Here is a 72,089-nt window from a genome sequence, read left to right as displayed (position 1 = left end):
ATCTTTGTCATAAGCCAATATAAAATGACCTAGATATTTCCCCAAATTTAAAAGTATTTACATAGAAGAAATTACAACAAAATGTGAAGTGATTTATTGAATTTGATTCTCCATTTTACATCTGGTAGGAATTGATGTAGACTTGGGAAGTTACCACACGCCCCAAGCAGCTATTTTGGCTGAACAGGAAATTAAACTATATACCTAACTGTCTGCAGTGTGTGGCACTTGTAAACTACCAGAGAGAATGGAAATACTATGACAAAATTTCCTATGATTCATTTCTTCAGGGATGCCTGGACGTCTGTTTAGATCCCTTCAAGCTTGTAAGGTGCCTGAGGCAAAAGTCAAATGTATTCAGATGCAAGGCAGTTAGTCTCTGTCTCTTCTGCCCTTCCCAATTTTCTGCCATATTTGACTATTTTAGTACATAAATTAAGCAGATTTATGTACTAAAATAGTCAAATATGGCAGAAAATTGAAAAATTATTTTCTGTACATAAATTATTCCAATCTTCAGGAAACTAGCACAGTGAAATTTTGAATATTTGCTAAGTGGAATTCAGTAAGTGCTGATTGAATTTAATAAAAATTCTGGCCAAGCACGGTAGCTCACGCCTGTAATCCCAGAACTTTGGGAGGCCAAGGCGGGTGGATCACGAGGTCAGGAGATCAAGACCATCCTGGCCAACATGGTGAAACCTCATCTCTACTAAAAATACAAAAATTAGCCGGGTGTGGTGGCACGCGCATGTAGTCCCAGATACTCGGGAGGCTGAGGCAGGAGAATCACTTGAACCCGGAAGGCGGAGGTTGCAGTGAGCCGAGATCGTGCCACTGCACTCCAGCCTGGTGACAGAGTGAGACTTTATCTCAAAAAAATAAATAAATAAAAACAAAAAATAAAAATTTAAATACCATACTATTCTAGTTATCTCTACCTGTATAAGTCAGCAAAAACTTAGTGGTGTATAACAATAATCATTTTTTATCATTACCTCTAACAGTTGTAATGAGGACTGGGCTCAGCTATACAGTTTTTCATCAGGGTCTCTCATGCAGTTGCTGTCATATAGTGTTGAAGATGAAGTCATCCTGGAGACTTTCTCACTCACAAGTCTGGTGATTGCTGCTGTCTGCTGGCTGTGACGTCAGCTAGGGCTATATGCCTGGACACCTCCTACACATGACCCCACGACGTGGCCTGGACTTCCTCACAGCATGAAGGCTGGATTCCAAGAGCAAAAGTCTCAAGACACACAGTCAGGCAGATGCCATATTGCCTTGTTATGCTAAGCCTCAGGAGTCAGAGTCACAAAAACCAACATATTTTCAAAGTGAGAATAAACAACCCCATCTCCTGATGGAAGCATGGCAAAGCATTTGCAAACATATTTTAAAGCCACCACATAAATATGACATTTAAACTTTTCTATAGATAGGATCTTAATTTAACAACAAAAGGAAGGGAAACAAAGAACTACCAAGACATCTAAGAAAATAGGAAATTTGGGATGTTTAGAAAACTAAAAAGGCTTACACAATGTGTGTGTGTGTGTGTGCGTATGTGTATGAACTGTCAACTGAATTAACCATAAATTTGGGCTGATTATTGCTTATTACTACACAGTTTCATGAAAGCACATATTTTAGACAGATTTTCCTTCTTGTCCAGCAAGTAAGGATTAAGTGATTTTTATATGGTAGCAATAAAATAAATTGGAAGACAAAAATTGAAAAAATTAGATACTGTCTTAATAAGTCAGACTGATTTAAAAGCAGCATTTAATATTTGTTGCAAACAGAACTAACAAAATGATACAGGAAGGCTTTCCATTAACAAATGAATAAATATGTTCAACTAAGCATGGACGTATTATTATCAAGGTAAAATTAAAATAAAAAACCGTAAACCATGACAAAAATGCTGTTTTATATTGAAAAAGCCAGAATTAATAGTGTAGATACAGCAGTATTGAACTTTTGAGCATGGAGAAATTAATAGAAATACAAGCAAAATGGCAGAATTTAAACTCTATTGGCCCATGATAAATCATGTGGTTAAAATACATAAAATATCAGAAAATGTAATAATGGAGTGATCCCAAATTATTTGACTCACAGAGAATATCCCTTATTTTAAAATAGCCATGGATCATCTGATTTTAGAAAATACCATAAAAATAGATTAACAGTATATATCCTACTAAAAATTTGGTCATGACATATTCTCATATCACAAATACAAATGGTTAGTAATGTATATAATAAATGAATAAACAAATGAGAAAAATTTTTCTAAAATCACTGAACACTATCCTAAGTAATCTCTAGGAGATAATGCAGAAGGATTATTTAGAAAATAATCAAAAGAAATATTACGTAGCAAACCTATGTACTGTTGACTATAATCAGAAACAAATTTATATACTCAGATGCTTTCATTAGAAAAATGATGAAAGAAATTACTTAATTCTCCAGTTTAGACCAAAAGACTTTAAAGATTTAGGAAAGGAACAAAAGGTTGACCTGAGAAAATATTTAAAAGATAATAATAAAAGATACAAAAATTTATTTAATGTAAAATAGGAAAATAATTTACAGGTTTAATGAGAAAAAATAATTATACTAACATAAATGGAAAAATCTATTCTTAGGATTTAATTTGCATTCCTAATAATGATACTACTAAAATATGGAATAGAAAGACATTTTCTCAACATCAAAAAATGTATATTCAGAGGAAAATAACTAACATTATAAATATGATTTAGTACTAGTGTTATTCCTAATAAAATAAGAAATAAGATGTGTTCCCTATATCTTTTGTAGGCAATATTGCTTTGACAATCTGATTAACAAGGCATGAAACAAAATTGAAAATCATGCATTTTTATAATTGTTCTATATTTTTAATTTATTAATTTTTGATTGACAAATCACAATTTTGTGTGTTTATGGGGTACGATGTGATTTTTTGGTCTATGAAAAAGCATGAATTATTGAAAGGAAGAAATATAATTATATGTAAACATTTGCATGTGATTATGTAGCTAGAAAACCAAACAAATTAACAAAAATCTATTAGAACTTAAAAAATAATTTAGCAAGATAGCACAACAGACCTTTCCAAATTTTAAAAATCTTCGATATATGACTACTTTTCATTTTCTCCTTTAAGGATGGTCTCAAGGTATGGGGAGACTACAATAAGTTGCTGCTTGGCGACCCACACAAAAATTAGGAAACTGTAGTAGTTTCCTAGAGATGCTGTAACAGATTACCACAAACTTGATAACTTAAAACTCCAGGCATTTGTTGTCTCACAATTTTGAAGGCTAGAAGTTGGAAATCAAGGTATCAGCAGCTCCATGCTTTCTCTGAAGTCTCTAGGGAAGAATCCTTCCTTGCCTCTTCTACCTTCTGGTAGTTTCCAGCCATCCTTGGGCCTCCTTGGCTAAGTGCTGCATCACTCCAATTGCTGCTTTTGTCTTCACATGGCTTTCTTCTCTGTGTGTGTGTATCTTGGTGTCTCTCTTTATAAGGACACAAGTCACTGGATTTAGGACTGACCCCAGTCTAGTATGACTTCAACTTAATTACATCTGCAAAGACCCTATTTCTAAATATGGTCACATACACGGGTTGTGGGTGGATATGAATTTTGGTGGAACACTATTCAACTTGATACAAAAAATATCCCCACCTTGCTTCAATTCCATCTGTTTACACATATATCAAATCTCTTGCTTTTTGCATTTTGCCCCCAGTTTCCATCTAATCTCAACTCTCAATATGGTCAACTGTGTTTGTACTATTTACAATGGCATGGGCTGCGACTCCATATCTGAATGGAAGTCCCATATTTACCAGGCTGGAAAAATGCAACTTTAAGAAAGAGAAGACCACTCTCATTCTTTTACCAGTGGGTTGTTTTTGTTTTGTTTTGTTTTGTTTTTCTCGTTTGACAGAGTCTTGCTCTGTCGTCCAGGCTAGAGTATAGTGTCACAATCTCAGCTCACCGCAACCTCTGCCTCCCAGGTTCAAGCGATTCTCCTGTCTCAGCATCCCAAGTAGCTGGGATTACAGGTGTGTGCCACCATACCCAGTTAATTTTAGTATTTTTAGTATTTTTAATTTTTGAATTTTAGTAGGGGTTTCACCATGTTGGCCAGGCTGGTCTCGAACTCAGGTGAACCGCCCACCTCGGCCTCCCGAAGTGCTGGGATTACAGGTGTGAGCCACAGCACCTGGCCTACCAATGGGTCTTAATCCTTACTTAGGATCAGAATTACCTAGTGAAATTCTTAAGAACACAATTGCCTGGGCTCCCATCCTGTCCTCCCAGATTGATTCAATCAGACATAGGTGGAGCCCAAGCATTTGATTCCAATGTGTGGCCGAGTTGAAAGCTACTGCCTCCTACCTTTAACTGTATCCCCAATACACAGTGAACAGAATGATCATTTAGAAAATGTGGTCAATATGGATTCACAACAGCAACAAAGTGCACAGATAATCAGCTAAGATTATAGGGCAGCATTGAACAAATCATTGATCTGTGACACACTATAGGGGTTGTGGATGTTAAGAAAAGGTAAGAACAGATGACAGCTTCAGTCCTAAGGAAGGAGTTTTCAATTAAGATGGAGTACAAGGGAGTAGAAAAGGAACAATACGGTCATGTTAATATGGCTGACTAATCAAACCTTTTATTTTCAGAATTTAAAAAAGTAAAAAATGTTTGTTGCTAACTACATAGATAAATAGAAGAGTGCTTACCCTCTGGCAATTCAACCTAGTGAGGAAGCAGTTATGTAAAATAAAACAAAAGTTAGAATGCCATATATTATCTGGAAGGAACATGTAAGAATACACTACAATTTAAAATGTGCTCATCCCTTGACCCAGAAATCCCATCTAGGGAACTCTAGTCTAATCATATAGAGTTTTATGTTAGGATATTTGTAAAAGAATGTTTATGTACACATCATTATAGTAGGAAAAGAAAAGGAAAATAATAGAAAACAAGAGATAAAACATACATGTCCACTAATAGAAGCAGGCTGAATAAATTATAAAACATTTGTTTACAGAAAGACTGAGGTATATACATGATACTTTGGTTTTAGAAAAGCAAGTTCCAACATAACGCATACTGCATAACCATATTTTTGTAAAAAGAAAATAAAAAAATCTCTACGTGTTTTTAAAGTCATGTATTTATTTGTTGGAATAAAGACAGAAGAGTTTAAAACAAGTTACGAGCATTGCGTATACTGGAGAAATCTGATTGGAGGGAGTAAGAGTACAGTCCATTTACCATTTTTTGAGTATACTTATTTTGTTTTGCTTTTGACAAAGGCATGTATTACATTTGTAATTTAAATATCTGATAAAATAAATTAAAATAAGAAACTACATTATGATATTCTTTTATTTTTTTCTCAGTTCAAGTTTAATACAAACTACAAAAGATCAATGGGTTGATGCCCTCTAATGACACATCATACAAATCAGTGGCCTCCCCACAATACGACTCAGGCCATCCCTTCCAAAAGAAGAAAGGCTGGTCTCTCCACCCCCTGTAGGAAAGGCCTGCCTTGTAACACACCACAATTCGGCTGAATCTGAAGTCTTGTATTTTACTCATGGAAAAAAAAAACACACACAAAAGAGATTTTGTTCTCAGGGGTTCTCACTGCAGCCTGGCACTAAAACAGCCCAGCACTCACTTCTGCTTGGAGAAATATTCTTTGCTCTTTTGGACATCAGGCTTGATAGTATCACTGCCAGGTTTCCAGCCAGCTGGGCACACTTCCCTGTGTTTGTCAGTGAACTGGAAGGCCTGAACTAGTCTCAAAGTCTCATCCACAGAGCAGTCAACAGGGAGGTCATTTACAGTGATCTGCCAAAGAATACCCATATCATCAACGATAAAGAGGCCCCTGAATGAGATGCCTTCTTCAGCCTTTAAGATCCCATAATCCTGAGCAATGGTGCACTTCGGGTCTGAGGCCAAAGGAATGTTCCTGGGTCCCAGTCCTCCTTGTTTCTTAGGGGTGTGGATCCATGCCAGCTGACAGAAGTGAGAATCCACAGAAGCACCAATCACTTGGCAGTTGAATTTCTTAAATTCTTCTGTATCACTGAAAGCAATGATCTCTGTGGGGCACACAAAAGTGAAGTCAAGCGGGTAAAAGAAGAATACAACATATTTCCTTTGTAGTCAGACAGGCTGATATCTTTAAACTGACTGTCTGGCATAACGGCTGTGGCTTTGAAGTTGGGGGCAGGGTGCCCAATTTTAGCGTTTCCTGAAGACATCTTCCTATCAGCTTCCTGACGCAAGCCTCTGAGAACAAACCACCAACACCAGGCAGGAAGAGGACGCTGTGATAGTTATTCTTAATGAAACATGAAAGCAATAATATTTTATGCTATATGACTTCCTATTTCAAATTAATTGGAACTGCTCTGTAGACACCAACAGAAACAAAAACTATTTTATATCAGTGTCAGCTCATAGAGACAGTAGATAATAGAAATATAAAACACAATTTTTAAGGGAATTGCATATAAAAGGAGATGAGAACAAGGTCTGAAAACATTTTGTTTATTTTAGCAACTGGTGATTTTCATCCAAGATTGAAATCATATGGGTCTCATTGTTCTTTCTTCCAAAAGATAACGTTGCACCTGTCTTTTTATCATGACTAAACCACTAAATTTATCATTGGTGTGACCAAAATGCATTGATGAATCAAACATGGGTGAGGTATTTAAAAGCCATAAGAGACTTGCACAAACATTCTAATAACCTTCCTTTTCCAGAAGCCTCAACCACCTCTCCAGCCCTGAGTGCCAGCAGTGGGCCAAAGAGTCCCTCTTGCCAGCATTAGCCTGAAGCAATGGAGTAGAGAGAACTCCAATTATTGTTCCATGATACAGGTTATTTATTCTTTTTGAGAGTTTGTCCCCCCAGAGAGTGCTTAATTGCATACCAATTAGTATCTAACTGGCATTCTTCAAGGTGTGGCTATTTTATTAAAACATTTCAGTAACATAAATTACAATTGTCTATTCTTGCCTCTACAGAATGGTGTTATATTTCATATCATTTTATAAGCTGATGTATTTACAGTGTTAAATTTGTAACAGCAAATTTTATTAATGTGGGGAAATACAGTTTAATTAATATACATTATTTCGTATACATTAGCATGACAATCACACCCCCTCGATGGAAATACATGAACACACCCAGTTTTCAGACCCTCACAGGTTGATTTCTGTTGTTAGATGTTGCTGCTCTGTGTTCTCTATTGGACAGGTTCTTAAAAATCAGAAGTGAAAAGTCCCATAATTAAAGCTAGGTTATATCACAATGTATTATTAAAAGACAGTGATCATTTTTTCTTTATAGTAATAATTTCTCAGTTCTTATTAGCCAAATTATATTGCCTTCTGAAAACTTCCAGAGAGTAAGCACAATAGAATATTTCTAGGAAAATGGGGAACTTTCATAAATACGGGCTTGGCTTCCAAGTTGAAGCCAAAGCCAATTTTATGAATTTAATTTTTGTTCTACAAGGTCATGAACTTACAGGAAAACCAAGGGCTAAATTTAAAGCAACATTGATCTTATATATGAATCTGGGCGAAAACTAGGCAAGGCAAGGCAGTTTATGCTGAATTAAGCTGTGTTTGCAAAATGTGATAAAAAGCACTGCCTATTTTGGAACCCATTTCAATGGGTGTGCACTCTTGAGGGCTAAGTCAAATAAAAAAGTCTGCCCAAATTTATCTTGGGGTGAGGCTGTCAGATTTCACACAGTTTTCATTGCCAATAGCAAGCATTTCTCAGTCAGAGTGGACCATAAAGTTGCCATTTTTCAGAATTGAAGTTTACTCTTGAAGAAATTTAACATTAGAACAAAAAGCCAAATACCTATGTCTAAAACCAGCCCAAAGAATTAGCTGTTTCATATATACGATATATATATTACACACACATACATATGTACATGTATATGTTTGTTTGTGTACGATAGAGATATATATTCTGTGTGTGTATATATATATATGTGTGTATAAATATATAAAGAGTGAGAGAGCCAGAAAGAGATAGACAAGAGGGAGATACACACACACACACACACACACACACACACACACACACACACACACACATATCACTGGTTAATTATATTTGAAGACAATAAAAGGAAAAAAGTTCATAGTATTTTTTCTAGTAATACTGAGGACCAAGCCAGGCCTTTTCAGGTACATTATCTTATGAATCATACAACAATTATATGAAATAGCTATATCCTTTTATATAGCTTTTTTTTTTAAATCGAAGACAGAGAATTTCAGGGACTTTCACAAGAAACACAGCAAAGCTGGGTTGTAAAATAAGGTACCACAACTCCAGATCCTTTCTTCTAGCTTTTAACTTTTTATAAGTCAGTGATTCTGCTCCTTAACTAAGAGGAATGGAATTATGAAAATACCAGCCTAGGCCAAGTATGCATGTTTTTGATCCACTTTAAATGAGTTAGCATTTGAATAGAACACAGGACAAAGCTTAAGGAACAAATAAACAGACAAGACGATAGTGTATATTAAAATTAAATTAAGATACTACATAAAAATTTAAAAGCAAATACCTAGGGGGAAGAACTGTGCAGAAAAGAAAAACTGAGGTATGGAAGAGACGGGCTAGACTGCTCTGTGGAAAATGTGATGATTTTGTTAAGTTAAATTTATGGCTAGTGCAGATTAAAAGAAAGAGAAATAAAAACAAACAGAATAACAGCTTAATGTTACATTCGAATAGAATTCAAGTTATCCTGTAACAATTTTAATTTAAATATAATATGCCAACCTCCACCTTTAAAGCAAAATAAAAGCATACGTAATGTCCCATTTTTCCACATAATGAAATTGTGTTCCCTTATGTCACCAAATGGTTATTATGAGCCATATACATTTTACTGAAAAATAATCTGCACCTGAAAAAGGTAAAGTAGAATTTAAGGGGCTTAATAACATTTGCAGATATGTTGATTATTGGTTCACTTAAAGTAAACCTTTGAAACCCAATATTATTTCAAAGTATAGGAAAAATGTAATAGATGCCTATTTAAAAATTCCCACATAGCTATAACCCCTAATATTTTACCAATCCAAAAGCATAAAATCTTTTGAAATTACTTGGATTTGTAAAACTATCAACTTAGAGAAGGCATGTGAATGAACCCTTAGAGAAGAATGAGTTTTAAGATGAGAGAAATTAGGGCAACATTTTCCCCACCTCCCTTATAAATGAATCTAGTATGTTACTCATACTACATTTTAATGGGAACATATTCAATAAAAAACATATAATACTAATTTTTAAAAATATTATAAACTATATAAAACTTGCAATATAAAATATTAACTTTCTGCTTGGGTTAATTACATTTTTATAAATAAAATATAAGCTATTCATAAAAATGAGAAAAATAAGGGAAAAATGAACATAACTTATGAATAAACTTATTAGTAGGAGGATGACAAGGGCTAAAACTATTTACTCCCATGCTACTTAATATGATATTAAAGTATATACATTTCTTGGGAAAATGCATGTGGAAACGTTTCATTTAAGGTAGAAGGGACTGTGGATATTTGTCCAGGGAGTGTAAAGATTCAGCTGGTGTAGGATAAGAAGGAAAATATCTGCAGAGCTGTATTGAAACATTTGAGAAGCTATGCATGCAAGAAGAATTAGGTATTTTTCCCCTGAGCTCTAAGGCAGTGGTAATCAAACTTTAAAGTACATTTAAGTGTGATGGTTAATTTTATGTGCTAACTTGCCTGCACTGAGGGATGCCCAGATAGCTGGTAAAGCATTACTTATGAATGTGTCCACTGAGGGCCACTTTCTGACTCATAGCTAGTGCCTTCTTTCTGTGTCCTCACATAGCAAAATAGGAGAGAGGTCTCTTTCTGGCCTTTTTCATAAAGGTACTAAGCCCATTCATGAGAGCTCTGCCCCTATGGCCTAATCACCTCCTAGTGGCCCTACCTTATAATACCATCATCTTGGGGGTGAGTATTACAGCATATACATTTTGAGGGGATGTACACATACAAACCACAGCAATAGGAATCTTCACACAAGTTGTTTACAATTTTTATTTCTGGATTCCATGCCTGGACAATCTGATTCCAAAAGTAAGAGTTGACATTTTCAAAAGCAGCATCAAAGCTTGCAGTGAATATGGTTAATAAATTAGACTCTAGAAAAACCAGTGGGTTGAGGGTGTGACATTACATCCATGTATGAAAAGCAAGGAAATAATTAATTGATAGTCTATTTATAGTCCGTCAGTCTGACAGTCTATTCATTTCTGTTGGGGAGCAGATGCTGTACAGCCTACACACCCCCTCCCTTATTGATGATCACTTGAAGATATTCATCAACAAAAACTGAATGCTCAATTTTTTTTTTTTTTTTTTTTTTTTTTTTAGACAGAGTCTCGCTCTGTTGCCCAGGCTGGAGTGCAGTGGCGTGATCTCGCTCACTGCAAGCTCCGCCTCCCAGGTTCATGACATTCTCCTGCCTCAGCCTCCTGAGTAGCTGGGACTACACGCGCCCGCCACCACGCCCGGCTAGTTTTTTGTATTTTTAGTAGAGATGGGGTTTCACAGTGTTAGCCGGGATGGTCTCAATCTCCTGACCTCGTGATCCACCTGCCTCGGCCTCCCAAAGTGCTAGGATTACAGGTGTGAGCCACTGCGCCCGCTGAATGCTCGATTTTTAAAATATATTCAACAATCAGACATTGCTCATCAAGTTAACGTCTATTCCCCTGCCTCTCACCTGGATTATTGCAACACCCTCCTTACTGGTGTTCCTGATTTTACCAGCGCTTCCCTGCAGTCTATGTTCAACAAAGCAAGGCAGAGATCATTCTAAAACATACGTCAGATCAAAACTGTACTCAGCTCAAACCCCCAAATTTTACTATGGTGTAGAAGGCCCCATACGTTCTACCTTTTGTGACTACCCTGACCTCATCTCCCTCTTCTCTCTACCTTCCAAGCAGACAGGCACACAGCTTCCTCACCTGACCACTTTAGTCTTTCTCTCAGGTGTTACTTTCTCAATGAGGCTTTTCCTGACCACTCTAGTCATAATTGCAATATCCTTTTCTCTGTTTTATTTTTCCCAAGTTATTTATCACATTCTACACAATGTACACTATGTATTTTGTTAATTGTTTTCTTGTGTATCACCCCACACAGAACTGCATGTTTTATGAGGGCAGAGATTTCTACCTGTTGTTTACTACAGTATCTTCATCTAGGAGATCAATAAATGTTTGCTGAATAAAAGAATAAAGAAAAACTTAATGTTGAACATGTAACTATAATACATTTTTCTGCATATCAAAAGTCCTCAAAAGCACAGCTGGAACAACTATGTTTCGTAATGGATTATTGCATTTCAGTTAAGTTCCCATGTTCTTTTAAAGGAATTTAGGAACATAGATGGATGAGACTTTATGACTTTAAAGTCCTTTCCAGGGTTAAAATCTACTCCATCTATAAGCAATTCTCCCAAACAAATTGTGGCAGAGATGACTAATTACCCACCCTCCAATCTATACTGTTCATATACACTACATGCTATTTCCCCCTTCCTCTATAGTAGTAGATTCTTTAGCTGAACACATGACCTCCTAGCCAAACACCACAACGCCCAGTTCCTAGACTGCTTTCCATTTTGATGTGAGGCATGTGAGTAGGGTCTTGAAAACAGGATGTGAGTGTGTGTGTGGCAGAGCGGGGGTCGGGGTAGGCTGTAAATTATACATAAGTAGTCCTTAAAATAAATGAACATACCAATGCAGTCCTCTTTCCCATTTTACACTGGTGTGATAAGTCATCTTATCCTCAACCATTGGCTAAAGATAACTCCTTAGGATAACACAGCCACAAGATGATAGGACCCTGCCAATTCCATCAAGCTACCACATCTGCTGCTCTGGACTGTTATAGGAGAGAGAAATAAAATAAATAAAACTCTCTTGTTTAAGCCAACGTTTTATTCTAGTAACCTAGCCTGTGTTGTAAATAATATATAGCATTTTCTTTTTTTTTTTTTCTTTTTGAGACAGAGTCTGGCTCTGTCACCCAGGCTGGAGTCCAATGGCGCCATCTGGGCTCAGTGCAACTTCCACCTCCCGGGTTCAAGTGATTCTCCTGCCTCAGCCTCCCAAGTAGCTGGGATTACAGGCACCTGCCACCACGCCCAGCTAATTTTGTATTTTTAGTAGAGATGGGGTTTTGCCAAGTTGGCCAGGCTGGTCTGGAACTCCTGATCTCAGATGATCCATCTGCCTTGGCCTCCCAAAGTGTTGGGATTACAAGCGTGAGCCACCGCACTTGGCCAGCATTTTCATAGAGAAAATAATCCTTGAATCTCTAAAAAAAAATTAAAATTCCAATATAAAGGTGGTAAAATTATGGCAGTAGTTCATTGATTTATTTAGAGGTGAAGGGCGGAAATCAAAATCATGTAGAAGTAGGAACTTTAAAAATATAACTTTATTGACTATTTAATAAATATCAGTCACTTTGCTGGGATTCTATATGTATATGTTATTTAGTCTTTACAATAACCTCCAAAGGTAGGTATTATTATAAATGCTTTACAGGTAAAACAGATAATGCTCAAGATGTTTAGAATTTTTTAAGGCAGCACTATAAGTAAGTGCTAGAACAAAGAGCCCAAGTCTATGAGCATTTCTCATTTCTCAGTGTCTTTCCCACTCTCTGATCTTTAGATTTAGATGGATGCTTTGCTCCAGAGGTCTTTGAGAATTTTAAATAGAAGTAGTTGATTTACCACTTGACAAATACATCCCCAGTCTTCCTTCCTTGGAACGAAGTTCTGTGGAAGCAATGTGGTTCAAAACCCTGAGTAATGGGTGTAATAACTATTAAGTTGAGGGCTAATCCCCAATTTGGACTTGGATTTCCAGAGTAAGATATTTAACCTGTCTGGACCTTAACCTGTTTGTCTAGTTCCTGCTGTAAGATAACTCAAATAACTGAGTCTGCTTAAATGAGCTACAAAAGCATTGGCATTAAGTGGAATTTAGTAACCCCAGACAGAATCCCCATTCATTTGAGCAGTCTGGAGTCAAAAGCAAAATTTAAATCCAAAAAACACATACACAGTCCAGATTCAATAATTCCACAGATGTGGTTACAAAGTAGATTCAAATGTTTATGACTTTTTTTCCTGGCTAGGAAGAAGGGAATTCATTCAAGAAGTTTAACAAAAACAGCAAAGAAACTAAAGGTACAGTCTTGAGGCATTTACATATATGTATGCACATATATGCATACATATATACATATACATATATACATATGCATGTATAATCTGGTGAATTCCCTGCACCCACATAGACTGCTGTCACCCAGCCTGCAATGAACTCTGGTGGATCATCACTGCACTGTGTGTTCAGCAGCCTTCAGACCTGAGACAACTCGACTATTTGGGACATTTATCTCTCGAATCTGGAAGCCTTCCACATTGGCAAGAGCTCAACCTTAGTCTGCTGAGAATACTAACAAAGTGTAAAAGACCTGACTTTTTAGATAGCTGTACCTGCCAACACCTTGATTTGACATCTAACACAGAGTGGAGCCTGTGGCCTTAACGTTTGGCTGGAGAAAGAATGAATACTTTTCTAGTTAAACTCTCCAATTCATCATTATGGCCCTCATGTCAAGGCAAGATTTTTCTTCCCAGCCTATTATTAAGAAAAGTGTTGCACCTGGTTTCCCTGGTTTCTCCTCCTGTCTCTCCACTTTCCTCTCCCTCCACCCTCCATAAACATGGACAAAGGTTTTTGGTCTCCTCTAGTTCATACTAGACAAGGAAATGTTTGGGGACAAGCTGAGGGGACAGCTGCGCAAGAATAATGGACACCTGTGATTTTCTTCCCTTTGCTGTAAATAATTAGATAATTTGCATCATCTTCTAAAACTACTTTTAGTATTTATCCAGAGTTTGGAGAATGTAACTTACTATTTCATTTCTATTCAGTGCTGTGTTTCTATTCATTCCATATTGCTACAACTTTGAGGTGTTCTTTGATTCATATGTTACATATCTATCGGACAAACCTATAGTAAATCATTTTCTGCCTCATTCATGATGTGAGCTATTATATGTGTTTACAGCAACTAAAATTTGTTAATAAGGGAAATTGCAGAGATTCTCTGACGATTAATAAAGTATGTAAGAAAGGTTTCCAGAGCTCATTTTCTCTTTAGGGATTTTGCTTTTCTTGCTTATTATATGCATGTGTGTAGGAAACGAGAAACCATTCCATGTGTACTGTTGGAAATATTACTGTTAAAGGTGAAAAAGCTTGTAGTATATGTAGCCAATGGATCAAACATTTAATGAACATTTTTCTTGATCTTTCAGCTTAGATTTTTTTTTAAGTTTCTTGATAAATATAGTAAATGTGACTGGATAGAATCCTTTCTTTAAAAAAAAGGTACGCTTGTGGGAAATGTCCAGATAAGATCTAAAGAATTCAAGTATTTACCATAGAGATGCATTGCAGTATATTAGAAAGAATATCCCATGTGAGATTAAAAAAAAATACTATATACAATGTGCCTTGTAGATGTCATGCTTTGCCTGACATGTATTATTACAAACTCTCTTATTTTTAAAAGGAGGCACAATCTATTTAGACATCTGCACCATATAGCTATATCTGAGTTAAAAATCACCTCAAAACACAGTTACTTAAAACACCAATTGTGTACTATTTTTCGTGAGTCTATGGGCCACCTGTGCAGTTCTTCTAACCTAGTCATAGCTCAGCTAATCTCAGCTGGGCTTGTTCATGCAACTGCATTCAACTGATAGGTTAGCCAGAGGCATGCTGATCTAGGATGGCCTGAGATGCATGACCTGACTCTGCTGCACATGATCTCACATCCTCCAGCAGCTTAGCCAAAGCTTGTTCTCATGGCAAAAGCAAGGGTCCAAGAGAGTGGGTGCAAACTTGAAAGGTCTTTGGGGCCTCAATTCAGAACGGGCATGCCATCACTTCCATCATATGCTTTGGCCTAAGGGCCTAAGGAAGTCATAAGTCCAGCCTAGATTTAAGAGGTAGAGAAACAGACTTCATCTTTGAATGGGAAGAGCTGCAAATTTAGACTACAAATAGCTTGGATACAGGGAGAACTGATACCCTTGCTTTTGCCATGAGAACAAACATTGGCTAAGTTACTGGAGGATGAGAGAGCACGTGGAGCAGAGTCAGGTCACGCATCTCAGGCCATCCTAAATCAGCATGCCTCCAGCTAACCTATCAGTTGGATGCAAATACATTTGTTGGGTTCTTGGGTTGTAGTTGTTACCTGCCTCATAGCTACTGCTTACTTGAATGTGTCTGACAAACCCAAAATGCACAGGTTAGAGATGACACTTTTGAACTTCAACAGGAAGTATGCTCAAGTATGTCAGAGTATGGCATTGTCTTTTACATGGAAATATGTGTGTTATCTTTTATATTATCTTTTACTTTCTGTTAATCCTGTCTTTAAAGTTGATGCCCACAAGTCCCCAATATCTAGACCCACAAAACAGCATAAGAACAAAGAGAAGTGGATCTCCTACAGCTAACTTTATCATACAGGGGAGGCTGAGTCAAGAAAATGTAATTCTTCAGGACTGTTTGGACCAAACTAATCTCCTTCAGCTTAAAAGTACTGTGGTAATGCCATTGCATATGGCTGTGTACACAGTAACCTTGCACTTAAGTGTTTAAGGATGTCTGCCGGGTCAAATGGTATTTCTAGTTCTAGATCCCTGAGGAATTGCCACACTGACTTCCACAAGGGTTGAACTAGTTTACAGTCCCACCAACAGTGTAAAAGTGTTCCTATTTCTCCACATCCTCTCCAGCACCTGTTGTTTCCTGACTTTTTAATGATTGCCATTCTAACTGGTGTGAGATGGTATCTCATTGTGGTTTTGATTTGCAATTCTCTGATGGCCAGTGATATATACCCAAAGGACTATAAATCATGCTGCTATAAAGACACATGCACACGTATGTTTATTGCAGCACTACTCACAATAGCAAGGACTTGGAACCAACCCAAATGTCCAACAATGATAGACTGGATTAAGAAAATGTGGCACATATACACACCATGGAATACTATGCAGCCATAAAAAATGATGAGTTCATGTCCTTTGTAGGGACATGGATGAAATTGGAAATCATCATTCTCAGTAAACTATTGCAAGAACAAAAAACCAAACACCGCATATCCTCACTCATAGGTGGGAATAGAACAATGAGAACACATGAACACAGGAAGGGGAACATTACACTCTGGCGACTGTTGTGGGGTGGGGGGAGGGGGGAGGGATAGCTTTAGGGGATTTACCTAATGCTAAATGATGAGTTAATGGGTGCAGCACATCAGCATGGCACATGTATGCATATGTAACTAACCTGCACATTGTGCACGTGTACCCTAAAACTTAAAGTATAATAATAATAAAATTAAAAAAAAAAAAGGATGTCTGCCCCTTCAATGTTTACCATGACAGTGAGGAAGAAGAGAAAATCCATGTTGAGCCTAATGTCTTCTCTGCAGGAGTAAATCTCAAGCATATTTCCTGTTTCTAGATGTCTGTAGATTTCCATAGAAAAATAAATTGACTTGCTGAGCCAGCCAAGGATACATGTTCTCAGGAACCTCACACAACAATCTTCTTCTGATCTCTTTTCCCAAAGTGTCAGCTTTGGGACACTTCGAGAGTTCTGAGCTTTTCAGCAACATCGATAACACCATTGTAGGACCTAACATTATAGGACCATAATATTGGCCCACCATAACATTGTAAGACCTTGAAACAAAAGACTTATCTCTTTATTCATTTTTTTAAAAAAAGAAGTGTTGAATGAATGCATTATGAGGTGAAATCTACATATAAGGCCATGTTATTAATGAAATAATTCTTATCAAATTATTTGGCAGGTATTTTGTTAGATTCCAAAAGAGTGAAACTTCTGCCTGGAGTTCAGTGAAGCATATCAAGATATGACCCATAAGAAATCAGTAAACCTCTGTAAATTAGATAAGAATTGTTTATTTTGTCCCATTTACTGGCAAGATGATGATTTATGGCTCTAGTTTTCACAATGTCAATAGCATTCATGGAAGAAGAAGAGGTTTATTTTAGGACTGCAGGCAGCATTATTTTATTCCAATGTATACTGATGTAGAAAGTCCTAAATCACAATGGTAAGTAAAGCTTTGTTTCTTCACAAAAGTTAGGAACAATAAGATCTGCTAAACTCTTACGGTGCTTCATCATGCATAAAGTATAAAAAGTTTCATCCCAGCAAAATTTTACTTGGCAAAGAAACTACACCAATTGAAGACCTTTAAATAGTCCCAAAGAGATGCACAAAAACAGGAATTCTTCCTTAATGGATTAGTGTGCACACAGCAGATGAATACCAGGAGCTGGCTTCACTCAGAGACAAGAACAATTTCTTTCCGTTGTTGTCGATTCTTTTATGACCTCCTTCTAAGTCATAAAAGCAATGTCAATAATCTGAAATTGATGATGCTGGTGGACCAAGGCACTGCTTTACATTTTTTTCTTGCTCTTAGTTACAGATCATGCCATGACTTCACCAAGTTCTTTCAGTTTTTGGCTTCCTTAGCTAAAGGATTCTCTGAGTAGCATTTGAGACAAAGTTTTAATAGTTCAACAAATTGGAGATTTTTTTCCAACTACATGCATTTCTAATTGAAAATTCTTCTCATAGAAAAATATATGAATCTTTCAAGATATTTTAAATGTGGGAAAATATGAAATACATAAGTAGGCTCATTGTCTTCCTTTTCTCCTTGTCAAGAACCATATAATATGTGAGTAGTGCCTTACAGCAATGCTTTCAGTGATAGAATATGTGAATTTTCTATTTCTCATTTTAACACTTTCGAATTAACTTAGACCAAATACATAAAGACAGATATCCACAAGCCTGATGTCAGGATATGTTTTATTTAACGCCTATAAAGAGAAATCTATTACAGAAATTATAACACCAAAACGATGGTTATAACTATTTAAATTATACAGTAGGATCTCCTGGCTCACTACAATTTGTTTAGGGCGAAACATTGCTTCCAAAACATTTGATATAAAAGTAATTTATTTAAAAATAATTTTCACTGAAACAAGAAAAATACCAGAAGAAAAAATATATATAATTGAACGTGGCTCATGGACCCCTAACTAAGAATCTCTGGTCTAGACTGGGCCATTTTTCCATTATGTGATATTTTCAAATATTTTGAAGCAAAGAGGGTTGAAATTCACATTTTAACCAGTTTTCCCCTCTGTATTCAGGGGCATAGAACACATCTCAATAAACTATGGGGAAAACAATAACCCTTTTATTTCAACCTGGCTTACATTCATATATAGGAAAGTCTTCTGTGCTTTTAACTAAAGCACGCTTTAACTAGATCTTTCCAGAACACTTCTGTATACTAATAATTAATAATCATGATAAAGACTATGTGGTTTAGAAAATTTATAAAAGGTTAATGAATTATCCAAAAAAAGCTGAATTATGCATAAGGTATTTTTAGCTTTGAAACCCTTGTGATTTCAAATACTTCTGGTGCTCTGTACCAGCTAATGTCTTACCCAGCCAGTACAGCTTAACCCTTTATCCTCTAATGATTACTTTTGTGAGAAAGTAGCTGGTAAGTACTAAGTATTAACTTATTATTTGATATCCTGTAGCTGAGTGCTCTGCAAAAATGTTGACCATGACAACCAATAAGACATACCTTTTATATGTCTATCTAAAACACACATGTGCATAAGTATTGAATTTAACAATGCTTGCCATAAATCATTCTCATCATTACTAAGTTAAATGCACTGTAATTTTTTTATTAAATGTTAATCTATTACATGTGGTAATGCTGGTCTTGACCTATTAAATTTATTTCATCAACGTATAATACACTACAACTTACAGGTTGGATCACACCAGCCTAAACCCCCTCAAAATGGCTATTTTTTTCTCTGCAAAATTAATGAATTTACTTAGTCAAATGTGTTTCTAGAGTTTATCTTTTGAAAATGAGGGCTACTTATTCTATTTTCTTGAAAATTTACAATTCTCAATTTACAGGAACATTCTACTATCCAGAGCACATTATTCTTTAGATAATCAACCATTATATAATAATAATTATTATTGCTATGTGATTTGTAGATTTATTTCTAATCTTCACTATAAGCCTGAAATGTATACGTTGTATGATTCCCATTTTGTATTTGAGAAAACGGAGGCTCAAAAAGTTGAAGTATCTTATATGATCCCATTGACAGGGTGTGACTTCAGGTTCCTGGACTCCAATGCCTCCTATGTTCATTGTCCTCACTGCCGCATGGCTAACATTTTCCGGCATAAACAAGGCAGCCACCATTTTCATGGGTATTCACAAAATAGATCTGCAGACCATAGGTTAAAAAATTAAGATGACTTCTTGTGTATTTCTCTTCATTTGTTTGAGACAATTTTATTGAAAATTGTTAGGTGCATTGATGATAATACATAGATGAAGAACATAAGGATCTTCTCACCAAGAATCTTAAAATCTGCTAAGTAATTTCCATGAAGAAAGGACCAGAAAATTGACCGGGGAACACAGAGAAGGACTGACGTGTGCATCAATTAGAATTTTGCAAAAACTTTTTTGACCATGACACATAGAGGGAGGAGTGATATTTGGTCTCAACCATAAAGGATTTCAAAGGATAAAAAAGAGAGGTATGGTTATTTCAGGCTTACCGAAGGAGCTTGATATAAAGTATGGGAAGCAAGAAGCACATTGGGTGTCTAGAGCCCTGAGCAGGCCGCCCAGTGTAGCAAGCAAACAAGATAGAGGGAGGATTCAGGAACCAACCACATTCTTGAAGGGACCAAATATCCTACCATTAAAAACTCAGACTGTATTCTCTGTTCTTGTTTTTTATTTTTTAAAAATGTTTTTTCTTACTTTAAAAATTTCACTTGAAAAAGTAGGTTTGACTCAACTTCTATCAGTCTTCAGTTAGTCAGAAAAAAAAATCAAATACAGCTGAATTCAAATGTTAAATTTTAAATCGTTTGACCAAATGGCCATAAAGTCTGGAAACAAAGGTGAATACATATAATGGTATACACACTCACACATAGGTTATTGATATTACATTACAGCACATAATGTGTTGAATGATATTGTATTAAAATGTTTTCCAGACTTTATGGCCATTCAACTCTATTGCATAAATAGTTTCTATCACTTGATAGCAACATATAGTAGCCTAAACAATACACTGTATTCACAGTGGGAAGAATACTCTAGTCTGAAAATTTAAGTACCATCATCCAAATAGTCTTTTAATTTACTATATGCTGACAAAACTTAAGCCTCAAAAAAAAAAAACTTGTCATACCTCCGAGTATCAAACTTGCGGATAAGAATTAGAAAAACAGGTAAAATGCAGCTGTTTTTATCAAAGTATTTTATTTAGTCTATTTTTTCACCAGAACCAGTCTATCATCTAGTGACACAGACACAAATTAGAACCAAAGGTAAATATTTTACAAAACCCCATTCTTAAGCTGTTTATGTTTTTGCTGTAAATATCATGCTTTCCTATAGGTATGTTCAGAGTTAAACACAAGCTCTGGTCTGCCAGCTGTAACTTTATTCCATTTTCATATCAGAGTATAAGTAAATAGTGACAATGCTATCCGTGGGTATAACTACCAATGCACTTCAGTTTATAAATAATTCACTAACCAGGTAAAAGCTTTAAGAAATTAGGCATTATTTTTCCAATGAAATTAAACGTCATATCCCTACCACCTAACGCAATGCACATAGCAGACAGTCAATAAATATCTGTTGAATAAAAGACTAAATTAAGTCATATAAGCTCCAGCTGTGATAACTCTATCATAATATTCTTTAGAAGTGCAAACAACTATAGGCCTTTCAAATATACTTAAATGGATACAGAAACAGATTAAGATAAAGAGGTTAATTATGTGTGGTTTCATATTTCTTCATTTTAGAAAACCAATGAATAACAGAATTGTAAGGGATGCTACACCGTAAGAATGCTTACTATTGTGAAAATTTACAGGATTTGTAAAGTAAGATTCTCTGTTCTTTTCACCTGTGTTAATTCTACTGTCTTTATCTTTGCTGCCCTCCTCTGGAATTCTTATATCACCTGGTCCTCTTTTCCAAAGAATATGTACTTTATACTTCACTTTAGAATAGAACTATAAAAGATAATTCAAACTTTTTCATTTCTATTTTGCAGTGCTCTTTTTATCGAATTTTATAGCACAGGCTTGGAGGCAGAGAAGTGACGGTGCAATGACTGCAGGTTATTTCTAGGTATTATCCCAGGACACATTTGTTCTATTTTGTATAACATTTAATGACACTTTCTGAACAACCTATGAAATGGTTTGGTCTTTCAAAATATCTTCTGTAAGACTACTATTTGACTAAGACTGTGAGGCACACTCATGATCAGAGGTATTACACTATTTTTTGTTCCAGAACTGACTTTGTCTAGTCTTGTGTACATACCATGAGTATATTTTACAATAGAAGACCTTTCTAATAAAAAGAAGTCAATGCTAATTTGTTAATTCACAAAATTTTTTTTTGAGACAGAATCTCGCTCTGCCACCCAGGTTGGAGCACAGTGACACAATCATAGCTCACAGTAGCCTCAACTCCTGGGCTCCATGCCACCATAACAGGCTAATTATTATTTTTTTTATTTTTGATAAAGTAAGGGTCTCACTATGATGCCCATGCTGTAACTCATAATTTTTAAACATTCTTATGTACAAAGGCAATTTGTATCAGTGTACAATAAAAAGCACATATAAAATATAATATTTAAACATTAAAAGAAATGTAAAAAGAAATCATGTGAAAGGAAGAGAAATAGAGAGTGGTCTAGCACCAAAAGTATACCAGATAATGTGCCTGTTGGTATTTTCACTTTATCTCATTTGTTTTTCCCAGCAGGCCTGCTCAGTCAGCAGGAGTCACCATTGCATACTGGCTAGAATTAAAACCAATAATAATAGTAATAATAAAAGCCAGAAGCAGTTGCATTTGAATAAACTCCAAAACTTACTTAGCTTTGCTGGGCCTTAATTTTTCACCTACAAGGTAGAGGGAGATAATGTTCAATATGTACCTCATTCAGTGGGTCTGAAGACTAAAATAAGTTTTTTTCTTTTTTAACAATACAATGATTCAACAAAATTTTACTGAGAGCTGTGTTTCAGGATGTTCCAAGCCTTGGGGATTCAGCAGTGACCAAAGTGATCAATGTCCCTACCCTCATGAAGCCAATATTCTAGTGAAGGAAAATAATAAAACAAAAAATCAGTAAATATTATGTCAGATGTGATAAGTGCTATGACAAAAATAAAGCAGAATAGGGACAATGAAGAATGACTGGCAGCTATTGTATATGGAGTGACCAAGGAAGGCATCTTAGGAGAGGTGATATCTGAGCAGAGCACTGAAGGAAGTCACGGAATGAGCCCCATGATTATACAAAGGAGCACTTCTCAGGCAAAGAGAACAAGTGCAAAGCCTTTGTAGTAGGAATGCACTCAGTAAGTACAAGGAATGGCAGATAAGCTAGTATGGTTAGAACAGAGCGAGTGAGGAGAAAAATGATAGGAAATGAGAACAGAGAGGCTGTGAGACATTCAAGCATGTGCAGCCTTGTGGGCTAGGTTAAGAACTTTGCATTCAACTCTCAGTGAAATGCATTGAGAAAAGGAGTAACATAATCTCATTTATGTTTTTATTCTGGATTACACAGCTGCTATACAGGCAATAGACAAAAGGGAAGAGAGCAAAAGCAGAAACTAAGACAAAGTTCCATGTGATGGCAGGGACCAGTGTAGCTGTTATAGAAATGATGAGAACTGGTTGTTGTATTAGTCAGGGTTCTCTAGAGAGACAGAACTAATAGGATATATATGTAAGTTAATAGTTTATCAAGTATTAACTTATATGATCACAAGCTCCCACAATAGGCTGTCTGCAAGCTGAGGATCAAGGAGAGCCAGTCCGGTCCCAAAACTGAAGAACTCAGAGTTTGATGTTTGAGGACAGGAAGCATCCAGCACAGGAGAAAGATGCAGTCTGGGATGCTAGGCCAGTCTCACCTCTTCACGTTTTTCTGCCTGCTTTATACTTGCTGGCAGCTGATTAGATTGTGGCCACCAGATTAGGGGTGGATCTGCCTTCCCCAACCCACTGACTCAAATATTAATCTCTTTTGGCAACATCCTCACAGACACACTCAGGATCAATACTTTGTATCCTTCAATCCAATAAAGTTGTCACTCAGTATTAACCTTCATAAGTCCACCCTTTGTTAACTTGAACCCATACTCATCTCCTGAGATCATACTTAATCTTCAAATAAAGAAAATAATAGGGTCATAGTTATGCCTAACATAATACAACTATCCTTCGTACAGCCAGAAACGCACAAATCCCCAACCCAAATACTATACCATAAAGTTAACAATACTTAAATGCTGATATGAAGTCAGTAAATCTTCAGTCCAATCAAGTTGGCACTTGGTATTAACCATCACAGTTGTATTTTGCATCTCTTTGAGTGGTAGTGCCATCAGATTTGCTGATCTACTGGAAGTGAAGATGAAAGAAAATTAAGTTTTTTATATCGATTTTTGGTCTAAGTAACCAGAGAATAAAGACGGCATTTACCAATGTGAGAAACAATATATGAGTAGGAAGTTTGGAGTGGGAAAAAAAAACAAGAGTTTGTTTTGGACATATTAAGTTTGATACTATAGTAGAAAGCCTAGTAAGCAGTTGTATGTCCAAGTGTGGATGTTGAGTGAACAATCTTGGCTGCAGATATAAATTTGGAGGTAAGAGGTAAAAATATGATATTTAAAGCCATGAGACTGGATAAGATTGTTTAGGGCTCAGTGAAAACCCAAGACCATTCCATGAACTAAGCCCCGGAGTATTTCAATATTTAAAAGTTAAGGAAAAGAAGAGGAACCAGAAAAGGAAACTGAGAAAGAATAGTGAATGAAAATCAAGAGAGGTGCAACTCGGGTGACAAATGAACAATTTTTTTCAAATAGGATGGGGGCTAGCAATTCAAACCAAATGGTTGTAACAGGTTGATTACATGAGAATTAAAACTGACCTTTGAATTTGACAATGTAGAGATCATGGCCATGTTTACAAGAATAGGTTTTCATTCTTCCTTTTAAAGGATGGAAGGAGAGGAATAGAGGGAGTGAGTATGGAAACTTTTTCATTGAGATTTTCTCTGAAAGGAAGCAGAAAAAGGGGATAGTAGGTGGAAGAGCAATAGGATGAAAAGTACAAAAAAAATTTGCAAAAATGACCATAATTATTCTCTTCCCTGTATTCATTTCCCCTTTGCATTGTGACTTTGCAGATCTTCTCATCAAGAGATGGAATCTGAAATGACCGTGCAGCTTGTTTGACCGTCAGAAGGCAGTGAAAGTGATATTGTTCTGAGCTTCATCATGCCTTGCAAACTCTCCACTTTCTCTTGAAATACCTTCCAATCACCATGTTAACAAGCCCAAGCTAGTCTGCTGGATGATGAGAGACATGTGTCTCCATCACCTCAACTCTCCTTTTCACCCCCTCACTCTGTCACTCAAGTACGGACAACCAACCCCCCGAAGCAGAGCCACCTAACCAAATAAAAATTAACCAAGATACATGAGGGAGCCCAGGCAAGAACAAAACAGCCCCACTGAGCCCAACCTAAACTACCAACCAAGAGAATCATGAACTGACAACATAGCTGCTATTTTAAAGACAATGATTTTGGGGGTGCAGCAAAACGAAACTGATATAGAAAGGAGTTTTTTGTCATTGTTTTGTCATTATGGTTATTTGTTTTAATATGGGAGATAATGTAGCATGTTTGCTGGTGGGAATAATTCAGCAAGAGGAAAAAATAATGATGATCAGAGAGGAGACCATTTTAAAAGCAATATTTTGAGTAGGATAGGAAATGTGAGTTTCAGTCCACTGGTAGGAATTTTGGCCTTATATGGAAGCATAGATAAATAGCATGTGCAAAGAGGAGATGACAGAGTGCCATGTACACTATATGTAAGTGCTCAATAAACACAAACCAATATGTTTAAATGACATGGCTATCCTTGGAAACATTAATTACAGACCTAAATTTTAAAGTAAGTTTTTCTGATCTCAAAGCCCTTTCTAAAATAACTGCCAGGGATCTTTTTTTTTGCTTTATGTAGAATTCTTTTCTTAATTATCTGCATATATCCAAATCCCATCCATTATTTGAAAATAAGTATCACCTTTCCATGAAATCTTCCTTCATATTCCCATCTTAAAGCAATCTGTCATTCCTAATACAACTAAGGCCCATAATAGTTGTATCTCAGTGCTTTCAAATACACTTACAAATTTCTTACTTGTCTTATAATTATATGGATTAATAGAAACTCCTCATTAATGAATTATATGCTAACTATAATTGCTTATAGAATAATGAGTTATCAGAGTCTATATCTGATTTATCTTTTAACCACCTCAAGATCTATCTAAACATAATATGGAATGTATAAATATGAATGAATGAAAATGTTAATGTAATTAAGCATTACATTTAATGTCCTGACACAGACAGTCAAATGGGGGTAAATTTAAAGGCTGACATAGTTTAACACATTATTTTAGGTGTATATTTATTATCCACTTTTAAATTTTTAATATTTATTGTTTATTTAAGGAGGGAGCCTCGCTCTGGCACCCAGGCTTGAGTGCAATGGTGGAATCTCAGCTGCAACCTCCGCCTCCCGGGTTCAAGCAATTCTCATACCTCAGCTTCCCAAGTGGCTGGGACTACAGGCATGCACCACTATGCCCACCTAATTTTTGTATTTTTTTTGTAGAGATGGGGTTTTACCATGTTGGCCAGGCTGGTCTTGAACTTTTGACATCACGTGATCCACCCGCCTCGGCCTCCCAAAGTGCTGGGATTTACAGGCATGTGCCACCATGTCCAGCCTATTGTCCACTGTTAGATATATGAAAAGCCTACTCATTCGTTTATGTACATGTATGGATAGACTAGATATTATAGAATAGTTTCTCAGTAATTTCCTGCAAATAACAATTGCATCTTAATTTCTGAACTGGAGAATATTTAGCAACTATTTTTGTAAGCTTTTGTCCTTTTTAAGAACAGATTGTTGATCCCTTCTCTGATCTCTAACAGTTCATTTAAATTATCTAAATATTGCTGCAGCTGGATGTAGGAAGCTATCTTTATGAACTCCAGCCAATTGCAACATACAAAGAAACACTCAAAAATGCCTAAAATAAACATGCAAAATAGAATATGATGCTTCCTACATAGAAAATTCCTTTTCTCGCTTTTGCAATAAAAATATATTCCAAAGCATTAAATCATTATAGAAATAAATGCCAAATAGTTCTTCTAAAGACCACTAATATTTGCTTAATCGTATAAGTTTCCCTAAAAAGAAAAGATATCATGCAACAAAAATGCCCCAATTCAGCTACACAACCAACTGATCTTTAGGAAAAAGTAAAATCCTGTTTCTCTGTTATCTATTAGATTGATTAGTAAGGATACTACTTGAGGGACAATAGAACTGGCATCTGTAAGCTGTAGAGAGCACTATTGTGCATACCTCCATTGCATAAATTCATCTTCCAAAATAGTTTTAAAATGTAAATGAAACAAGAACAATTGTGAGTTCTCCCAAATAGCTGTGACTATATATCCCTGAAAACTTGAAAAGCCAACTCTCATAGAAGATTATTTGCTGGTTAGTTTTCTGTCTAAAAGTGGGTACCATCCTTTAAAGACACGAAGCATACTCTGTGATAAGAAAGAGGAGAAAAATCTAAGCATGATAAAGCCAAAACTAGAAAATCTGAGTAACAGAGTGTTAAGTCAAAGAAGCATTAGCTGCACAATGAGATGAGAGCCCCTCATATAAAGACTAGAGAGCAGAAGGGCCTGAGACAAAAGAATGAAGTGCCCAGAGATGTGAACTTTCCTGTAACTCATAAAATTATAATGAATTCTTAAAGACCAACTGGGGGCTAAATCGACATTTCAGAGTCTCTGGAGCCGCACATACAAGTGGAGTCCATATCCACTCATGAAGTCTTTTCCAAGGGCATCCACCAGGCACTGATGAGAAAGACTGCTGGCAAAGCATAAGACCTGTGTGCCTCCCTCAATGGCACAAGCATGCATGACCTGCCAAAGAGTAAAAGTGGAGCAGGAGTATCTACAGAAGCCTATCCATTCTCCAAAAACTCTGTAAATACCAAGAAATGATCAGCTGCCACTAGCAGCAGGCACAGAACCTCCCACGTCCTGATTCCCTTTCAAATACAAAGCAAAAGCCATCTGCCACTGAAGTGGTAAGAACCATGCCCATATCTCAGAGCTGACCTTGGTGTGCCATGAAACAAAAGCCAGCTTCCTCTGGGGCAGAGCAGGGCCCTTCCATCCTTCATCCGAGGCAAAGATAAGCTGCAGCTGAGGAAGTGGCAAAAATCCCACTTGTGCATAGAATTCTGCCCTTTTCAAGGCAATGTTCAGCTACTACCCAGGAAGGACAAGAAACTTACTCACACCCGAGATCTCCCACCTATACAAGATAGTTTTGTTGACACTAGGAGGAGAAGCAGGAAATTTGCTTACACTCTCCAAGTGCACTGGGGAACAGGCAGGAAGGTTGAGAAAACCCCACTTCCTGGGCTCATATATATATAAGACCTGCCCAAGTCCGAGGGTGGAGTAGGGGAATGAGAAACCACTCCCGTTACCACCAGAGACCTTGCATCAAATAACAAGGAACATAGTTGTGCATTAGGAGAAGGGCAAGAGCATGGACAAAGAACCCTTCTGTAATGCAGGTGAGCAAGGCTTTCTGAAGACTGGGGGTGAAGCAAAAACATTGAGAAACACACTCTGGAACCCCGAGCCCCACGCTGGGCCAAGATAATAGCAGCCCAACACTAGAGGATATCCACTGACAAAAAGAATGTACTTTGAATTTTATGTCACCATGTATAAAAACTAACTCAAAATGGACCATACACCTAGGTGGAAGAGCTGAAGCTCTAAAACTTCTAGAAGAAAACGCAAGTAACTTCTAAATTCAATAAGAAGACAAACAAGATATAAGAATAGCAAATAAGCACCTAAAAGATGCTCATTATCTTTAATCATTAGGAAAGTGCAAGTTTTTAAACCACTGTGAGATGCTATCAATGCTATGTACCCATTAGGATTACTAATGTAAAAAGACTGGTCATACCAAATTTTAGATAGAATGCGGGAAAATTTGAAATTTTCATTTATTGTTGGGGGAATGCAAAATGCCACTTTGAAAATATGAATGCACAGCCACTTTGAAAAACAGTTTGACTTTTTTTATAAAGGTAAGCATGCATTTACTATATGGGCTAATAATTCCACTCCTAGTCATAAACCGAAGAGAACTGAAAACATGTTTCTGTACAAGGACCTGTACGTGAATGGTTTCAGCAGTTTGGGCCATAAATGCCCCAAACTGTAAAAAATCCAAATGTCCTTCAAATGGTGAGTGGATAAACAGATCGTGATTAATGCATAAGTGGAACACTATTCATCAAGAGAAAGGAACAAACTACTGACATATGCAACAAAATGGATGATTCTTGAAGCATTGAACTAAGTAAAAAAAAGCCAAGCAAAAGACATATATTGTATGAGTCCACGATTTGACATTCTAGAAACATCATAACTGTGGGAATACAAAACAGATCAGTGGTTTCTAGCAGGTATGATGGAGGAAGAGGATTGCCTGAAAGGTGTGTGAAGAAAGCTTCTGGAGTGATGAAAATTCCATATCTTGATTGCAGTGGCCATTACACAACTGTAGACATTTTTCAAAACTGGTAAAGGAACTTTTTTGGTATGTAAAATATATCACAATAAAAAGAGAGAGAAAATTAAAATCTTCAACATTTAACCCTGTTCAAAACCAGAGTTAAGAACCACTGCATCCTCGTTAGTATAGAGATAAGTTAAAAAAAAAAAACTGCAATAGTCAAGCAGAAGTATAGCATTTGTACATGAGTAGAGGTTGTTGACTATCCAGCAGCACCTGGAATTTCTTGGTCACAACTTGACTTCATTGGAGACAGAAAAGGTGCATCCTGATTCCAAAAGGTCTATTTAAGTCAAGGAAACAGGTGTGACTTACCTTACACTACTTTTCTCCAAAAGAATTAATAAAGGAAATTGTCACTACAGGATGTACAATTGCTGAGAAAAACTCAGCAATAAAGGTTAGCAAAAAAATACGGGAGGTTGGTTGATGAGGTCCTTAGAGAGAAATAATAAACAAAGTTCAGAAATGAACTTCCTTAGCTTTGTTCTTTTAGATTATCCTGTTCAAAATAAATCCTACCCAAGCCAATGGGGAAGGGGAGTTCTGTGCTTCCTTGAAGATTTTAGCAAAACTTGTTTATGTTTTCGATTATTGTAAAATCTCTGAAAATGGAACAACTAGTTGGCCCTGAAGAGTAGCTCTTTGCTTTTATTTTCCATTATGAGAAAAAGTATGAAGTAGGTATATAAGCTCTTACCCTGTGTTGGTCACCGCACACAGTAGGGTTTGAGGTACAAAGTGTGGAGAAAGTGTTCTGAATGTTTGCATCACAGTTCTCTAGTGAGCAAGACGTTCCACCTTCTTACCTACAAATACACCGACACATAAGCTGTCTGAGTTCCTGCTGGAGTTGGTTTAAGCAGAACACATTTATCCAGCGATATGATGTGGTTGGATGTGACTGCCAACAATGCTTAGTGGCATAATTTATTATGCATGTCCTTTATTGGGAACTCCTTTTCAGTGGTATTCAATGGACTATAAATATCACTTGCTGTGAAATGCAGATTGTTCTTACAGATGCTTTACCACATCCCAGAGTTAATTTCCAGTTCTCCTTTAGCACACTTCCCAACGTTTTATATCTTTGTTGTATTCTTTTCTTTTGAAATACCATTTCTTTCTTTTGTTGACTTTAAATAAAAAATAACACTCCGAAATCATTAAAGACGCTCCTTCTAGCTCTAAGTTTCATGAGCATATTAAAATAAAATCTATTGAAATGAATCTCTTCACTGAGCCAGTATCCAAACCAGAAAAAAAATTTAGGAACAATTTTTTCTGAACTAAATTAAAATGCATTTTCAAAAAAAGTGTCCCAAATTCTGAATAAAAAATTAAACTTTTTAATATCATATTAAAAAAATGATTACTGAAGGAGATTTATACATGTCTGATGTTTTATTCAGGCCACTCAAGCTATTTTTGTGATTGTCAAAACCATAAAATGTCTGTTTAATCACAAAATGTCTGTTTGTACTTTCTTTTTCCTCTTTGGGAGGCCCCAATTGTAACATAAAATGAGTTGCAAAAAAGAAAGGAAAACTTACTGTATCAGAATCTGTCTAGAAGTCATTACTAATAAACATAGACATTTTTTATCAATGTCATCAGATGTTCTAAAATAACTTGCAGGTCTCTGATCACCTCCTTTTTAATAAGTAAAATATTAAACAGGACATTTAACTCATCCACATTTGGGAAATGTACTTCATGCTGTGTTCCATTCTCTGAAATCAGATATCCTGGGGTTATTGACAAACTATTCTAACTTTTTTGATTTTTATCAGAGCTTGGTTTATAATGTACAACATTAAAAAAAGATTAACTGCTTGACATAGGAATGTAGTTTAAGAAGATTAAGATACATCCATAAAATGGAATATTACAAAGGCATTATAAGGTATTCTATAAATCTATAGTAAAATATATCGATATATGTTCATGACATATTGCAAAGTGAAACAATCAGGTATAAAATAATGTATATGATAAATTAAATTTGAAAAGAATAAATATGTTGTGTATACATGGAGGCATGGAAATTTAGAGGAAGAAGATTTAAAAGAACAAACACTAAGTAACTGCAGTCATCATTTGGTAGCATGATGGGTGATAGTTTCTGCTTTTACTTATTTATATTTTCTAATTTTTATGATGAACATGAAATACTTGCGTAATCAAAACAAATATCTAAAACACATTATAAACTTTCAAGTCAGATACTTGGACAAAAGAAAATACAGTAATTGGAGAGCAAAATCTAATATAAATGCAGAAAACCATATATTCAATCTATAAGTGTTATGCATATGCCAATATCAAGATAATGTTTTTCTACATATCTAATGATAAAGCCAAGCATGAGGCATAACAAACACTTAGGTTGGAATAGCTAAGGTACTTTAATGATAAGTCAAGAAGGGGCACATAAGAGTACCCCTTCTTGAGTTTTGTAAGTAGTTGCACAGAAATAGTCACAGAATACTACCCATGAGTTACCTATTCTCTCTTAGTGACTCAGGAAGCTATCTACTGATTTAAAGTAAGGCACACTCCTACAATGAAATACATACTTATAAAGAAACACGTAATAGAAGCACTAGTGAAGTGCTTCACTATAAGCCAGGCACTATTCTAAATGTTTCACATGCAAAACCCATTTAATCCTCTCAACACTATGATGTCATATTACTATTATCCCCATTTTTCAGATGAGGAAACTGATGCAAATAGGGGTTAAGTAATTTATTAAAATACTTAGGGCTCACCAGTGGCAGAGAAGAATCCAGATCCAGGTAGCCAGGATCTATATTTTTAGCCACTATGTTATACTACTTCTCAAAACAAAATTAATAGAATATTAACAGAAAATAAAATTCCGATGTATATACTACATATATATGTATATACATATATAGATACATATATACACATGTATATATACATATATACATGTGTATATATACATATATACACATGTATATATACATATATACATGTGTATATATACATATATACATGTGTATATATACATATATACATATATACACATACATATATACACATGCATATATACATATATACACATGTATATATACATATATACATATATACACACGTATATATACATATATACACATGTATATATACATATATACATATATACACACGTATATATACATATATACACATGTATATATACACATATACATATACACACGTATATACACATATATACATATATACACTTGTATATACATATATATACAAGTGTATATACATATATATACTCATATATACACATATATATATACATGTATATACATATATATATATATATTTTTTTTGAGACAGGTCTCACTCTTTCGCCCTGACTGGAGTGCGGTGGCCCAATCTGGGCTCACTGCAACCTCCACCTCCCAGGCTCAAGTGATTCTTCGGTCTCAGCCTCCCCAGTAGCTGGGACTACAGGGATGCCCCATTACCACCTGGCTAATTTTTGTGTTTCTAGTACAGATAGGGTTTCACCATGTTGGCCAGGCTGATCTTGAACTCCTGACCTCAAGTGATCCACCCACCTCGGCCTCACAAAGTGCTAGGATTGCAGGCATGAGCCACTGTGCCTGGCCTATTTTTATATATTTTTATATTAGAAACTAGGCCAGCTGTGGTGGCTCACGCCTGTAATCCTAGCACTTTGGGAGGCCGAGGCAAGTGGAGCACCTAAGGCGGGAGTTTGAGACCAGCCTGGCCAAAATAGTGAAACCCCATCTCCACTAAAAATCCAAAAAGTAGCCAGGCGTGGTGGGGGGCGCCTGTAATCCCAGCTACTTGGGAGGCTGAGGCATGAGAATCGCTTGAACCTGGGAGGTGGAGATTGTGGTGAGCCGAGATCCCACCACTGCACTCCAGCCTGGGTGACAGAGTGAGACTCTGTCTCAAAAAAAAAAAAAGCTATTTTGGTATTTTGGTGGACTTTTTATAATCACAGACTTTTATCAGGCAATCCCATGTGCAAGTTCCTGAAGCTGATGTACTAGTTTTCAGATGTTTGCTTTCTGCCCATAGTGGGGGGCTTGCAGGCTCCAAGTGTAGATAATCTCCAAGGTTTCCATTGTTGCCTACAAAGTCCCTGGGTAATTTCTACTTTCTCTACCCTCTGAGACACTCTCAGCATGCTCTGACTCAATGGAATATTCTTGATACATAGAATAACTAGGGGAGAGAAGAAAATAGTCCCTTCCACATCTCTCCAAAAGAGGCCACTATGAATTTTCTCACCTCATTGACCCTTCCATATTTTCTGGCCTATTTTAAATTGAATCCAGATGAGGAAAAATAAGGTCTCACCATGACCCAACAGGTAAAGGAAAGGCATGAACTTGGCTGACACTTTCCCTTGGTGACAGTCTAATTAATCCTACCACATTTCTTTCTCTTTTTTTATTACTTGTTTATTATTTTTGATACAGAATCTCACTCTGTTGCCCAGGCTGGAGTGCGTGGTGCGATCTCAGCTCACTGCAACCTCCACCTCCCCAGGTTCAAGCAATTCTCGTGCCTCAGCCTCCCAAGTAGCTGGGATTACAGGCATGCACCACCAGGCCTGGCTAATCTTTGTATTTTTAGTACAGATGGGGTTTCACCATGTTAGCCAAGCTGGTCTCAAACTCTTGGCCTCAAGTGATCTGCCCACCTCGGCCTCCCAAAGTGCTGGGATTACAGGCTGAGCCACCGTGTCCTACCCTAATCCTACCACATTTCTACTGGGTTTCATATGTTACAGCTCAAGACCAAGTCTGACTAATGATTAAAATTGTTAGCATGCTAAAGTTTGGTGCTTGTGAAACCCAGACAGCAATACTCAATTAAAAACAGGGCTACTTAAAAGGTTAAACAAAAGCACAGTTGATAAATGTATACGTTCATTTCTCATTAATTATCTTAACCATTATTTAATGTTTGGGCAAAAAAATACAATTCAACAATATGATGAAATTCAAAGTAACGTTTTGACCATCTAATTCATAATTTATAATATCCCAGCACCAAATTTTTATAGCATTGTTCAGCTAATGGGTTCAGAGAAATATTCTGTGATTGTTTTGGGGAAATTAGAGACAATAGTTGAGCTGAAAAACACCTGAGTGGGCTAGGCGTGGTGGCTCATGCCTGTAATCCCAACACTTTGAGAGGCTGAGGTGAATGGATCACTTGAGGTCAAGAGTTTGAGACCAGCCTGGGCAACACAGTGAAATCCCGTCTCTACTAAAAATACAAAAAAAATTAGCCGGGCATGATGGCAGACGTCCATAACCCCAGTTACTCTGTAGTCTGAGACAGGAGAATCATTTGAACCCGGGATGTTGAGACTGCGGTGAGCCATGATCATGCCACTGCACTCCAGCCTGGGCAACAGAGTGAAACCCTGTCGCAAAATCAATCAATCAATCAAACAAACAAACAAAAAACACCTGAGTGTCTTTTCCTCTTATCAATCTTAAACTTTCTGGGGATGTGTGAGGTGATTCCGTAACTACTATAAACACAGAAGGAAACACTGGGGAAATGTAGCAGCTCAATCACCTTCTCCCTGCTTTCATTTAATGCTGAACTTGCTATAATCAATAATTGATTCTGATTATGCTCCTGTCACTAATTTCAACTGAACTATATATGGGGGAAAAAGCGTCTCATAATGACCACTTCTCCGTAGGTAAAATGCCATATCTCTGAGATAAGAGAGAAAGGATAAGAGCTTTTGTCAGTTCCCCTGGCTCCCTCTGTGTCTTCAATTCCAGTCCCTTTCTCAAGGTCAATATTCAGGGAAGCACTTAGGTTTGGAAGTATCACAGGAAATCTGTATGCAAATGCCTAAGTGATTTGAGTATTTTCCCTCTTCTGCATAAAAGCATTTGAAGTCCTTCAATTATTTGTTAGCCTTTCTCCTAGATGATTGAGCAAATTTGTTGTTACAACAGAATACATTTGAAAATCTTGTGGAATAAACACAAAACGGGTCAGCTTTTTAAAAAAGAAATGTGCCTTTTAAAGAACATCTGAAATTTTCTCAATGACAAATATTCTTTGATCTTTGGGGTAGAAGAAATAGTCATTAAAAAGTGAAAGTAGGTTAATCCACATGGCTATCGTTCTCACTCTACCGAATCACTCTTGTTCAGTCTGGGTAATGATTACAATTATATGATAACCCAAAATTTCCACCTCCAAGCTGTTCATTTGTCCTAAGGCTGTTGCAGAACAACAGAATTGCCTCAGGTGACTATGCTCCTGTGCATGAAATTATTTTCAACAGCCTGAAGCATAACAGAATGTTTTATGTGACAAGTTTAAGAAATGTTACTTATCAGACTGCACAAGAGTCACATTTTACCTCTGTTGTCAATCTGATCTGTCTGGTTGGATTTTTTTTTAAAAGCTTTCATCATACTTGCTCTGCATCTCAGATACAGTGTCAAACTAACATATAAATGAAGTTGCTCTCTAAAGCCTGGGCACCCTAACTTAGACGTCCTCCATCTCCTTGTACCTGATATTTTCTAGCTCCCCTTGGATTATTATAAATGTTTGAAGAAATACAGAGACAAATCTTTTCAAAGAACAGGAACTGAATGTTTACAATGACAGGTAACTAATTAAAAATGACTTTTGTATTTTTTAGTTATCTGAAACTAAAAAATACTTTTATATCATACAAAACAGAGATACTTTTGTATTATACAAAACTAAAAAATACTAGTTTGACGTTTGATGACATTCAGAAATTAGGAGCACAATTTGGAAGAATCATTTAAGTATTCTCTAAGCACCAGAATTACATAACACTTGTCTTCAGAAAATGTAAAGTATTTCTCAGCATAAGCCTGTCTAGACCAGAATAACCATGGAGCTAACAGAGGTCAGCTCAGAGATTAGCAGAGGCCCATGGGTGCATGTGCTGTTCCCTTTGTTATATTGTGCAGGCAGGTGATTCACCCTGGGCCTTTCAACAAGTTGCAGTGGAGAAGGTGTCAGGCAAGCATAATTTGAAAGAACTCAGATGAATCTCTTTTGCTTCCAGTTATGATTGGTGTCAACCGAACGCTTTTAAAATCTTATCAATTAATCATCCATTCATTCAAACATGCACCAAGAAAATATCTATGAAGGGAAAAATCTGGTAACCTGGCAGGTTTGTTAGTCACAATTTTCCATTAGTGAGTCGGCATGTTGTCAGCTCAGGATAGTTAATACACTTCCAGGCGTCATCTAGAGGAAAGAAAGGCAGGGAAGAGGAAACAAGAAAAAGAAAAGGAAGCAAAAAATACAAAAATATAATGGAGATGAACTAGAATGGAAATTGGCAGCACTGAGTGTATGGCTACCTAGTAAATTTGTGATTCCAAATCTGGAAATTTATAAAACAGATTTACGTGATTTCCTGGATGATTTTCAAATTCAAATCCTGATATGACTTGGTCTCCCTTTTCCCTGTTTCTTCCTCTCTCTTCAGTGCTTTTCATTATTAAGTACATTGTATAAAGTCCATAGAGATTGTAGAAGTTGTGTGCAACAAATGGTATAGCAGGCTTCAGGTAGAAAGACATGAGGTCATTCTGAGCTTGTGGAAGAATGTGGGCAAAAGAATAAAAACAAGACTATAATAGCAGATTATAATGCTTTGGTGAGCACTGTGCAAAGAGACCACATTGTAACAAATGGTTCAGGTGGAAAATGGTGGAATATTAGATTACGTAGATATGAGACAGCTTTCAGAGCATCTGACCCCTGGATGGGAATTGAATCCTTGTGCACTGTTATTAGTCTCCATTGCTGTTGTAATAAATGAACACAAAGTTACCAGCCTAAAACAACGTCCATTTGCTGTGAAGTGGCAGCAGCAGGATAAGGTATCACGTCGCATTGCTTCACACCTTCATTAACTTCATATTCTGTTTTCTACATGCCCTCCAGCCTGGGCTCACACCTTCTAAATAAAATATTACCCCTGTAACCCTTCCCTCAGTCTCTACTTTCTAGAGGATGTTAACTAAGATTATCCCTTTGTTAACTGTGCACCTCATAGACATGTACTCCAGCATGTTCATAGGACATTTGACCCATTGGCCAAAATTACCTGGAAGGACTTTAAGAGAATACCTCTCTCTTAGAAATATAAAATTGGGCTGGTAAACACTAATTTCTGACTCTGCTTGCAGCCAAAATCGAGGTGATGTAGATCACTATGTATACTGAAAAGCAGAGAAAGCTGACCTGCTCAGACAGAAAAGAATGAACCAGTCCAGGCGCGGTGGCTCATGCCGGGTGGATCACGAGGTTAGGAGATCGAGACCATCCTGGCTAACATGGTGAAACCCCGTCTCTACTAAAAATACAAAAAATTAGCCGGGCGTGGTGGCAGGCGTCTGTAGTCCCAGCTACTCGGGAGGCTGTAGCAGGAGAATGGCGTGAACCCGGGAGGCAGAGCTTGCAATGAGCAGAGATCGTGGCACTGCACTCCAGCCTGGGCGACAGAGCGAGACTCCATCTCAAAAATTAAAATAAAATAAAATAAATAAATAAACAAACCAGATTTACAGATAAGCAGAGATCTGAAACCATAGGACCTCAGAGAGATAAGCTGATCCTCAGGAAAATGGAATTAATGCTTGCCTTCATTTCTGATGAGTTTTCAGTTTTTTGATTTCCTTCCCTTTTAATCAGATACACTTATATCTTCTTAAGTTCCCTCCCCTGGGATTGAGCTAGTCTGAAATGTGGTTCAGCTGCTTGCAATCAAAGGGAGTATTCAATTATTGTTGCTACGTAACAAACCATCCCAAGATCTGATGACAAAAATCATCCACTTTATGATGCTCACAGATTCTGTGGGTCCAGAATTTGGACAGGGCGTGAGAGGAATTACTTACCTCTGCTTCACAATGCCTGGGGCCTCGGCTAGGAAGACTTGAAAGCTAGATGTGATTCACTGGCTGGAAGCTGGAATCATCTGGAGGGTCGTCACTCATATGTCTGGTGAAAGATGCTGGCTGTTGGCTAGGGCCAAGCAGGGCTGTAAGCTGGAACATCTCAAAGTAGTCATTCTATATGGTCTTTCCACAGGGGCTCATTGGACTTCCTCACAACATGGCCTCAGCATTCCAAGAGAGGAAGGAAGTGTGTGGCATTTTTATGATCCAATCTCATAAGTGACATAACAGCACTTCTGCCATACTCCAATGGCTGCAGCAGTCACAAAGCTCCACTCAGTCTCCAGGAGAGGGGATGTAGACTCCACCACTCTATGGGAGGAACGTCAAGATCACATCGAGATCTTGTTGCAGCCAACATTGGAAAATACAATCTGATGCAGGACTTGACCCTCAGATAATAGGTGGGTTGGAGCCAGATTCTGAAGGTTTCCAGGCAAAGTGGGAGGTTTGGAGTCCATCCTGGAGTCAGTGGGAACCAGAGATATTGGAGCAGAGAAGTGAAATGGAAACAGAGGACTAAAAAAAGGTAACTAAATAGAAAAGACAAGAATTACAGTCTCCTGAGATTGTCCCATTTAATATGGCCAGGATTTTATTGTCTGATGCCTTATCTTTTGTGTTTTGAAGACAAGCCAGACTGACACTATCATAAAAATTATAAAATTTATTCCCAACGATTTTGTGTTACTGCACCAATTTTGTTCCACAATAGAACTAAAAGCTAATGGAGGCCTACATGTGGCAATATGAGTATGCAAAGTAAATCAGCATGTACCAGTTTATGGAAGTGATCTTGTTTTATTCTATTAGAAAAAAAATGATTTTCATTGTTTATCATAGCACTGACTACACACAAAGCGCTATTCTCTCGCCCCCATTTGAGGTCTACATTGGAGGTTTTCTACACACAGGAAGTGTTGGCTTCAGTGGAAAACTTTTGAACAACACGTGACATTCTCACACATCTACAGAATGTGGATGTGATTCAGGTTTAGCATGGAAGTTTAGTAGCCTGTAAGGAAAGGCTGTGGAGTAAATTATTAGTAAAGTATTCATCAAAGAAAATAGTCTAAAATCTTTCAAGAGCAACAGTATGTATTTTTTTCTTTTTGCCAAGAACCTATTTTTTATGCTACAGAAATACACACTTTTATCCATCACAAGTTTAGGTCAAACATTGTATCTAAAGACATTTAAAGAAATCCAAAAGAGTAATACTAAATTAAAGATACTATGTAGAATTTTTTGTACCCAAAAAATTTCCTAGTACATTTATTTCATCTATTTCAACAGCTGTATATGCAGCCTTCGATTTACTAGAAATCTCTCTGCTTATTTATGTCTCTCAATTGCATTTTTCATTGCTTGTTTAATAAGAAGATATACGGATAAAACTTCAGCCATTTTTCCAAAGTATCCCTCATTAAAAATCACAGGAAATGATTCTGGAATAAAATAAAGGTTACATGTACCTTAGACTTTACAAATCAGTACTTACGTAGAAAGAGACATATTGTTTTATGAAAAGATATTGGTTTAATGATCTATATGGAAGTAATATTTCATTCTTAAAATAACTCTAGTTTTCATAAGGGATCCAGTTTTGTACTCATAATGTGTTTTACGCTGGGGAAATCTGCCATTTCCATAGAACTGATATACACTGTCTTCACTTTTGAAGCCAAGGTAGGGAACATTCTCTCTCAGAGTAGGCACATAGAAGAATCTTGCACCTTATTTGTTTCACATGTTTAAATATTGTCTTTATCTTCCAAGTGTTTCAAATTTCTTAAAGTCTGAGACAGTATCTCTTCCTTGTTAAGGTGTTAAATAAGAACTTACTGAACTGTTGGATTCTGTACAAGAAGTAATGGCTAAACTTACTGCAATCTTGCTATTAGTGTTTTGACACGTATCCACCATCTGATGAGTAAAATTTTGGATGATTTGGACAAAAATTCCAAATATATATTAGGTTAATATATGTACAATCTGTGATCACGATGTTTACAATAAAGATATTTTATTCCTTCATTCATTGCAAAAAGCTGACAGATACTTTCTAGGTGATGGAATAGTACCTATGTGGAACTTACACACCAGAGGGCAAGAAAGGAGATGAATAAGTAATCCAAGAGGATGGTTTGTTGTGTCTTAAAAATGAGGTCTAAAGCAGCAATAAAACACCACAGTCAGCTTTCTGCTGTTGCTGCCTTTCCAGCCCTAGCCACAGAACTGAAGCTCTCCTCAATCTCAGACCATGAGATAATCTAATTTTTCAATTTGTAATGAGGCTTAGTATCTGAAGCTGTGGGAATAAATTATTCAGGCACTAGCTCAGGGGGCAGAAGCAACAGAGACCTCTACTTTAAGGCATACCCAAAGGGCTCCTAAATGAAACCCACCAAAGAATTAGTCACTGGGACATGCAGCAAACTAGAATCAGGGAAGCCACATCAACCAGCCTGTCAGAAATGTGAGACAGATGTTTGTCTCAGAACAGATGGAAATAAAGACTGGCTGATCCTTCTGCCCTCAGATGAGTCTCTGTTCCTCCAGTACTTATGTGTGCCTTCACACAAAGTGGCAGCTAGAGGATATAAATACACAAATAATAAGTTGCTTTCTTTTTCTTTTTTCTCTCTTTTCTTTTTTCTTTTTTATTCATTTATTTTTCTTTTTGACAGGGTCTTGCTCATTTTCCCAGACTGAAGTGCAGTGGTGCAATCATAGTTCATTGCAACCTCAAACTCCTGGGCTCAAGTGATCTTTCAGCCTCAGCCTCCCGAGTAGGTAGGACTACATGCACGCCACCATACCCAGCTAAATTAATTTTTTAGGTTTTTTTTTTTTTTTTTTTTTTTCTAAAGATAGGGTCTCACTTTGTTATCCAGACTAGTCTCCAACTGCTGGTTTCAAGTGATCCTCCCACCTTGGCCTCGCAAAGTGCTGGGATTACATGCAGGAGCCACCATGCCCAGCCCAGGTTGCTTTCTGTTCCAATGAGTTCAAAAAGTGCACAGGCTCTGGTCTAATCACTAATCATTTAGTTTCTGAGATTGAAATGTTAGCTCACAGTATTCAAACCAGTATGCTTTTGCTGTGATACTCAGTTGCCACAAATAGCAATAATATTTGGCCCTGATTGAGGTACACACAGGACACAACTTGGTTTCTCTTCCATCATAGCCTCCAGAGCTTGGTGAGCACCCCCTTCCTTACCCCTTACTAACATCCCCTCAACCTCTGGCCTCATCCAGGTATTGAAATATCCAGTTCCATTCAATTTCAGTCACAACAGGGTCTGCTTGTACACTCATTTTCCATCAGCTCTCATCAGGCCTGAGGACAGGGAAATGAGCGAAAGGGAACCAGGTTATATATATATGAATGCTGTGGTAATGGAGCATCTGCATGGGCAATTCCATGTCCCTGGCTTGGATAATGGACTCATTGCTGATCTCTTCAAATCCTGCCTCAGCTTTTGTACATTTCCAGTCACAGCTAGGGACCTGGCCCACACACCCACGGCATCTCTGCCATACTAAATGTGGCCCTACATCTTGATCCACTGTGGGTCCCTCTCTCTCTAAACATGTCTATTTCAGCCAGTTACCACTTCTCCAGCTAAAATCAGACATTCATATCCAGGCATCATGGTCCCAAATGCCTGGAGACACACAGCAGACCGTTCTGCAAGAGTTCTCTCACCAATCTCTGTCCTGGTGGCTGAACTATGAGTGTAGGACTGTGAGCATGTAACGCTCACTCCTCCCGCCCTTCTGATACTGCCTACTTTTTAGACACTTCCAAACTCTACATTTGATTCTCTTAGATCTTCCTAAATTTTGGCCTGCATGAGGATAGGGACCAGATAGACAACCTCTTCCCCTCACCACCCTTACAAGGGAAATAGAAAAGTCAAAGCTCTCTTTACTCCTAACCATTCCTTTCAAGGCATCCTCCTCTTGAATTTCAAGACATGGCTAATAGTCACTGGACCAGTTCTTCTCTTGTTAATGAATCATATGCATGTATCTCCCAGCTGGCTGTCTCTAGAATATGAATGTATTACCATCGGTCATCCTAAATTTGAGGCTTACCTGAAACCCCAAGAGAGCAGGAAAATCCCATTTCAAATCCTGTCATATATTAAATTTATTTAAATGATGATCTAAATTGAGACATCAATCATCAATTCTAAAAGTGAAACTAATATAGGAATCCAGGAGATATACTTGGTTGTTTTTCTCTTCCTTTTTTTTTTTTTTTTTTTAGATGGAGTCTTGCCCTGTTGCCCATGCTGTAGTGCAGTGGTGTGATCTTGGCTCACTGCAAACTCTGCCTCCGGGGTTCAAGCGATTCTTCTGCTTCAGCCTCTGAAGCAGCTGGGGTTACAGGCGCCCGCCACCACACCCAGCTAATTTTTGTATTTTTAGTAGAGGCGGGGTTTCACCATGTTGGCCAGGCTGGTCTCGAACTCCTGAACTCAGGTGATCCACACACCTCAGCCTCCCAAAGTGCTGGGATTACAGGTGTAAAGCCACCAACCAGACCATTTTTTTTATATAAAAAAGAATTTGTCTGAATGAAAATCTACTTGTGCTCTACCTCTCTTCTTGGCAATGCGTTCTCATTTTATTTTGGCATTGCTTATTTAACACAAGATTTTTATCTTTAGAAGAGAGACAGTAGGAGACAGAGAAAGCAGAGGCCAGTGGGAGAAATGTAGGAAAAGAAAAAGGAGAGGATATTTGTGAATGAGAGATTCAGAATTTTTAGATGATAATTTTCACCCATTATTCTAAATTCTATAGGCAATTTTGCCCCCCCATCCAAAGAAAATAAAATAAGAGCTGATAAACAATGTTTTTTACTTTTTGTGACATGACGTACATCTTTCAATGGAAGTGCTTATAATAGTATTTGGGGAACAACATACATGAATTTATTCTAACATCAGAAATTATCTCAGAAGCTGTATCATTTTACTCTGAGTATGCGAGGCTGTTCCCAGCTGATTCTCAAATGGCTTTGAAAGGCAGAGCCTCCCTGACTGCTGACTGGTTGGATTAAGGCCCTCAGGCATCTATTTGCAAGTGCTGATAAGCCTGGGGACAAGGGAACCTTCAAATGTTTGTGCTAGGTGCCTGGAGATTCTCAAAATATATAGAACTGAAGCATTAAAAAACATGAATGTGCTACCCCAGCCCTACTGGCTAGGTCAGATATCCAAGAGAGAGAACTGAATTTCATAGAGGATTTTCCTAGCCTAGTTTGTAATTTTCTTAATCCTGCTAACCTTGAATCATATAACTCTATGTTTGATTTATTAATGTTCTTCTAACACACTTATATTCTACATTTGTGTTGGAAAGGCTATAAATATTGTTCCTTTATCTTGATCCAGTTATCATGCTTTTTATAGATAACTAGGTCATATTCTATGTGCTTGATTACAGGATATGGGCAATGATTTGTTAAACCTTTTACTCTGTTAACACACCAGTGCTGTACACCATCCTTTTGCACTTGTTTTATGAATGGGGTCTTATATAATGAAAACTGAACACGTTAAACATGTATGAGCTGTAGCATTCTTTTTCCATCAACAAAGAGTGACATTGATTATAGGACTTGGGAATCTACAACTAATTCCATGTCTAAGAACAAAAATCTCTATTTATATTGGGACAATGCTCAAGTAACCTAAATGTCCTCATACCTCACCAAACAGGAGGTAAATGAGTGGAAATGAGATAATATTTAAAACCACTACCTAAATCTTACCACTCCCCAGCCTTCACTTGCCAACCTTACAGCCTTGGCTACCACTATCACTCCCAAGCCCATCTATCTCCTCTCTACTTTTCTCTTGTCATTCTTTATTCTTTTATTCAATGCAGACTTTTTCCTTGATGTAGCAAAAATTGAGAACCCTCATGTTTACATGTTATAGTCTCAACCACACAAAGATTTGAACAACTGTATCTTTCTGCGTTTTTGAACAAAAGCACGAAATCCAAAGGCACAGACTCATTAATCCATGTAGGGTAGCAACCAATCCCTGGGCCAATTAAGTGCAGTCAGGGAGGTAGCTACATTGAACATAGGCTGCTTCTGTGATAACTTGTAGATTACGAGGAATGGGTACTGTTCCAATAAAAGCAAGAGCTCTCTCTTAACAGGAAAATAGAGTCTTAAGTATTCATTCTTTCACTCATTTACCTATTATGTGCCCAATATTTTCTAGATCCTGGGGAAACAACAATGAACAAATAAGAGGGATATAGTCTGCGTTTAACAAAGCTCACAGTGTTATGGCAGAGAATGGTAGTTAAATAAGAAATAAAAATTCAGTAAAATAATAAGCTATCATGAATACAGTAAGTGATATGGCTCCTGAGAAAATAATTTCTGATGTCAATACATTTACTGTATTCATTTACTGAATTACTTATTAAGAGAGGACTCATTGAATAGTTAAACTATTAATGTCATCAATAGGTTCTAGGAACCTCACTTCATCAATAGTTTCTTAGAAACTGGGACTTCAAGTGAAATGATGTATAGCAGGTCCACAAATAATGTCCTTTTGTTCAACTCTTTTGTTATAACACTGATGAGGAATAAAAATGGCTTTGTTATACATCATTTTGCTTGAAGTCATAGTTTCTAAGAACCTATATATGATGTTAAATGAGGACTTACTGTACTTTGAAAAAAATCATGCACCATCCTAAACACTTTGTATGCACTTTTAATAGTTTTATAGAACTTACTCATCACTTTACAATTGAAGAAACCTGATGCTTAGCCTGGCAGTATAATTTACTCAAAGTCACACAGCTAAGAAAGCAAAGATTTGAGATTTTGAGAGAGGTCTGCCTGTCTTAGTCTGTTCAGTCTTGCTATAAAAGCATACCTGAGATTGGGTAATTTATAAAGAAAGAGGTTTATTTGGCTTATGATTACAGTGGCTGGAAAGTCCAACATTGGGCAGCTGTATCCAGTGAGGGTCTCATACTGCTTCCATTCATGTTAGAAAGCAAAAGAGAAGCACGTATGTGAAAAGAAATCATATGACGACAGAGGAAGCAAGAGAGGGAAACCAAGGAAGCCAGACTCTTAACAACCCACTCTCATGGAAACTAACTCATTCCTCAAGAGTGAGAACTCACTCACTCTCTCAGGAAGGCATTAGTCTATTCATAAGGCATCTGTTCCCATGAACTAAACACCTCCCACTAGGCCTCACCTCCCAACATTGCCACATTGGGGATCAAATTTCAACATGAGTATTGTTGAAGATAAATCCCATCCAAACCATAGCACTGCCTAACACCAAAATCTGCACAGTTCTACACTAAGTTATACTCTAAATGCTAATCTGATAGGAGAAGCCCATAGGAACATGTAACAGAGTCCCACAATCAAGGAAAGATTCTCAGAGAAACTAAAGTAAGAAACTAAACTTACAGATAAATAGAATGTACCTAATTGAAGAGGAGGTAGTGTATTCTAGATAAAAAGAACAGCATAAGCAGAGATGTGGATAACATAGTCATGGTTAAGGAAATAAAAGGCCTGCACTAGTGCTGGAACATATGGAGGGAAAATGCTAGCAAGAGAAAAGTTAGAGGAGAATGCATCCATGTTGGTGTATATATCAATAGTTCCTTTCTTTTTATAGGTGAATAGTATTTCATCATATGGCTGTGCCACCATTTGTTTATCTGTTCGTCATTGATAGGCATCTAGATTGCTTCCAGTTTATAAATAAATCCATCATGATTTATTTGTATGAACATATGCTTTAATTTCTCTTGGACAAATACTTACAAAGGGAAAGGTGCTTATATAGGAGTGTGTGCTTAATTTTATAAGAAATTGTCAAGTTGTTTTCCAAAGTAGGTGTACCATTTTATATTCCTACCAGAAGTGTATAAGGATTACAGCTCCTCCATATATCCCTGTCAACACTTGGAATAGTCAGTCTTTCTAATTTTAGACCTCCTAATAAGTGATGATATCACATGGAGAGGTGATATCTCCATGTGTTTTCAATTTGTGTTTTCAGCTTTTCATGTAGTTATTTGTCATCCACATATCTTCTTTGGTGAAGTGTCTTTTCAAGTTATTTGCCCATTTTTATTGGGTTGTTTTCTGTTGAGTTTTGAGAGTTCTTTATGTATTCTGGATTAAAATTTTTTATCAGATATATAACTTGCAAATATTTTCACTTAGTCTTTGACTTTTCATTGTGTTTACATCATGTTTTGAAGAGCAGAAGTTCTTAATTTTGATAAAATCTAATTTATTGATGTTTTACTTTGTGCATTATGCTTCTGGTATCATATCTAAAAATTATTTGCCCAGTACCAGGATCGTGGAAATGTTCTTATGGATTTCATTTTAAAATTTTATGCTTTTTAGTTTTGCATTTGTCTTTGATTCATTTTGGATTAGTTTTGGAATCATATGGAAATGCAAAGGACCGGTAATGACCAAAAAAACTTTGTAAAGAAAGAACAAAGTTGCTGTACTACCTGATTTGAAGACTTATTATGAAGCTACGGTAATCAACAGAGTGTGTTATTGGTCTAAAATTTGACAAATAGATGAACAGAACAGAGTAAGAAGTCTAGATGCAGACTCACTCATATATGGTCAATTTATTTTTGACAAAGGTACACAGACAATTCAGTGGAAAAGGCTAACCTTTTCAATAAATCATGCTGGAACAATTAGATATACATATGCATAAATAAATATTGATCCATACTTCATACCATCCAAAGTTGGTTATAATTATAACTTAGCTAAGAAAAATGTGACAGATGAAGTCTTGATTGATAGGACAGATAAATTACTATTGCTAACTTATGTCAACAATAAAATTAAACTTATATAAGAGTAAAAATATCAGAAGGGGAAAAAAATTCACTAAAATAAAAATATTGTATATAAGATACATAGATAAAATAATAACACCGAAAAAGGAGGTACAGAGAAAAAGCTTTAAATTAGATCAAAGAGTTTTCTAAAAGGAAATGTCATCACTTTAGAAAAGAATGTCTTCTTATTCCACTTGCTTTCAAGTTTCCTTTTAGTCATGGAATTCTTTATTCAAGGGAAGTCTTAAGCAGAACCAAAAACAAATAACTGTGGTTGAAGCCAGGATGAGGGGCCAACAACCACATTAGCTTACCACTCTCCACCCCATCTTACTATACATACACAGAAACATCTACCATGAGGTTCATAGAATACTTTTGAAAGACCCTAAGTTGCACTCACTGGGTTCTTTGTGTTAATGTGGGAGAATTTGTTTAGGGTAGATAGAATTGTGAATCATCAGTATGAATATTTTTAGCTTAACTAGATGTATTAGTTTCCTAGGTCTATCATAATAAAATATCTCAAACTTGGGGACCTAATGGAAAAGAAATGTATTGTCCCATTTTGGGGGAGGATAGAGGTCCAAAATCAACGTGTTGGCAGAGTCATTCCTCCTGCAAACACTCTAGTGGGGAGGAAGGATGCTGTCTTGCCTCTTCCCACTTCTGGTAACTACAGACATTGCTTGCTTGAGGAAGCATAACTCCAATCTCCACCTCCTTCTTCACATAGCATTCTCCCTGGCTCTTTGTATCTGTACACAGCCATCTTCTTATGTGGACATCAGTCCTATTGGATTAGGGGCCCACCCTAAACTGGTATGGCATCATAGTAACTAATTGTATCTGCAATGACTGTATTTCCAAATAAGGTCACATTATGAGGTACTGGAGATAAGGATTTCAACATGCCTTTTCTGGGGTGAACATAGTTCAACCCATAACACTAAATAATTCCAACTTTTTCTTTCACTTTGTTGTGCCAATATTCACTCCTAATAACAATGTATTAGAGTTTGGTTGTTTTGGGGTGCTAAGCCTTATTAGATTTTATCATTATGTCTAACTTCATGGCTACAAAATGATACTTATCTGTTGCATTCTTCTAATTACTAGTGAAATTAAACATTGTTTTATATGTATAATGAGAATTCTAGTTTCTTCATTTGTAGATTACTTATTCATGTTTTTTGTCAATTTTTCTATTGGCTTATTTGTAATTTTTCATGGATTTGGAGAAAGTGTTTATAGCTTCCAGATACTAATGGTGGCTACTTAAATGTCTGCTACATTTTACATATTTAACAATTAAAACTTAATTTTTAATACAACTCACTCTTTTAACCTAAAAAGGTAGAAATGACAAGTTGGGGATGGAGGGGAAATACAGAGCATTTGTCAACTATGGAGGGAGTGTTGAAATTGTATTGTTTTACAAAATCCAAGATGTTCCATCATACATGCATGTACAAACACACACAGGCACACCCACACACGTACACACAGATGTACAAACATTCATAAACTGCTGATTATTCTTACTCAAAGGTGAAATTGCTGTTTCCAGGCAAGTAGCAAAGCTTCACGTGATGCCAGGCCCCTTAGCAGAGAACTCAGAGGGATTTTCCATGACTTAGAATAAGATCAAGACAAGCTTCAATAACTAGTTTCAAACGATTCCCTCTATTCATCATATAAAACATTATTGCAGAACTAACGAAATAATCTGAGTGTCAACGTGCTGGGAAATAACATAAGATTGAAGGAAAGAAGGAATAAAGTAAGGAACTACATGGAGGAAGCCACCAACAGGAAATCTAAAATTTTATGATGGATAAAAACCAGCGTACCTTTAGAGTTTATTCTATTTGTAAACATCCAGGATTATGACTGGAAGAGGGAATGCAAATATCTAAGAATAAAAAGTGGTTGTTTTCACTTTAAACTCAGGAGGATTTTATAGATAATCTCTTTTTAGAGTATAATTTTTTCATTCATAAAAGTAGTGTATATATATGTTCAAACCTAAAACAGAAAAAATATGCAGTCACACTAAACTCAAAAGAATTTCTTTCTGGTTTGTTTTACATATAATTTTTGTGTCTATTTCTTTTGGTTAACTGGTATGTTCCTTAGAATAACCTAGGTTATATTGCAGTAACAATTTAACTGTGATATCTAAGGGTCTTAATACAATGAAGTTACATTTATTGTTAACTCTGAGTGTCCAATACATTGTATTTTGCCCTACTCCACACAATCTCCAACTGAGGGAAGCTTCACTGTGGAAAATGTAGTTTCAGAACACCTTTTAGTGGAAGAGTGAGAATACTGGAAAATCTCACAGAGATGTTTCTGTCCACATTTCATGCACAAAAACTAGTCAAAGGCCACACACAACTGCAAGGGTGCTAGGAGGGGTAATTTCCCCTAAGCCCCAGAAGAAAAGAGAACTGGATATTGGTAAGCATCATAGTGTCTACCAGAGCTAATGTGCTTTGTTTTCTTTTTGTTTTGGAGCAGAGGTGTTTTTTCTTGGTAATAGTTTCTGAGGAATTTTGACTTATATCTTTTTATCTTACCCAACCCAAATTTGTCTCAGAATTGCTGGGAATTTCCGTGTGCAATGCTATGTTGGCACTATTTAAGCTAAGCATATTACTTGTTAAATCCTTTCTGAAAAGGATCAGCTTAATATACTAGGGATTGAGCTGACAGATATGACCAGAAAGCAGCCCTGGAAGGTGGCAGGAAGGCACCACTCCGTGCTCATAACTCTTCGTGAATTCGCCATTACAGAATTTTCAGTCCCAGCATTTCAACAAAACAGGAGTCCCTCAGCCTGAAGATTAGAAAGTAATGCTCCTTAACTTATTATTAATCTGAATTTGATTCCTCCTCCACAAATGTGGTCATTCACATTTGATTTTATTTTTCAGTAAATATATAGCCCTTTCTCCTTTCCTGTAAAGAAAACTTAAATAGCCATAAAAAATATTGAAATAATCCAAAAGTTAGATAGGGTAGGAAAAGTCAGTTTCAGGTTTAATAATGTCAAATATGCATTTTCACAACTTTAGGGGGAAAGGAAACTAAAATTTAAATCAAATTGAAAAAAATGTGATTTTTTAACTGTTCTATACATTTTGAGAATTTTTTAATGCGAAGGTTTGATAGACAGCCATACTTTTATCACTGGACATAGTGATCATTACTCATAGACCTGCCTAGCATCTTACAAAGGATATTACCTTTCAATTTTGATCTCTGTTTTTTATACATACACTGTACACTAGTTTCATTTGAGTAGGAGAGAAGTTATAATGTACTGATCATGCACTTATGGGTTTTGTCACTGAAATTTTAAAATATTCTTAGTTCAAACAAACTGTATTTGGCTTCAGGGCCCAGTATTAATGCCATCTCTATCATAATGTCTTAGAATTCACTAGAAGTAATTGCATGTTTGTTCTTTTGTCATAGCCCTTTGTCAACTAACCCCTCTAATAAAGAATTACTTTTTTAGGTTAATTGAGTGCTGTTTTTCTAACCTCATTGATTCTAAACTCCTTGAGAACAGAACATATCTTTTATTTAATGCTGCCAAAAACTCTACATTAACTTACCATAGCTTTATAGTAACAGATTACCACAAAGTTAGTGGCTTAAACCAACAGAAATTTAATCTCTCCAAGTTCTAATTTATTCTCTTCAAGTCCAGAAGTCTGAAATCATTGAGCCAAAATCAGTGTCATCAGAGTCACACCTTCTCTGGAGTCTCTAGGAGAGAATCTGTCCCTGTGGCTTCTGGTGGCTGTCAGCTTCCTTGACTTGAAGGCACATCACTCCAGTCTCTGCCTCTATGGTCACATTGCTTCCTCCTTTTCTGAGTGTGTCTAATTTCCCTCTGCCTCTCTTTTATGAGGACACATGTGATGGCATTTAGGGTTTACCTGGATAATCTCTTCATCTCAAAATCTTCATCAAATCTACAAAGAGCTTTTTTCCAAATAAGACTGTATGTACAGGTTCCAGGAATTAGAACATGGACAGATCTTTGGGATCTATTATGAGCCTACCACATATCCCAACTCTTGCCCAGCTTGGAGCACAGTCCTAAAGTACCCAGTAAACCTTTGTTGATTTGAAAAATAATATCTTGAGGGCAGTAATTTTCTGTCTCTCCAGTTGTGACATCTCTTATCTCTACTTTTCCTGGGTTATTTCTTCTTCCGTGGACTGACTTCCTTGCTCACCATCAAAACCAATCTAAAATGGCATCCTTAATCTTGGAGAATTAAGAATTTTCCACTTCAATTCTCCACAGATTATTGATTCATTCTTTCCATGGCTTTATTCTGGAATTTGTGAGTGAGACGATCTAACTGGCCCACTCTATGTCCAGTGTGGATTGCTCACATAAGGCAGCTTCTGTCAAAAGAAAGAGCCCAAGATTTTGCTGATTCTCTATTAAGAGAGAATATATGGCAGAGGAGATACAACTGGTACCTCTACTATGGGGGAGGCATAGGAGAAATACTTTCTTAATCTTTGGTATGTAATATTAACTTTAGTCTTCATGTTTGCTAATCAGAGTTTTAGGACCTGGATTAAAGGAAATTTACTGAGTCACACTATCTCTTTGCTTTCTATGCTTTACCTCCAGAAATCTTCCTTTGATGGGCAACAAGTTTAAAACTTGTATACTCTTAGGAGCTCAGAGCAAGACACCCGATTGTTTCTTACCCTACTTTAATCTCTAACTCTATATATGACATCTTTTGGCAAAATACTATACATTCCTTCTAGTTCTAATTTTCTAAACTTCAGCAGAGAAAAGTTGTGTCTTTTTTTAGAATTTTCAGATACGTTCTATCAGACCTTTTTACATTTTTGGTAAAAGGTAAGATGTAAGAATTTCGTATGTAACATCAAAACAAACTGTATTTTGTAAGACTTGTCAAATAATATTCTCTGAGAGATTTGCAGAGTATGTAGATAATTGTAATTGCAAACTAAATTATTTCACCAATATTATATCCTAAAGAAGATTTTATACATTTGTAAACTAAACTGTAACATTTGTCATTTTTTATTGTACTAAGAACATTTAACATGAAATCTGCCCTTTTAACTCACTTTTAAGCATACAATACAGTATTGTTAACTGTAGACACAATGATGTAGAGAGACTCTCTAGAACTTACTCATCTTGCATAATGGAAACTCTAACTCCATTGAATGGCAACTCCCCTTTTCCCACACTCACTAGTCCCTGGCATATACTATTCTACTCTCTCCTTCTATAAGTTTGTTCGTTTTAGATATCTCATATAAGTGGAATCACGCAGCATTTGTCCTTCTGTGACTTAGCATAGTGTTCTCCAGGTTTATCCATGTTGTTGCATATTGCAAGATTTCCTTCCTTTTTGAGACTGAAAAATATTCCACTGTGTGCTCATGTCACATTTTCTTTATCCATTCATCTGTCAATAAATGCTTAGGTTATTTCATATCTTGGCTATTGCTGATAATGCTGCAATGAACATGGGAGTTCAAATATCTCTTCAATGTTCTGATCTCATTTTTTTGGTTAAATACCCAGAAGTGAAATTTCTGGATCATATGGTAGTTCTATTTTTAAATTTTTGAGGAACCTCCATATTGTTATCCATAGCAGCTGCACTACTTTACACTCCTACCAACAATGCACAATGGTTCCAACTTCTCCACATTTTTACCAACATTTATCTTTATATATATATACTTATAAATACATAAAATGGGCATAGAAACAGATGTGAGGTAACTTCGCACTGCGGTTTGATTTGCATTTTCCTGATCATTAGTGATGTTGAGTGCTTTTTCATATACCTGGCCATTTGTATGTCTCCTTTGGAAAAATGTCTATTGAAGTAATTTGCTCACTTTTAAATTGAGTTATTAGGGTTTTTGCTATTAAGTTGTAGGAATTCCTTATATAGCTTGGATATTAATCTTTCATTATATCTATGGTTTGCAAATCTATTCTCCCTTTCCATAGGTTGCCTTATCAACTCCTGATTGTTTCCTTTGCTGTGAAGTTTTAGCTTGATGTGGTCCCACTTGCTTATTTTTGCCTTTGTTGTCAGTGCTTTTAGTGTCATATCCAATAATCATTGCCACAACCAATGTCATAAAGCTTTTCAGGAATGCTGTTATCTTAATGTATCATTCTCCACTAACTTGAACAACTTCAAACTAATGTAAAGTATACTTTTAGTAAGCAATTAAGAAGTAATATAAATTTCTAAATGAATGTATTTTATTGTCTCTCTTAAGCAAATCGTGAAATCTAAAAATTGAAACAGAAACAAAGGAAAAAAACAGAGAAGTTCTATCTTGTTGCTGCCAACAGGCTGGAAATCCCCTTTAAGAAAATATTTTAAACTTAAGGAAGCAGCTGGAAGCATTTAGATATTCCAAGACATTTCAACATTCCTTGTAGACTGTCATTTAAAAGGGATTTTTAATCATGTGTTTTAAAAAGAAATAAAGAGTGGGTTTATCAGCAAAGTGACTATTTGAAAAATTGCTTTTTTATTTGTAATCAAAGCAGAGATTTTAGGTGTTTGGCTTTAGAGAAAACATTTTCTCCTAAACCTTGAAGAAAATATCTCTGATTTATGTCTGCTGCTTCGCTCATCCCTGTACTCATTTTCAAAGCGGTATACGGCAGGGTGACGGAAGGGCGTTAATCTGACAGATATGGAACCAGTAATTAAGTAAAAAATGTTTATGGCATTTCCTCTTAACATTTTATGTATGTTTTTGCCTGCTATTTTACAGTTTGGACTTTTTAAAATATTGTTTTCCCAAGAGACTCATAAGCTTCTTTCTTAAAATGCTTCCATCCTTTTTGTTTAATTCCTCTCAAATTTTCCCAGGACATTCTTTTGCTCCCACAAAGTACAAAAGTTAATTTTAGAGTAGTTAGTTAGCTTTCAATGGATGACAGCTGTCCTGGTCACTCAGCACCCCCATGTTCATTGCAGCATTAATAACAGTAGCCAAGATATGAAAACAGCCTGCATGTCCATCAATAGATGGATGCATATAAAATATAGTACACACACACACACACACACATACACAATGGAATATTATTCAGCCATAAAAAAACAAGAAAATGATGCCATTTCCAACAATATGGATTATACTAAGTGAAATAAGCCAGACACAGAAAGAAAACTATTGCATGATGTCACTTACATGTGGAATTTTTAAAAGTCAAACTCACTGTAGCAGAGAGTAGAAGGGTAGTTACCAGAGGCTGGCAGGGGGGCAGTGGAAATGAGATGTTAGTCAAAAGGTACAAACTTGCAATTACAGGATTGATAGGTTTTGGGGATCCAACAGATAGCATGGGGACAACAGTTAATAATATTGCATTGTATATTTGAAATTTTCTAAGAGAATAGACTTTTTTCTTTTTATATAGTATATATTTTATTAGGTTTGTACAAATATATTCTCATATTACAAATGCAATTTAGTGGATGCATCTTCCTTTGATATTTGAATCATCTGAAATAACACAAACAGAACTATACATTCAAAAGAATTCTCATTTGGATAACAAAAAAAGACAAGTTAAACAACAAAAAGCTTTTCGTTTTTCACAGGTGGACACTGAAGTAGATCTAATTTGGTTTTCATTTTAAAAGGCCCCCAAACCAAAAGCAGCTTAAAAACTAATTAAAATGGATTTAAAATTTGTTTACTAAGCTATTGGTCTCTAGCATCATTTTCTGTTTTCTGTTGTTTTGATGCAGATTCTTCTTTGTCTGTTTCTTCTCTTGCTCTTTTTCACTGGTCCAGTTGCACCATTTTCATCATGTTCATCATCACTAACAAATTTCATTTTCTTACCCTGAAGCTGTACTTTTCCTTTAACAAACTCAGGCGAGGCAGCTTTATTAACCTTTCCTTTTAAATCTGCGACCTTTTGACTTCCATTTGTTTAGGGGTTCGTGTTGGTCTTTCATGATTTTTTCAAAGCTTCTTTTTCCACCTGTCCTTCTAGTACTTCTCAAGTCACTTCTTTGTTAATTGTAGATTACCATTATTTGCATCTTTGGCTTTACCCAATGCTTCCTCGACTTTTTCTTTAAATCGAATTATTCCCTCTTTTGCACCTCTGACAACGTCTATCCATTTTAGTTCACCGTGACTTGAGAAAAGGATGTGTGAACCTTCTCTACAGATCTGATCATCTAAGTCACGCAAAAATTTCAGCAAGCATCCACTCTTTTTTCTCTAGAGATTTCATTTCAGCATCATGTAGCTTTTATTTTTCTTCTTGCTCTTCTTTAGCTCTTAATTTATCCTCCATAATATTTTGTCTGCTTTCTTCACTTTTTTCAGCAAAGTAATATTCTTTGAAAAGTTTTAGTAGGCTGTGTCTTTGTACTTCTGGCCAGGGGTCTCTACAAACTTTTTGGCAGATTTAATGTTGTCAAACACAGCAAACACTGATCCTTTAACTGCTTTATGTAATGTTTTTCTCATCAGTATATTTTGTACTTGACCTCTATCTTCTAATCATTCTTTTATGTCATCAACAGTTGCGTCAGTTGGGAAGCCTTTGATACAAATAGATGTTTTTTACACCATTTTTATACCCATCGGTCACTTCAAGGAGGGGTTTACTTGGAGACATTCTGGTTTTAGTTTTATCTTCACTGATTTCCATGACTTCTGCCTTGGATGTCCTCAGTGCTTCCACAATTACATTAAAGTCTGTTGTGAGATGGTTTAACCTGTTGAATTTTATCAATATCTCCAAAGGTACCCACTGTTCATTTAGTTTGACCTGTTCCTTTAAAAATTTGTCCCACAGCAAATTGAAGTCTCCAAATTAATACTCAATTTGATGACAGATTTTAGCCTTCAGACCAGCATTTTCAGCCACTGTGGCATTCTTTAAGATCCCAGTCCTGCAGAGTCAAGCCACAAGCTCACCAACAACAACAGTAACATCTTGACTTCCCCCAGTAGCTCTTAAGTGTTCTTACCACACACACAAAAAATGGTAACTATGTGAGGTAACAGTATGTCAGTTAACTTGATTGTAGTCATCATTTTGCAATGCATACATATGTCAAATAATCATGTTATACACCTTCAATGCATAAAATTTTTGTTGATGAATTGTACCTCAATGAAACTTGAAAAAATATTTTAATAAAGTAAAATAAAATTTGCATTTCTGATTTTATGAACCTGTCTTTTACCCTAGGAAGGCCAGGTCAAGGTTGGGGAAGGGAGGAAAGAATGATCTCTTTTTCTTAGTCATCCATACAATTTCTTTATGTTGAAAATGTCTTCCTAATGCTTACTTTTGTTTTACTTATAATCTCTTAAAATGGAAAGATTTTAATGTAATCAAATATTTAGTATTTTCCTTTATAATATCTGCATAAAAGGCAAAAGAAGGGAGGAAATATGAAAATGAATGAGATTCAAGTTTAATAGAATTTGGCAAAAATAGCACCTTTTTCTTTTTAAATGATATTTGCTCTAGCATATGTGTATATTTGCTTATGTTTGTAGCTGATACCAGTTCTTGAGGTAAAGAAATTATTTCAGGTCTTGCCTATGATGGGTATCTTTGTAAGATCACTCTAAGTCCAGTGGAAGTTTTCTCAATTATGCAGGTGTAATATCTCCACAGTCATCTCATTTCAGGAGAATAAGGCTTAAACACACATGACTCATGCCACTCAAATGCCAGTAAGACCGCTAACCAAATATTCATTTAAAATTGGAAGCAAGTTCATAAAGCAATCAGTTAGTCAGCTGAAAAAAGTGTCCCCTCCATAAAGGACAGAGTCATGAATGAGTGTAAGAAGTTACTTAGATAATATAGAACTAGAGAAAAAGGAGTTGGGAATGGCACTATCCTAATACCTATCTTTGAATGTATTGACTGAGACACAGTCTTTATTTAATAGGGCCTAAATGGACTATTATGATTTAATTGCTATGACTGTGAGTAAACTAACAATTGTCCTTTTCTTATCATCACATTTATGACTTGTAGCATTGTTTTTATCAGTATATATTTGGAATATTTGATGAGCATCTTTTGGCCTTTTTTGAAGACATCCAAGTCAAATGTAGGATTCCAATTCTTCTTGAGTTAAATAAACTGACTTGTTAGTCTTGTTACTTGGGGGGTTTCCCACACATTGAGTGTCATGTTAAGCAAAATTTACTCCTAAAAGACAATTTAATGGGGTTGATGAGTAGGATACACAGGTGTGCAAAAATTGCAAAACTAATTGAAGATAATGAATGCTCCACTGCTCTGCCCTGGAGCCACAGAACAGCAGGTAACATGTCTTAGCTTTTTCTTTATTCTGTTTTTCAACATCTTCTTTGCCAATTGAGAAATCTGTTTATTTTCGGTACATTTAGAGTTTGGCAGTTTAAAATTTTCTGTTATTTATTTCCAAACCATCTGAAAATTTGTCAGTTTTTGTTTAACCTGTTAAAAATATTGAGTTGCATTTGTAGCTTTATACAAAGTAGTCGCTGGTTTCCAATATAGTTAAGGTTTGTAGATAAACACCAGTCCTAAGTAGAAATATTTCTATACCTCCAGCCAATAGGTAAACATGTGCATTATCAGATCTGATCATACTGGGTGATCAATGGAGATTAAATGTTTCCAATTTCATTACATGCATCTGATTAATTATCTGAGTACCAATTAGGCAAGCATTATTCTTTGCAATTCTAGAAAGAGACAAAATATGTGTTCCAAAGGTGGCTGGGTTGTTGTTGTTGTTTTGAGATGGAGTGTCGTTGTGTCACCCAGGCTGGAGTGCAGTGGTGCGATCGGGGCTCACTGCAACCTCTGCCTCCCAGGTTCAAGCGATTCTCCTGCCTCAGCCTCCTGAGTAGCTGGGCACACACCACCGCCCCCAGCTAATTTTTGTATTTCTAGTAGAGATGGGGTTTCACCATGTTGGTCATGCTGGTTTCGAACTTCTGACCTCAGGTGATCTGCCTGCCTCAGCCTCCCAAAGTGCTGGGATTACAGGCGTGAGCCATCGCACCCTGCCAAAATGGCTTTTTGAAAAGCTCTTTGAAAAGATGACATCCACATGTGAAAAGGTAAACATTAGGAAAGTTAAACAGCCTATAAAAAACAGTGAAATAGGTGTTTCCAGGAATTATACATTAATATAATACATAGAATAAATGCTGGGTTCAAATTAGTTTAGGGAAAAGGTCAATAAGCAAACTTGGTCAGAGATTGTTCCATTTCTGGTCAGACTTGAAGGATGGATAGAATTTGGGAAGAACAGAAGATAAGGGTGAAACTGTGGTTGGTTGGAGATACTAAATTGTGTGAACAGAAATGTTCTATTATTAGGTTGGTGCAAAAGTAATTGCAGTTTTTGCCATTATAGAAGAGTGACTCTATCAGTCTAAGTAAACATGGAGGTCAAGTTAGAATGCTCTATCTAATATCTAATGGCATGTTTGAACACTTCTTTTGTGTTCGTGGGAACTGTTTTAATAACGTTATAACAAAGCATATTCTATTGTTCAGAGTTTTGCTTTATGGACTTAACTGAGATTTCTCAGAAGCATGCTGTATGCTTGTTTTCCATTTTTACTAGCACTGGTACATAACCTGATACATAAAAGTCATTTACCAAATCTTAGATGAATGAAATGAGGCAAAAATAAATTCTGATAGATTTTTCTTTAATTCCTGGAGGTTACATTTTCAGTGAGAAAGGCAAGGGATACCTGAATATTCTCTGGTTTAAAGTGATATTCTATTGGCTTTCCTCTAAAAAGGAGATGAATTGAAAAACACACTTGAAAATACTGTGTTACTGCTGAAAGAAATCATAGATGACATAAACAAATGCAAAAGCATTCCTCACTAATGAATTGGAAGAATCAATATTGCTAAAATATCCATCTGTCCAAAGCAATCTAGAGACTCAATGCTATTCCTATCAAATTGCCAACATCATTTTTCACAGAGTTAGAGAATTATTCCAAAATTCTCACTGTTGGTGAGAATGTAAAATTATTTCAGTCCCTGTGGAAAGCAGTTTGGAGATTTCTCAAAAAAAAAAATTGAACTACCATTTGACCCAGCAATTCTATTACTACATATAAACCCAAAGGAAAATAAATTGTTCTACCAAAAAGACACCTGCACTCATATGTTCATTGGAGCACTATTCACAATAGCAAAGACATGAAATCAACCTAGGCACCCATCAATGGTGGATTGGATAAAGAAAATGTGGTACATATACCCTCATGTAATACTACACAGCCATAAAAAAGGATGAAATCATATCCTTTGCAGCAACATGGATGCAGCTAGAGGCCGTTGTCCTAGGTAAATTAACATAGAAACAGAAAATCAAATATAGTATGTTCTCACTTACAATGGGAGCTAATTCCTGAGTACACAGAAAGATGGGAATGATAGACACTGCGGACTGCTAGAGTGGGGAGGGAGAAGGGCAAGGACTGAAAATCTCCCTATTGGTTACTATGTTCACTATCTGGGTGACAGGATCAGTAAAAGCTCAAAGATCACCATCTGGCAATATACTATACCTTGTAACAAATCTGCACATATACCCATGAATCTAAAATTAAAATTATTTTTAAAAGAGATTCAGGCCAGGTATGGTGGCTCACACCTGTAATCCCAGCACTTGAGGAGGCTGAGGCAGGAGGATCACTTGAGCTCAGGAGTTCAAGACCAGCCTGGGCAACAAAGTGCGACCCCTAGAGAGAGACAGAGACAGAGAGAGAGAGAGAGAGAGAGGGAAATTCAAATCACAAAAACTAAAAAATAATCCTATGTTAAAGTTAAATAGGATTATTTTTATGTATTAATGTATTCACTCAATAAATATTTATTGGATACTTAGTACACACTGGATACTACTGTTCTGGGGAAGATGATATAGTGATTAACAAAGTTAATAAAACTTCTGTCCTCATGGAGCTTACATTCTGGTAGAGGGAAACAAACTAATTTGTTAAAAAAGTAAAAATTATTATATGAACTGTAGTTTGTAGAAATTGACCAAATTGTTCGCTTCTTTCTGTATCCCCACCTTGGCTGTGTCATGTCACCATGCCTGAATTCTGATTCTGCATTTGGCCATGCCACCTGCTTTAGCCAATGGGGCACCTTGCTAGTTTGCTGATGGTTGAGAGGCACATGCCACAGAGGCAAGACTCCCACCTCACTGGGCCCCGCCTAGATTAGCCAGCAGCCAGGGGAGCCACAGACCTGGAAACGAGCCTAGCCCACATCAGTGGAGCTGCCTAGAGACCCACAGTTGGCCACAGACACAGGACAGATCAGACAAGCACTGCACACTTGGAGCTAAATAAACGTTTACTGTTGCACACCATGGGATTTGAGGTTCTGTGTGAATGCAGCATTTTTGCAGCAATGGTGATAATTGTGTTTGAGAAAAATAAAACTGCAAATGTCAACAGGGAGAGCGGGGAGGGGGTCGTTTGCAAGTTTATGTAAGGTAATCAGGGAACGTCTCCCTGAGAAGATGACACTTGAGAAAAGACTTCAGGAGGTGGGAGAGGGACCTGTCTCTATCCAGGACGGAAGGGGGAGTGCTTCAAGCTGAGAAAAGAACATGTCCGAAGAGAGAGCCTCCTATGTCTGAGGATCCCAAGAAAGTCAGGGTGACCGGAGCAATGGCGAAGAGATGAAGGAGATGAGGTCAGTAAAACCAAGGGAACAGAACAGACCCAAATTCTGTGGCTCTCCAGGAATTCTCAAAGCTGTGTTATGCTTACACGCCTTGTGAATTCTAGAATGGGCATTTGGAGTTCTGCAATTCCTCACATGTACTTGATAATCCAACCCTTTTTTATACAGAGCATCTCAAAGCAAGAGAGCCTGCAGAACCCTCGTGTGGGAGGGCTAATTTATTGACATGCAGATAAACGTGTTGCCTTAATCTTAAGGTCCCAGGCTAGACCCAGATAGAAATGTCTGAGACAGGTTGAAGCTAGCACCCTGAGTATGTTCCAGAGGCTCCAGGCTCTCAGGTGGAGCCAAGTCAGCTTCAAATCACACCCCTCCAGCTACGTGACTTGACATGCAGCACATATACTGGATTTTATCATTAGAAAAGTTTCACATGTGGCATATTACGTCAGCACATGAATGTTCCAAATGAAATAAAATTCTACCAGGGGAAAAAATTAGATAGTGTGTTAAAATACACGGAAGTTATAAATCACTAAAACATCCAGGCTTTCCATTAACAAAGAAAAGAAAAAAAAAAGCCAGGGTAGATTCTCCAGATGGTCTCAATCCACATCATTTGGGTGGAAACCAAATGCTTCAACCTGTCTCGGCAAAGAACATCTCGTTTCGAAATAAAAGTAAGAAATGGAATGCCTATGGTGATTTTGAAGATGGATTAATGTTTAAGTGACTTACATTAAAATGCACATGGCTATCGATTTCCTACAGGAAGTATCATCTCAACCCAAAGCCCTTACGCTGGAGAGGTTCTGCTGTCTGTGTTGAATTTAAGACAAACGTATACATGACACAAGCATTTTCATTCATAGTCTATTATTTTATTCTAAACTCCCCTCTTTTCCTAACTCCTTCATTATACCTTTTCACCCCCACTCCTTGCAATTATAGCTACTTCTTTTAAAGCAATAAAGGATTTTAAAGGGGAGAATGTATAGCATCTCCACCAAGTACAATCCACAATGTGTATTTTATTTGAGTTGTTAAAGTTCTTGGCCATCAGAGATACTACTGAGTATATTATGGCTTCCGTATTTTCCATCTGTCTTATTTACATATTGATATAAAATGGCATGTGTAGAAACACCTTGAAATAATGTAAATTAATTTTGCAAAGGAACATGTCCCTTAAACAGCATAGTACATACATTTTTTAAAGTTTCCATGTAAGTACGAAATATCTTTCTGCAAACTGAGAAGAGGCAAATTTTCCTTTGCTCCCTTGAAAGGTCTGTATTTCCTCTGTTCATGACTGATCAGACTCTTCTAATTCCTTTTCAAAACTGTAGGCCCAAAGGAGACTTTTCCCCCAATTTCTGATCCACATAGCTTACAGGGGAGACTTAGAAAATATCTGTAATATCCAGGAAATGGTGTGTATGAGACAGCCGGAAGCAAGTCTCTGAGATTCTCCTGCTATGCAACCTACTATCTACCTCCTTCCAGAAATGTCTGGGTTATTCCTCCTATTGGAATGGAGACTCCACATGTAAGCATCATGCTGCATCCTTAGAGGTAGTAAAGGGGGAATATCTATTGTTTACCTACCTTAAGAGAAGCCCTCTCTACTAGATCCTCAAAAATATCAAAGTATGGCACCATTCCTGGCCACAAGACAGATACATTATAGTTGGGTAAATAAGGTAGCATTTCTATTTTAAAAAAAATATTAATTATTCAAAATAAATTGAGTTCAGATACTAATACTATATTAATAGAAGTGCAATAGAATAAGAACTCACTCTGGGATGAGTCAGGCCATCCGGGTAAACTTCAGAGGGGTAGAGACTTTGATTTCACAGCTTTGATAACACAGCTTTGAGAATTCCTTGTAACATAAGCCCTGCACTCAGGTAGGTTGAGAGACGTGGAGGTGGCTGCAAGCAAGGCTTTTGGTGGGTACATCTATTCCTTAAAACAGATAAATAAATAAATAAAAAATAAAATATATTTAGTGAATCGGATACTATCATAGGTGGAGAGATAGTAAAAAAAAAAAGCAAGATAGAATGTCAGGTCCTTTAGATTTAATATTATAGAGTAAAAAAGCAACAAACATGTAACGGGAAAAAAATCATCACATCAAATTGTGATAAGCATTATAGGAAAATAAAACAGGATGACGGCACAGGGAGGAATAGCCACTTCAACCAAGATGGTGAGGGAAGATCTTTTTAATGAGCTGGCATCAGAAAGCTCATCAGAAATTGACCTGGGACAATGGCTGGGCAGAGAATGTGCAGGGCAGGATTTCCTCAAGTCTAGGTTGTAGAACTCTGGCATCCTGGGACATGTCTAAAAGTGATCAAGAAAAAAAGAACCTTTTCCATAAATTTCCCATGTGGAGATTCATAATACACATTAGCAAATTAGAGATGCTTGAAAGTCCACAGTAAGGACAACCTATTCAACTCAATGCTTCTCTGACGTGCCTGAACATGATGGTTGTTTTTTGGGGTTAGTTGTATATGTCTGTGTTGGGAGTCACTGGGGAGGAGAGGCCAGTTGTACTCTAATAACATCTCTACTACTGGTTTGCAAAATGCTGTTCATGGCAAACTAAGAAGTTTGAAGACTCCAATAGAATAAAACCTGAATGGAGCTTCCTGTAGTTGTGCAACATGTTGGCCTGTTTAGAGTTTGATCTATAATAAATAAGAAGCCATTTTAATTTTCGTACAGGAAACATACAGGGTAAAAGTGTCTGTTTTGATAGTGTTACCCTGACAGTGATAATGCTGAGTAAAGTTAATGAAGGAAAGAAAACACAGAGTAGTTGGGAAAGTATTGCTCTAGCCTAGGCAAGAATGCTTGAACCTCAACAACAGCAAAGGAAATGAACAGCCAAGGGAAGATATGAAAGATTACTAAAGAAGAATTTGCCAAACAAGAGAAATTGCCAGATATCTGGAACATGGGAAAGATACTAAATATTGACTTGGAAGCAGTGGGTTGGTATTAAGGTGATAAATCAGAAATAACAACAAAAAAGTAAATAACATTATAACAAGCAAACTGAGGACAGGCAAGGACAGCAGATGAAATGGCAATAAGGATTGAAACAAAATTTTGGTTATGATATGAATAGCCTAGAGTGAAAACTTTAGGAGTTTATTACTCATTTTATAAGGAAGCTACTAAAGCTTTCTTAGTAGGGCATGGGAAGATTAGCAGTATATTTTTGTAAGCTTTGTTGGGTACCAGTGTAGTTTAGAATTAACTGGAGAAGGGAGACAGTGGAGCAGTGTCTAAGAGACAACAGTGGGAAAAGGAAAGAGGAGAGAGAGACTCAAGCTGTTTCACTGCTAGAATATGGCAATAGGCAGGGCCAAGTTTATAGCAAGCACTCACAGGTAAAGAAAAGTCAAGCATGGGCCGGGCGCGGAGGCTCACGCCTGTAATCCCAGCACTTTGGAGGGCCGAGGCGGGTGGATCACGAGGTCAGGAGATCGTGACCATCCTGGCTAACACGGTGAAAGCCCATCTCTACTTAAAAAAAAAAAAAAAATTAGCCGGGCGTGGTGGTGGGCGCCTATAGTCCCAGCTACTTGGGAGACTGCAATCCAGCCAGGGCGACAGAGACTCCGTCTCAAAAACAAAAACAAAAACAAAAACAAAAATCAAGCATGATAATATTGTTATCAAAATATCAGAATGGAAAGAGGGGGAAGGCAGTCAAAGTTAAGGGTGGAGGCAGCAGGTGAATGAGAACAGATTCTCAGTTCCATCTGGAACAAGTTAAGTTTGAGTAGCTGGTGGGTTAATCAGGAAGACACATTCTGCAGACAGCCAAAGCTGAAGGGAGATGAAGATTGTAGAGACAATTAGGTTATCACTGAGGTTAAAAGTACCAAACAAGACTGTCCTGCCTCCACGACTTACTCTCTGTGTGACTCTGTGAAAGTTACTTATCTTTTCTGTGACTCAGTTTTCTCTCTCTCTTTTTTTTTTTTTTGAGTTGGAGTCTCACACTGTTGCCCAGGCTGGAGCGAAGTGGCGCAATCTCGGCTCACTGCAACCTCTGCCTCCCAGGTTCAAGCCAGTCTCCTTGCCTCAGCCTCCCAAGTAGCTGGGATTACAGGTTCCCACCACCACGCTCCGCTAATTTTTGTGTTTTTATTAGAGTCGGGGTTTCACTATGTTGGCCAGGCTGGTCTTGAACTCCTCACCTCAGGCAATCCTCCCACCTCAGCCTCCCGAAGTGCTGGGATTACAGGCATGAGCCACCGTGCCTGGCAGAAAATAACATTTTAATTTTGTCATCATGTTTACATAAGTTCTAATTTTTTTAGGTCATGTAAATATAGAGCAATTTAGGCAGAGAATAATTTCAATTATTGACCACAAGAATTGTTTGTTTGTTTTAAAGAAAGATTTTTTTCTTTTCTCTCAAAATGGTACTGTGACCATAAAGACATTTTCCTATAAATTCATAAAGAAAATAAAGATAGTTTGGTGCTTAACACTCAGGACACCTGGAGGTAAAATAAATAGTTGCCAAGGACTGTATTTACAATTATATTTTATATGAAGTAACACATGGTCTTATTAGCTTCACTTTAATATAATTCTCCCTGCAAATGTCAGTTGAAGTGAAAAGAATCTTCCGAAGAAGCTGAACCGGAAGCCGATATGCTTACAAGCATGGGCGTTGGGTTGTGGTTTGATTTGGTAGGGAAAGTAATGGAAAACTCTGGGCTTCCTAGGTCCCTCTTCCTTGACGTATAGGCCGCAGTGATTTGGCAAAAGCAGAATTGAAGGAGAACTTTCTGAATTTTTTCAGCGGTAGTATATGACCCCATTATAAACACCAACTGTGTGGGCTGAGCACGTGTGAGCAATGGAAGTGAACAACCTAACACAAGATGAGACAAGGATGATTTAGTGAAGAGTCGCAACGCCTTGAGAACATAACCATAAAGCAGGTTTATTTTCCCAATCATTGTTAATAAATATGCTCTGCTCATTAAGATCACATTTTTTTTTCAAGCTTGTTAGCTCATCTGATCATATAAATTTTCACTTGTTTTATGTCATTAGAGGAGTTCCTTTTTCCCGCTCTGGCGCCTCATTGTTGGAGCAGGGCCATGTCCACGTGGGACTTCAGAGAGGGAGGCTGCCGCTCTCCCTGAACGCTGCGATCGCTGAGGCCTAGAGGCTGGGTATGAACACAAGAGTTCTTCCAGCTTCCTACTACTTGCTGTTTGGAGTCTAAAATTATCAGAGCTTGTTCATATTTATTCATTTATTTTTGAGATAGAGTCTCACTCTGTCGCCCAGGCTGGAGTGCAATGGCACAGTCTCGGCTCACTGCAACCTCTGCCTGCCGGGTTCAAGCAATTCTCCTGCCTCAGCCTCCTGAGCAGCTGGGATCACAGGCGCGTGCCACCATGCCCAGCTAATTTTTTGTATTTTTAGTCCAGACAGGGTTTCATGAGGCTGGTCAGGCTGGTCTCAAACTCCTGACCTCGTGATCTGCCCACCTCGGCCTCCCAAAGTGCTGGGATTACAGTCATGAGCCACTGCGCCTGGCCCTAATATTTATTATATGCATGACCCTGAAGTGGCCAGGAAAAGCTGAGATTGGGAGGTAAACCAGACAAATGAAACTATAACAGGGCCAGGATTAGAAATCTCCTCCCAAATTCCCACTTCATGGCTCAACTACTAACTAAAACCCTGGTGCCCCTCTGAGCAATAGGAAGTTAAGTAAATTTTCCAAAGCCATTAAGAAAGCTATGCTTGTTTAAACTCTCAGTGTAACCTGAAATAGTTTGAAACAACTGTTTAGAAAAAGTGGGGAATAAACGCTATAGATGGAAAGTAGGAAATAATAACATAGATAAACAGGCAATAAACAAGAAAATGGTTTTTGTATCAAAGACAGACATAAAACATTTTTTTCTTGATGGTTCACTTTCCACACATGGAAGTTAAGCTTAACAAAAGAAGAAATGTTTTCTGTCTTTCCCATCTTTATCTGTATCCCTCGGCACCAACAGTAGTACCTACCACACAACTGGCTCTCAATAAATAATTTGAATCAATGAATCAATTGATAATTTTGGCCAGATTTTTAAATAGATTATGGACAAAATCGATACGAGTAATAGTGATACAGCGGTAGTACCTGGCACATAATTGGCTCTCAATAAATAATTTGAATCAATCAACCAATTAATAATTTTAGCCAGATTTTAAAGAGGTTATGGACAAGTGATACAAGTAATAGGATCAACACAGGTTTTCAATACAATAATTAGATTATAGCACTGAACGTCTTTGTCAAATATTAAATGCTCTCATTTAGCTTCCAGATGTTCTTTTCATTCCTGCATTAGAATATTTATCAGACTGCTGTAGCCATTTGTTCACATGTCTGTCTGCCCCACTAGACCACCACGCCTGCCTTTCTCCTGCTTGTATGTGTCTGGCACATAGCGTTCAATAAATATTTGATGAGTGAAGGAACAAATAATAGGTACCTGGAGAGCAAACATTCCAGATGCGTTACTAATTGAGATGTCAGAAATCCTTCAACTTTTCGATGAAAAAACAACCGTAGGGTAATATGCTTCTCAAGGTTTCTCAGGCCCGATGAACGATTTTGGTTTATTTTTCCATTCCTCAAATGCAGTGGCGGGGAAAAACGCGTTTCTTCCGCTGAAGTTACAGAGATGAGCACATGATGGCGCTCGCGCTGCACCGTACACCCAGAAGCAGCTGAGCAGTGTGGATCCCTGGGCTCCTCCACGTCCCTCCCTCTCCTCTTCTGCCCCCATTCTTTTGCGGTTTCCCCTCCGGTCCTCTCTCCTACCCATCCATTCAAGCTCGATACATATTAACAGTTGCCAAGAAGCTGTCAGAACGGAACTGGGGTACTGTCCACCTGAAGCTGGTATTTTCTTTGTTCTGTGACAGGCCAAATTCCGTGTACTCCTTTTTTTTTTTTTTTAGAAGAACATTTTGAATGCTGTTTAAATTGTGTATCTGTAGTTCAGGATAGTTATTTTTACTTTGCCCTTCATTGGCCCCTGCAAGTACCTATCCTTCCTAAGCAAAATAACCAAGAGAGCAAATGGTGTCCTAAGTCATTAGAATCCCCTCAGCTAGGGAAACTGAAACCTAAGCCTTTGCCAACATATACAGAAGAAGTAGACAGTTACAGACGATTGCTACGTTCAGTGCAGATTGGAAAAGTTGGAGAACAAAAATAAGTTACATGATAATCACTTACCCGTTAAGAATTAAAAGTGAGTTTAGAAAGTAGATAACTAATGCAGTTTTAAAAAATGGAAAGAATAGCCTGGCATGGTGGCTTGTGCCTGTAGTCCCAGCTGCTACAGAGTCTGAGCAGGGAGGATCACTTGAGCCCAGGAGGTCGAGGCTGCCGTGAGACATGATCACGCTACTGCACTTTAGCCTGGGTGGATGACAGAGAGACCCTATCTCAAAAAAAAAAAAAAAAAAAAAAAAAAAAAGAAAGAAAGAAAGGGAATGTGGATAGAAGTTTTTAATTCAGTCTTTAAAGTGGGGTTTTCTTTTCTTTTTGATTGAGGCAAGCATTATATATGAGGGCATGCTCCAAGGTTTATGTTTTGTTATAATTTACATTTAATAAAGTGTATTCATTTAAGGAAATAATCCAGTGAGTTTTGACAAATGTGTATACACTAATGTAAAACACTGCCACAATGAAGACGCATGACTTTTCCAATGCGTGAGAATGTTTCCTCATGATCTCTCAGGCCAGTCCCTGCCCTCACTGGTTTCTATTACCTGAGAACACTTCTACCTGACTTTGACCTTCATGTAAATGGACTCACACAGTATACATGCATTTTTTTGTGTCTGGCTTCTTTTGCCCAATATATTTTTGATGTTCATCCACACTGTAGAGTGCATTTGTACTTTATTCTTTTATTGCTGAATAGTGTTCAACTATATGAACATAATTTTTTATTCATTCTCTTCGTAAATCCTTAAAATGTTTCCAGTTTTGACTACTATCACTAAAGCTTCCATAAACATTCTTATATATGTATTTGTGTGGATATATGCTTTCATTTATTTAGGTGAATACCTAAGAGTGGAATTGCTGGGTCATAGGGAAGTTGTAGGTGTTTAATATTACAAGACACTGCCAACATTTTTCAAAGTGGTGGTGTTCCTTTCCTAGGAATTCCATAACAAAATACCAAAAACTGGGTGGATCAGAACAAGAGAAATTTATTCTCTGAGTTCAGGAGTCCAGAAGTCCAGTATCAAGGTGTTCTCAGAGCCACACTCCCTCTGACAGCTCTAGGAAAGAATCCTTCCTTGCCCCTTCCAACTTCTGGTGGTTGCTGGCAACCCTTGGCATTCCTTAGTTTGTGGCAGCATAATTTCAATCTCTGCCTCAAGCTCATCTGTCTTCACTTGGCCTCTTCCCTGTATGTCTCCTCTGTGTCTCTGTGTATCAATTTCCATCCTCTAATAAGGACACCAGTCATTTGATTTAGGACCCATTCTAAACCAGCATGACCTCATTATAACTTGATTACACCTGTAAATATCCCATTTTCAAATAAGGTCGCATTCTGAGGTTCCAGTTAGACATGAAGTTGGGGGACACTATTCAACCCCATACAGTGGTTGAACAGTTTTACAATTTCCACCACATGTATGAGAACGCCAGTTTCTTCACATCCTCAGCAGTGCTGGATATTGTCATTGTCAATTCTAAAATTTTAGCCATTGTTGTGTGTGTGTAGTGGTACCTCATTTGGGCTTCAAATTTCAATTCCCAGATAACAATTGATGTTGAGCTTCTTTTCATGAACTTGGCCATTTAGGGATCTTCCTTTAGAAAAGTACCTGTCTTTTGCTCATTTAAAAATTACGTTTTCTTCTTTTAAATTGATTTTTAGGAGTTTTTTATGTCATTTTTAGGAGAGATAAATCGTTTGTCGGATACATGTATTGCAAATACTTTGTCTCCCAATCTGTGACTTCACTTTTCATTTCCTCTTTTTTTTTTTTTCTGAGATGGAGTCTCACTGTGTTGCCCAGGCTGGAGTGCAGTGGCACAATCTCGGCTCACTACAACCTCCACCTCCCAGGTTCAAGCAATTCTCCTGCCTCAACCTGCCAAGTAGCTGGGATTACAGGTGTCGATCACTGCAACCTGGCTAATATTTTGTATTTTTAGTAGAGATGGGGTTTTACCATGTTGGCCAGGCAGGTCTCAAACTCCTGACCTTAAGTGATCCACCCCCTGGGTCTCTCAAAGTGCTGGGATTACAGGTGTAAGCCACCATGCCCGGACCACTTTTCATTTTCTACAGTCTTGCAATCAATGGAAGTTTAATTCAGGTAAAGTCAAATTTTTAACTCTTTCCTTTATATTTATTGCTTTTTGTGTCCCCTCTGAGCAATCCACCCAAACTTAAAGCTGCAAAAATGTTGCATTTTCCTCCAGAAGCTCTATAGTTTTATGGTACCACAATGATTCTAAGAGACCTGCAGCCCTAACCACATAGCTAAAACTATAATCTATCCTAAACTGATTTTTGCATATGCTGTAAGAATTAAAGTTCATTTTTTCCCCACATTTGTGTAGTTGTTGTGGCTCAATTTGTTGAAAAGAAACATCTTTCTCCATTAAACAGCATTAACTGAAAAATTGTTGACTGTTTATGTTGTGTTGAAAATTAATTAATGGCATATATTTTGTTCCAACCATCTCCTTGCCTGCTCACGCCATATTGTTTAGGTTACTATCATTTTATAGTCTTAAAGTCAGATAGTGTGAGTCCTCCAACATTGTTCTTTTGACGGGTAGTATCGTCTCTTATAGATACTTTTCATTTGCATGTAAATTTCAGAATTAACTTTTCCGTTTCCACCAAAAAAGAAAAAATACCTTTTTGGATTTCACTGGGATTAAATTGAATTTATAGTAAGTAGGCTTTTTAATAGTTAATTTGTAAAACCCATTTCTTGCTCAGAAAGCCTCATCTTCTAATCTTATTTAATTTTCCCAAAAGTGTCTTGTTTTTGAAAAATATGTATAAATGTCTCAAGCCAGATCAGAACCTATTTTGAAAATCTTGGAAATCATCCAATCCATTTTAAGCAACTCTGCCTTGAAAAAAGAAACTTCTTCCCGATAATTTAAGTCTGTGAAAAGATTTTTCTGACATTAAAAAATGTACATACTTGGAGGGAGGAGCCAAGATGGCCGAATAGGAACAGCTCAGGTCTACAGCTCCCAGCGTGAGCGACGCAGAAGACGGTGATTTCTGCATTTCCATCTGAGGTACCGGGTTCATCTCACTAGGGAGTGCCAGACAGTGGGCGCAGGTCAGTGGGTGCGCGCACCGTGCTCGAGCCCAAGCAGGGCGAGGCATTGCCTCACTCGGGAAGCGCAAGGGGTCAGGGAGTTCCCTTTCCGAGTCAAAGAAAGGGGTGACGGACGCACCTGGAAAATCCGGTCACTCCCACCCGAACACTGAGCTTTTCTGACCGGCTTAAAAAACGGCGCACCACGAGATTATATCAGGCACCTGGCTCGGAGGGTCCTACACCCACGGAGTCTCACTGATTGCTAGCACAGCAGTCTGAGATCAAACTGCAAGGCGGCAGCGAGGCTGGGGGAGGGGCGCCCGCCATTGCCCACGCTTGATTAGGTAAACAAAGCAGCTGGGAAGCTCGAACTGGGTGGAGCCCACCACAGCTCAAGGAGGCCTGCCTGCCTCTGTAGGCTCCACCTCTGGGGGCAGGGCACAGACAAACAAAAAGACAGCAGCAACCTCTGCAGACTTAAATGTCCCTGTCTGACAGCTTTGAAGAGAGCAGTGGTTCTCCCAGCACGCAGCTGGAGATCTGAGAACGGGCAGACTGACTCCTCAAGTGGGTCCCTCACCCCTGACCCCCTTGCAGCCTAACTGGGAGGCACCCCCCAGCAGGGGCACACTGACACCTCACACGGCTGGGTACTCCAACAGACCTGCAGCTGAGGGTCCTGTCTGTTAGAAGGAAAACTAACAAACAGAAAGGACACCCACAACGAAAACCCATCTGTACATCATCATCATCAAAGACCAAAAGTAGATAAAACCACAAAGATGGGGAAAAAACAGAACAGAAAAACTGGAAACTCTAAAAAGCAGAGTACCTCTCCTCCTCCAAAGGAACACAGTTCCTC

At 37.2% G+C, this 72,089-nt stretch overlaps 1 long non-coding RNA gene and 2 pseudogenes across 2 annotated transcripts; all 3 read right to left on the bottom strand.

Moving 5' to 3' along the window:
- Positions 1-2,843: 2,843 nt before the first annotated feature.
- Positions 2,844-6,358, bottom strand: LOC117981634 (peroxiredoxin-1-like; annotated as a pseudogene). The gene has a single exon (XR_008955914.2). The product of XR_008955914.2 is annotated as a peroxiredoxin-1-like (transcript).
- A 31,512-nt stretch (positions 6,359-37,870) lies between these two features.
- On the bottom strand, positions 37,871-63,640 carry LOC134728547 (uncharacterized). The gene is made up of 2 exons (XR_010109066.1): positions 62,644-63,640; positions 37,871-38,626 (listed from the first exon to the last, which is right to left on the bottom strand). It is a non-coding gene; the product is annotated as an uncharacterized LOC134728547 (long non-coding RNA).
- Positions 54,835-62,408, bottom strand: LOC100991752 (lupus La protein-like; annotated as a pseudogene).
- Positions 63,641-72,089: the final 8,449 nt, after the last annotated feature.

This window comes from Pan paniscus, chromosome 11 (genome assembly GCF_029289425.2).
Source record: "Pan paniscus chromosome 11, NHGRI_mPanPan1-v2.0_pri, whole genome shotgun sequence".
NCBI classification, from domain to species: domain Eukaryota; kingdom Metazoa; phylum Chordata; class Mammalia; order Primates; family Hominidae; genus Pan; species Pan paniscus.
The sequence above is the reverse complement of the archived record's forward strand: the minus strand, read 5'-3'. Positions and strand labels throughout refer to the sequence as shown.